At 35.6% G+C, this 72089-nt stretch overlaps 4 protein-coding genes across 4 annotated transcripts; 3 read left to right on the forward strand and 1 right to left on the reverse strand.

Annotated features, from left to right (window-relative positions):
• The first annotated feature begins 16953 nt into the window (after window positions 1-16953).
• On the forward strand, window positions 16954-18045 carry LOC130956839 (zinc finger BED domain-containing protein RICESLEEPER 2-like). The gene is made up of 3 exons (XM_057883801.1): window positions 16954-17535; window positions 17644-17884; window positions 17993-18045. Exons 1-3 carry the CDS (start codon window positions 16954-16956, stop codon window positions 18043-18045), a joined length of 876 nt encoding a protein of 291 aa, XP_057739784.1.
• Window positions 18046-18374: 329 nt separating this feature from the next.
• Window positions 18375-22560, forward strand: LOC130954812 (uncharacterized). The gene is made up of 7 exons (XM_057881582.1): window positions 18375-19161; window positions 19377-19457; window positions 19810-19884; window positions 20699-20743; window positions 20827-20916; window positions 21116-21217; window positions 22053-22560. The coding sequence occupies exons 1-7, from the start codon at window positions 18520-18522 to the stop codon at window positions 22230-22232; spliced, it is 1215 nt and encodes a 404-aa protein (XP_057737565.1). The 5' UTR covers window positions 18375-18519; the 3' UTR covers window positions 22233-22560.
• Window positions 22561-37658: 15098 nt separating this feature from the next.
• LOC130956840 (uncharacterized) lies at window positions 37659-38165 on the reverse strand. Its single transcript, XM_057883802.1, has one exon. The coding sequence runs from the start codon at window positions 38163-38165 to the stop codon at window positions 37659-37661; it is 507 nt and encodes a 168-aa protein (XP_057739785.1).
• Window positions 38166-40571: 2406 nt separating this feature from the next.
• Window positions 40572-41725, forward strand: LOC130958194 (high mobility group B protein 6-like). Its single transcript, XM_057885159.1, has 3 exons — window positions 40572-41063; window positions 41156-41248; window positions 41402-41725. The coding sequence occupies exons 1-3, from the start codon at window positions 40581-40583 to the stop codon at window positions 41522-41524; spliced, it is 699 nt and encodes a 232-aa protein (XP_057741142.1). The 5' UTR covers window positions 40572-40580; the 3' UTR covers window positions 41525-41725.
• The last annotated feature ends 30364 nt before the right edge of the window (window positions 41726-72089 follow it).

Genomic DNA, 72089 nt, shown 5'->3' on the forward strand with positions numbered 1-72089 from the left:
GTGGAGTCCGATCACCGCCGGTATGTGGGCAAGTGTTCCGAGTTTGGGAATGGGTGCACATGGTTGATTCGACTGAGTCTCCGGAAGCGCAAGGGCATTTGGGAGGTCAAACGGTACAATGGACCTCACACTTGCCTGGCCACATCCATCTCGAGTGACCACAGGAGTTTGGATTATCATGTGATTTCGGCGTTCATTATGCCAATGGTTAGGGCCGATGCATCCGTGAGCATCAAGGTGCTCCTGAACGCCACGGCAGCGCACTTTGGTTTTAGGCCGACTTACCGGAGGGTTTGGATGGCGAAGCAGAAATCTATTGCCCTCATATACGGTGACTGGGATGAGTCCTACAACGACCTGCCTAGGTGGGTGTTGGGTGTGCAGCTGACGATGCCTGGTAGTGTTGTCGTCCTTAAGACGACCCCGGTTCGAGTTGGAGGACAAGTGGACGAGTCTCAAGCGTACTTTCACAGTCTTTTCTGGACTTTCCCGCCGTGCATTGAGGCATTCCGTCATTGCAAGCCGCTAGTGAGCATTGACGGCACACATCTGTATGGGAAGTATGGGGGGACGTTGCTCATCGCGATTGCACAGGACGGGAACTCCAACATTCTACCTGTCGCATTCGCACTAGTAGAGGGTGAGAATGCGGAATCCTGGACATTCTTTCTCTCGCACCTTCGACAGCACGTGACCCCGCAGCCTGGTCTGCTGGTTATATCGGACAGGCACAACGGCATCAAGGCTGCGCTTGAGGCCCCTGACGGCGGTTGGCTACCGCCATCTGCGTACCGTGCATTCTGCATACGACACGTAGCGGCTAACTTTGCCCTAACATTCAAGGGCAAAGACGCTAGGAGGCTACTAGTGAACGCGGCGTATGCGAAGACGGAGGTTGAATTTGATTACTGGTTTGATATCCTGCGATCTGAAGATCCGGCGATGTGTGAGTGGGCGAACCGGATTGATTACTCGTTGTGGACTCAGCATCGTGATGAGGGGCGGAGATTCGGTCACATGACGACGAACATCTCCGAGTGTGTGAACTCTATCCTGAAGGGAGTCAGAAATCTCCCTGTAGCATCCCTTGTGAAGGCAACATATTGTAGGCTTGCGGAACTGTTTGTTCGCAAGGGGAGAGAGGCTGAGGCCCAGATGGGAACAGGACAACAATTCAGTCAGCATTTGGTGAAGTGTATTGAGGCCAACATGAGGACGGCCAGGTGCTTCACGGTGACGCTGTATGACCGGGATAACTCCGAGTTCACTGTAGCAGAGACCACTCCGACTGGTTCTTTCTCCTTGGGTACTTACAGAGTATCACTTGCCTCTCGGACATGTGACTGCGGGTACTTCCAGGTTCTTCATTTCCCGTGTCAGCACGCACTTGCGTGCTGTGCATACTCACGGGTCACCTGGACCTCTTACGTTCACAGCGTCTATCAGATTAGCTCGGTCTTCAATGTGTATCGGATGGGATTCACACCTCCGATCCCGGAGGGCTTCTGGCCACCTTACGACGGGCCCACGGTGATTCCAGACCCTGACAAGAGGCGTGCCAGAGAGGGTCGTCCTAGATCCACTAGGATACGGACGAATATGGACGAGGCGGATCCGAATCGGCCAAAGAGGTGCAGCCTATGTCGCCAACCCGGACACACACGACGTAGTTGCCCACAGGTTGGAGGCTCGTCTCAGACAGGACACCATTAGTATGCATGTTGTTAGTGTTAGCATTATCTACATTAGTGCGCATCTTGCTAGTCTTAGAGTTATTTAGATTATTTCCCATGTTGTTAGTGTCAGTATTATTTACATTAGTGCACATGACTTTTAGTTTGATTGTTGCGAGTTGTAATGAATATGGCTTCTTTAATTATGTATTTTTTTCTTTAAAGTTCAATCATGTATGATAGTGGTTTGTACTTTTTTTGTTATGTTATAGTCTGTTTACCTATGTTTTTTTTTTATTTGTGTTCTGGGACATTTATTTTGTATGATCAATGAATCTTGAAACAGTTTAGCGTTTATTTTTTCTTATTAAACTGTGTGCGGGTTGGCGACATAGGCCGCATCTCTTTGGCCGATTCGGATCTGCCTCGTCCATAGATACACAGCTCAGTCAGTCTCACACATAGTTCGAACCGGCCTGGTTCGAACTATGATTGGTGTAATTCGAACCAGCCCGGTTCGAATTACATGCGAACCTTCTCTCTCTATAATTCGAACCACCTTGGTTCGAATTACCTTCAAATATAATTCGAACCAGGCTGGTTCGATTTATTACTAAAATAGTAATTCGAACCAGGCTGGTTCGATTTACTAACAAATAGAGTTCGAACCAACCTGGTTCGAATTATATAAAAATACGATCTGGCTTATTGCTGAAACGATTTTTGTTTTGGCGTATTTACGTCATTTTTTGAGCCAGTTGGCTTATTATGGTTTTTTACCCTACTTTTTACATTGTATATATGTTTTTTTTAATTAAATTAATATAATACAAAATCTTTTATCATTCTATTCATATTTAATGTTTTGATTTTGTTTCTCACAAAATAAAATTATATATATATATATATATATATATATATATATATATATAACACAAAATTTTTTATCATTGTACTTATATTTAATATCATATACATAATATATATATAACACAAAATTTTTATCATTGTGTTTATATTTAATATTATAATTTTATTTCACACAAAACAAAATTTATTTAAATTTTAATATTATATACATAATATATATTTAATATTATTTTTTTAAAATTCTAATATATCTTTTTTTTCTAAATTTAGTACTTATGTATTATTTATTTTAATTCTAAAGTCCAATAACTTTTTTTTATACAGACATGTTATTTTTAATATTTATATACTATTTTTTTTATTTTGAACTTCAACCCAATATCTGAGACTTATAAAAAAAATCTGAAACTTGTAAAAAAATAATTAACCTGATTAATAGGTTATTTTTTTAAATTCAGACCATTCAAATAAAATATAATAAATGAAGAGTTCAGATTTAACGAATTTATAAGGTGTGCAGTACTCCATACTTAGCAAGGAGTGTTTAAGGATGAGCCCTCAATTCTAACCTTTTCAATCTTCAAATAATTTTTTAAATAGCTCTCTAAATCAGATGATGACTATACCAAATGGGCTCATCCTTAAACGCTCCTTGCTAAGTATGGAGTGCAGCACACCTTGTGAATTCATTAAATCTGAACTCTTTATTTATTATATTTTATTTGAATGGTCTAGATTTAAAAAAACAATCTGTTAATCAGATTAATCATTTTTTTATAAGTTTTAGATTCTTTTTTGTAAATCTCAGATATTAAGCTAAAGTTCAAAATAAAAAAATAGTATATAAATATTAAAAACAACATGTCTGTATAAAAAAAAGTTATTGGACTTTAGAATTAAAATAAATAATACATAAAAAATAAGTTGAAAATTTATGTACTAAATCCAGAAAAAAAAGATATATTAGAATCTTAAAAAATAATATTCAATATATATTATGTATATAATATTAAAATTTAAATAAATTTTATTTTGTGTGAAATAAAACTATAATATTAAATATAAACACAATGATAAAAAAATTTTGTGTTATATATATATAATATTAAAATTTAAATAAATCTTGTTTTATGTGAAATAAAATTATAATATTAAATATAAAGACAATAATAAAAAATTTTGTGTTTTATATATATATAATTTTATTTTGTGTGAAACAAAATTAAAACATTAAATATGAATAAAATGATAAAAAAAATTATATTATATAAATTTAATTAAAAAGAACATATATACAACATAAAAAGCAAACAAACATATAATAATTTTATTTTGTGCGAAACAAAAATTTATATAAAAAATATTTATATAATTTTTTATTAACAATTTTTTTATTGAAATATGTTATTTTATTATATTTATAATATATTATTTTGAATAATTATATTATTTTAGTTAATATATATTATTTAAAAAATATTTAAAATTTATTATTTTGTATTAAGAATATTATTAAAAATATATTATTATTTTTTCTTAAAATAATATTTTTTTATTTGGTTCAAATACTATGACAATAAAATAATTTTACGTCTACTCAATAAATATTATATTCATTTATTTCTATATTGCATGTAAAATAAATAATTAATATTTAAAAAAAATTAATAAAAGAAAGAAGTATTTTTTTTTACCAACTCTTAGACGAAAATTATGTCATTTGAACTATAACTCGTTGATAAAGAAAGAAATATTCTTAATTATATATTAAATAGAATAATTATTTATTAGGCTCATTCTTATACAAATAAAAATTTTTTTATTTTATATCTGTAATATTTTATACCAATTAATTTTAAAATTTAATTATTTTTTGAATAAATTAATAAAAAATAATACAAATAATTGTTTAAATATAATTGTATTTTAATTTTTCATTTTATTACGTATAATTTGAGGATAATTTGAAATAAAAGATAATGAACTTGTTGTAACTGCCATCTATTTTGTATTTTGACTATGTCGTCATCTGAGAATCATGGCGCCTTCATGGAGACGGGGTTCTTCTACAGAATCGATTTTGCGTTTGGAGTTAGCCAACCAGCAGCAGCGACAGACATGCGTCTTCCTTTTCTATGGCAGCAATTTTTCGGACTTTGAAGGTCATTTATGGTAGAGGTGGAATGTGGTGGGTTCAAGAGCGTTAAAATTTGTGACTAGTCAGAACGATAATAGAAGCACTTGCCAACAAATAAAACAGTGAAAATGTTTAAAGACATCACATCGACAATAACAAAATAATGGAGGAATTCAATCAAATTTTCCTGAGTATTTTTGTGGTGTAAAGGTCGTCCGTGTGTTAAACGAGGGAATTAGTATTTTTGTTAGTGTGGGTTTGTTTGTTTAGCCCATGACAAAAAAAAAAATAACAATAATAAATAAATTTAATTTACCTGATAACTTTTGATAGTAGGTTAATTTTTAAAGAGTGTTGCACTCCCTACTTTACATGGAGTGTACTAGCTTTGGCCTACCAAATGTTGATTTTTAAGCCTATATATGGAAAGAAGAAAATAATATTCATGATAAAAGGGAGTGTTCAATCATTATTAGTAGTAATAAGTAATTTGGTAGATCTTATTATATTTTGAGATATTCATTTAAATTATATTTTGTTTAGTTTTATGTTAATTTTAGTCTGTACCGACTATCGTTTTATTCCGAGTACTTTGGTTTGAGGAGTGCTAAGTGCCGATAACTTTTGTGTTTTGTAACATCAATTGGTCATTAATAGTATTTTTAATGGTGTGAGATTAAATCCAATGGTATGAGATCATTCAATTTTCTTTTAATAGTTAAATGGTAGTCAATTTTTTAAAAAATTGATGGCTCTAAGACTTTTTTCTTTGGTTTTACTCTAACTATTCATAAATATTTTTTTAACACTTTTTTTTTAAATTGCTTTGTATGGAATAGTTTTTAAAATTTTTAAAATTATTGATTATTTAGAGTATTGTATTTGAAATTTGAGTACATAAATACTTACTTTTAAATTAAATTAAAATAAATAAATACATAAATACTTATTTATTTTGCGTGCGCGTGCGTGTGTGTCTCCATAACGATATCGTTGTCGTCATCCTCTTTTACTTTCTCTCTAATTTCTTAAATTAATCATATTAATAGTCAATTAAGTACATGTTTGGGTGCCATTATTTTGTTAAAAAAAGATCTTTTTTCATTGAAAAAAGATCTTTTTTTATTTTTTAACGTGTTTGGCAAATTTCTAGTAGTAAAAGTAAAAACACTAGTAAAATAAAAAAAAGATCTTTTTTGAGAAGCTGTAATTTATATCTTTTTTTAAAAGATCTTTTTTCCTTAAAAAAAAGATGTTTTTCATGTAATAAATAAGCAAAAAAGTACTTTTATATTGTTATACCCAAACATAATTGATAGATAAAAAGACCTTTTTACATGAGATATCCAAACATAAAATTACTTTTACTTCTCTATAAGATCTTTTAAAAAAAGATAACTCGAAAAAAGATCTTTTCTTAAAAGCTCACCCAAACAGGCCCCAAGACTTCTAGGTGTGTGTTGGAGTGTCATTTAATGTGTCACATTAGTAAATTTTGACTCCATCAATAAACAAAGTCACTCAAAGACTAATATAACTAATTTAAAATTTTTAATAGACGAATTTGATTAAAAAAAATTTAGGAACCAATTTGAAGAACGAATGATCTTTCAGGGACTAATTTAATCATTTACTCTAATATTTATTCTATAAATGAGACTATAAATCAAAATTTTAAGAATACTACAAGTATGGAAGAACTTCAGTAGCTACATTACTTTGCTAGCGAGTTCTTGTGCAATACAAAAAGTATCATAGTATCGAGAGATTGTGTATTAAGTGTTGTGTAAAATTTCACATTGGTTGGAGAGTAAACGAAACATGTCTTATAACATCTCTTTGTGGATGTATTTCGATGGATGAGTGTCACAAGCTGGAATGTCAAAGTGGTCAATATTTACAAATGAGTGGGTTGGACTATTATAAATAGTATCAAAACTAGTGTTTGAATTGATGTGCTAATAAAGACATTGGATCCCATTAAGAAGTGAAATATGAAGTCTCATTGATTGAAAAGAAAAATGAAATATGTCTTATAAGTATGTGGAGATATCTCTTTATAGACATAATTTAATAGGTGAGTATAGGAGATTTTGTCGTCATCTCTACTATCAAGAATAAAACTGTGAATATTAGAGTGTCAAAAGAGACAATAATCACAAGCGAATGAAATCGTTATTAAGGTATCTAAATTAGTGCCCGAATCACACATCGAGAATGTTGGGCCTATTAGAAAGTAAAATATAAAATCCCACATTAGTTAAAAAGGAGAATGAATAATGATATAAAGATCTCTTTCATATCTTGTAAATTCTTTTGCAAATAAAAGTGTTTAGGATAGAACTTCCGTAAATTCGACGTTTTTACTGTAAAAAAATATCACATTTTTAGCTAGCCACACTTGCCATAGCAGGTACACCACTTGAAACATTTTCTTTTTGAAATATGTTCTTCTATTGAGATTGTCAATAAACTGCTTCCACCATTGTCATTCTTCTAGGTTCGAGTTTTTGGGTATTGTCCTTGCTATTGGAAATCTATTCAACATCTCTTAAATTTCTAGACACATCATTATAATATGTAGAGAGTTTCGGTCATTAACAAGCACTTGAAGTATAGTTCGTTAATCTAGAGACATTGTTGATGTAGCTTTGTCCTCATCGTCAGACCTCTATGTGTGACTTTTCAAACAAATATTTTTTATTTCTGGTTAGTATGTCAAATTTCATATATGTTTTCAGATTAAATTTTTTTTTTCAAATTCGATGCGTAACTTCTTAGTTGGCTTGTGATAAAATATTGGTTATAAGATATCTTGATTTTACTGAATAATAATTAGTATATTAGAATGGTTACATGTTGTATTTTTGAGATTATCATTAATACAATTCTCTTATTCTCACATAAATTTTTATTTTTATTTCTATATTTTCATCATAATTTTGCAACAAATTTTTTTTTTCTATTCCACAACAAATTTAATCTAGCATAATTTTTTTTATTTATGTTTGTGTATTTTTTTGAACTAAATTTGTAGTACTAAAATTTAAATTTAGGACATCATGAATATTTTTTGCTATATTTAAAGATAATAAAATTTAAATTTGGGATCTTGATAGTAAATTAGTGAACTAGAATTTAATCTAAATACAATAAATAAATAAATAAATATATATAATTAAATTCATACCTAGTATAAATAATTATTCAAATAATAAATTTAAGAGATATTTTTTGAAAAAATATATAATTAAATATTTGTATAAAATTCTTTTTACTCAAATTTGTTTTTCATGTAAAAATATAACTATTTTTTCTTGTAAAAATGCATCCTGATTCACCCTCGTATCCTTTCGGAAAATTACCACGTATGTCACTTGAAAAAAGTAAAATAGGATATTCGTGGTACAAAAAGTTAGTCAAGTTGTTATTTGTCATGTAATGAGGATTGAAATAACTAAAATAACCCTAATTGTAGAGGCAAAATGTCATAAATAAGTAATTCCGAAATAAGGACGTGATTCACCGATCAAAGACAATTATGTATTTGTTTAATTTCTTTTGAAGCCATTTACTATTTAACTGTTGTTTGCTTTAAAAAAAAAAAGACTGTTGTTTACTTAGTCACTATACTTATTTAGATTTTAATAAATAAAACTTCAAAAGAAGATTAATTTTGACATATATTAGAATGTATTTAACAATTAAAATATTTAGGAGTAATAGTTTGAAAATAAAGAGTCATATTTTTTATTTTATATTTTTTAATTATTACTAAAATAAATGAATAATTTCAGATATAATAAATATATAATTATATATATTATATATATAAAATTTGAGATTAGAAAGGGAAAGAGGGATGGTGGCTGGGTGAAGAGGGTTAGGGTTAGAAAGGTGATTGGGTGAAGGAGGTGGTGTGGTAATAAAGATAAGGAATTTTGCAGGTAAGAGATAGTGTGGGGGCAAAGAATATGAAGATGGTTTTGTTGTTGTTAATGATGATGAAGCCCTTTTTCTAGGTTGAGAATTTGAAGAAGCAGAAGAGAGAAAGAAAAGCAAAACATAGAAGGAAAGCGAGAGAAAGAGAAAGAGGAAGAAGTTGGTAGAGTTGACGGATTATGGCGGCGGCGACGAGTTCAGAAAATGAAAGGAGAGAGAGGATGGGTTAGTGGTGGTGGTAGCAGTGGTGGGAAAAAGATGAGAACATTGAGAGAGAGAGAGAGAGAGAGAGAGAGAGAGAGAGAGAGAGAGAGAGAGAGAGAGAGAGAGGAGAAGGGGAGGGGAGGAGATGATAGTAGTAGTGGTAGAGAGAAGGATAATTTAAGAATTTTATTTAATTTTTTAGAGTTTGGATAATTTTGCTTGTAAAAACCATTTTTTATGGGTACAAATGGTAATTTCCTTTTTTTATGGATAGATATGTCAATGTTTTCAACTTTCGTGGATAGAAATTATAGTTTATTCTTTATACAATCTTTAAAACTACCTCAATCAAATGTAGTTTCATATAAATATGTCAATTAAATAATTCATTAATTAAGGGACAACCATGGTGTTTTAAGAGTTACCTGAAATATTAATTTAGATTTGAATGTGAAATCCAGAATAGAGATAAAAAATTATGAGTAAAGGACAAATCCGTCCCTGACATTTTTTACCGCGGATATTTTCGTCCTCGAGGCTTGGGAAATACGTTATCGTCCCTGACTCCCCAGAAAACAGGACATTTTTACCCCTCCGTTAGAGTGTCTCTGTTTAGCCCTGACGAAAAACGATGACGTGGCCCCGTGGCGCTGACCTGGCCTTAACGGGGTGCCACGTTTGCTGGGCTTTCCAAAAGAGGACAAATATGTCCCCAGAGCCCAAAACACTGCTGTTTCTCCCCCTTCCCCAATCTATGAAGTCCTGGAACCCTAATCCTTCGAAGGCAGTGTGAGAGTGAAGCCGGTGAAGGAGGAAAGGGAACATTGCGACCATGGGATCCGAAGGAGTGTCGTCAAGCTCGAGAAGAGGCCCAGTTCGGGACGCCAGTGATGGAAAGGAGAGTGTGTCACCAAGGTGCTTCTGTGGAGAAAACGCAATCCTGTTCATGTCGAGAACGAGCAGCAATCCGAACAGATTGTTTCTGGGATGTCCCTTTTATAAGGTAAGCAAAGGACATTTGTGTAACTCCGTTTGTATTAGGGTTTATCCTCAACTCCAACCCTTTCTGAGCCTTGAGGATTGATTCTGTGCAGGTAAGACAACCATGCTGCAAGTTTTTTTTGTGGCTGGACGAGCACGTAGCCGGTCTTGGTGTTGGTGTTACAAGGTACCTGGCAAAGGAGGGAATTCTGCATGGTGAAGAGCCTCTCAGGATGAAAGAGATGGAAAACAAGATGTTGTTGTTGGAGAAGAGGATAGAAGCGTTAGAGGTTAAAAAGAATCAAAATGGGTGGATTATGTGTGTGTTGTTTGTTGTCCTGATTTTTGCTTTATTTAGTTGTAAGTAATGATGTAAGGTTGGTCAAGATGCTGGGGAAAAAATGTATTAATCATTTGTGCATCTGGCTTCACAGTTGATAAATAATTGTGTGTAACATAATTTGGCAAAATCACAGTTGATAAAAGTTGGGAAAGAAATGTTTGTGTGTAACATAAGTTGGCAAAATCACAGTTGATAAAAGTTGCAACTACTGATATTCATAGTATAAAAGTATACATTCATCATGTACTGACATCAAAATAAAAGGAATGCTACCATTAACATGTCGTTTGTTGACAAGTGCTGTTTTAACTCAAAATAAAGACCCAAATCAAAAAAAGGAAATTGTATGTAGAAGTTGTGATAATCAGTTACATTGGGGTTACATCTAAACAAAAAAATATCATAATATCGTCAACCTTCACTCATGTTGATTCCCTGGATGCTGGGTCAGTTGGTGTTGTTATTTGGGAGACTTCTTGAGATGCGGCTTTCTGCGTTGCGCTAGACTGTCCTTGAACCAGTGGTGCCGGTGGCCTGAAGATCTTCTGCTTTGGTCTGAATTTTGATTGTTTCGGGCGAGAAGTGTTGCTAACAATCTCTGGAGCCTTGCCTGGAGCATTACATTGAGGGGTTGTACTTGGGGCTGGTGGCCTGAATGGAGTGACTGTTGGTAAAGGAGGTGCTATGACAAGCGTGGATCTAGTAACCCAGGTTGGAGCTGCTGCATCATTTGCATGAGTTGGTCCTGCTGCACTTGTAACCTGCACGCAAGAGGAGACCAACCAACGGGAAAAAAATTTAAACGACACCAACTGTGATTCAGACAACTATGTATATCAACATCACAAAGAGCTCAATTTAAACAGTTACAGTATTTGCTTGATGCAGGGGTTGTGTGTTGGTTGGCTGGCTGCTTGAAGAATCCTGGAGAGTTAATGAACATGTTGTATTAAGACATGCTGATCCTTAACGAATTCATTACTAGTACTCATAAACCCCTGAACTATATGGCAATCAGACAGATAAATCCCTGACATAGTCATCACTAAGCTTACCATTGGGGTAATCCATACCAGAAACATACAATGCAAACTTACAATGCATGGTGTAATCCATACCAGAAACATACAATGCGAACTTACCATTGGGGGTGGAGCTGACTGGGACAAAGGAAGCACAACTAGTTCTTGAGAGCTGCATCCTCCTTTCTTCTTAGACTTCTTGGTCTTAGGCTTCCAGTTGGGGTTTGATGGGGCTCCCTTGCAAGTTTTATAGTTGTGGCCCTTTTCACCACACTTACTGCAAGCCACCGAGAAAGACTTCTTCAATTTTCCACCTTGCATCAATGGCTCAGCAGGATCTTTCTGTCTGTTGTGAACTTTTGGCCGGCCAATAGGTCTCTTGATGATGGGGGATTCTGGTTGTGAGTACTCAGTACGAGGCCAAAATTCTGCACTGGGGACTGGTTTGATGCAATGTGAATATGTCCTCCGAATTGATTCCATACACAACCAAGGGTGGACATAATCTTCCGCCTTGTCACGCCTCTTCACAATAGCAGCAAGTGCATGTGTGCATGGCATTCCTTGCACAAAAAAATGTTTTCAATTTGATCATATAGCACAGACTAATTAAATTACAGGTGATGAAGAAATTAACAGATTATAAGTAGATTTTTGGATTACCAGTAAGTTGCCATCGATTGCAGGAGCAGGTGTACTTAATGAGGTCCACATCTACCTTGCTTCCTTTGCGGCTCACTTCGAACATTTTTCTTTCATTATCTCCAACCCACTCTGCTGTCCACTTCGTCCCAAGAGTAAGTAATCTTTCCATCCTCTTTTGCTGTACTGGTGCAAGTTTACCAGGGTGATTTTTCAGAACCCGCTTGTGATTTACCATCCTCCGCATTAGGTAACACCTGATTTCTTCGCACATAGTCAGGATCGGCTTGCAGCGGTAATTAACAATTTTGGCGTTGAAGACCTCACACATGTTGTTAGTGAGGTTATCAACTTTCGACCCATGTGAAAAATAAGCCTTCACCCAAGTCTCTGGCTCAAACTTGGAGAGGTATTCCCAAGCTCCCTGATTCACTGCCTTCAGCCTTTCCATACAGTCCTTGAACTCAGTAACTGTTGTGCATCTGGCACACTCCCAGACAACCTCTCTTATGTATAAATCTTTGAATCTATTAATGAAGTTCTTCCACATGTGCATCACGCAGTTTCTGTGCCTGGCGTTTGGCATGACTTCCTTTAGGGCAGGGAGTAAACCCTGCATTGAACATGAGCAGCCAACAATCACAACTCAGCAGATATATGAAGTGTGCAAACCAATAATGCATCATACCTTTTGTTGATCTGAAATGAAGTTCCAGCCATGGTGTGCATCGTCTCCTATGTCAGCCTGAAGGTTAGTCAGGAACCATTTTCAGGCATCCTTTGTCTCAGCCCTCACAACACCATATGCAACAACATAGAATTGGTTGTTTGCATCTTGGGCAACTGCTGCAAGAAGCCACCCCATGTAGTATGTCTTCAAAAAGCATCCATCTAGGTGCAGCAAAGGCCTACACCCATCCTTGAACCCTCGCTTACAGGCATCTAAGCATATGTATATCTTATCGAAAACAGGGGGGCTTCTGGAATTGACATAAGTTCCAACCTTGCAGTAGATCCTGGATTACTACTTAAAATCTGCTCACAATAGTCCCTTGTCCTCTTGTATTGTTCCTTCTCATTTCCCATAATCTTTTCCTTAGCCTCAACAACTGCTCTGTACACCATCTTAGGATGGGGAGCCAAAGAAAATTCCTCCCTTAGGAACTCAGTTGCCTCCCTAGTGGTCATGTGTGGTTGGGTAGCCATCCTCTTCACAATTTTGCTGCTGATCCAATGCTGGTCAGTTGCGTTACTTCCTAAATCCCTTGCACAAGTATGATTTGGCTGGTACATCTTAATTTGGTAACATTGCAGAGTTTTGTTGTAAGACAGATGAACTAAGAAATTGCACTCCTCATCCTTGCAGCCCACTCTCACTCTCTCCCTATCATTCTTGATCCACTTAACCTCCCTACCTTCAGCAATGAATGAGTCCTTCACCACATCTTTAAACCGTTCAACACTTGCAAACCTCATCCCTAACTCAAATCTGCCCTGACCATGAGCATAGTCATAATCAAACTCTGGAAACTTGTGGCCTACACCTTCATCCTCTGATCCCATAGGTGGGTGCAATTCCTCGGACTCGTACTCAAACATGATTTCCTCAGGCTCTGTGGGGACTTCACTTACATAGTATCTCCCTATGTCTTCTACTCCAGCCCTATTGTCACCACCTCCTCCATCACTAGGCCCAGCAGCTGAGTCTATTCCACCTTCACCAGCTGCCCCTGTTTTAGTCTGACAACTATCATCTCCACTTCGATTCTGGCTTTTACCATCTTGCACCTTCTTCTTACCCTTCTTATACTTATCCTTCACCCCTTGTCTCCTTGTGACTCTCTTCTTCGGGGTTACCACCTTTTTTCTTGGCTCTCTTACTCTTTTCCTCTTGCCACCAACAGCCCCTATACTACTGTCAGAATCACTTCCATCATTCTCCAACCCAGCTGGTGGAGGTTTATATAACACATCTTCGGTGCTCTCATAGCCATCATCCAACGAAGAGGATGTATTCAATTCCTTTAAAATTTCATCCACTTCCACTTCATCATCACCATCCTTGCCAGCATTATCTACTACCTCCGGAGCATCAACGGGGTGGTCAAAGTAAATGTGGAACTCAAGAGACTGTTGGTCCTTCACTAAATTCTCCCGCATTGCATTGATCCCCGCGTCCCCGGTTAACTCGTTCAACCCAGACTCAAGCAACCCACTTGTTCGATCATACCAGTAAACTGCCTTGTACGACTGGTATCCCAAACCCTTGAATAGCGTTACAAGATCCCCGAAGTTCACAAAATCTAGGTCCATCTCCGGGAGCCTCTCTTCTTTACCATTCTCATAAACAAGAACACCATCACCACCTCTCACGAAGCTACCTCCGTGGTGAAAAACTGGCACCACAAATACATCCACCATCTGAAATTTACCAAGAAACAACAATGTCTCAGTACTACATTACATTCAAAATTTATTACAGAACCCCCCTTGCCCTAACACAATACCTCCTACGACTACTTGCCACCATGCTCTAAAAACCAATTTTAGCCCTCACTACACCACTGTTATAGACATTATCAACATGCACGCATGATCACTTCACCATTACTACAAACCACAGAAACTTCAGGAGTAAGGAAGGCGATCTTACCTTGATTGGAAGACGGCAGTGCTAAAGTGATGCAGTAACCTTCTTTCTTGCCTCCGACAGCTTCCTCACCGCACGACGACTGCTCTTCCACGTAGTGCAATTTTTGGAGGGAGAAACAGGGGGAGGGATTCTGATCATTTTTGCGTTATGTGTATTGTGTGTGTGACTAATGCTTAGTTTCGAAAGGTTGGGTGAAAACGGCAGCGTTTTGGGCTCTGGGGACATATTTGTCCTCTTTTGGAAAGCCCAGCAAACGTGGCACCCCGTTAAGGCCAGGTCAGCGCCACGGGGCCACGTCATCGTTTTCCGTCAGGGCTAAACGGAGACACTCTAACGGAGGGGTAAAAATGTCCTGTTTTCTGGGGGGTCAGGGACGATAACGTATTTCCCAAACCTCGAGGACGAAAATGTCCGCGGTAAAAAAGGTCAGGGACGAATTTGTCCTTTACTCAAAAATTATAAGAGAAATTCGAGTTCTTTATTCGGTGTTCGACCTTTTTAAAAAGGTCATGTATGTGGTAGAGGCTACTTTTTTGAGTGAGCATTTTATTCTTATTAAGTCTGACTTTATGTTTTGGGTCAGAGTATGAATACATGGTATCATCAGGTTATAAGAGATATATTTTCCATTAATATTAATGACAGCAAAATTTTTTTTCCTTTTTGATCATCGATGATATTCTATCTAATAACTCAATATTATTTTTGTTCCTAGGTGAGTAGTCGACTCCAAAGTATAATTTGTCCTGCTTAGTGTTTGAACTTGCTTTTCCTTAGACGGGATGAAATATATGTTGATTCTTTTAAAAAGAGCAGCAACAGTAGACACCTACAAAAGTACTCCTACGCTCAAGTTAAGAAATGTATAAAATGATGAAAATGATATTCAAAGTGAATATATTTAGTAAATCCTCCGTATTTATGGGATTGTTATGCTTAAAGTAGTTATAGATAGCTACGATTTTGTAGAATAGTGTTCTGATTTTATGGTAACTGCTCTCATTGTTATTTGACCTTTTATTTAAATTTGAAAAGAGGTAAAACGTGTCTATAATATAACAAACATGTTATGTTAAGTTCCAATTTATAAATATAGTTGGTTTTGGTTATAGTTAACGGATCAATTTTAGTTATTCATTTTATTTATAATTAAAGATATTTTAAAATATTTCAATTTTACCACTCAAAAATCAAAATAATACATACAAAATGTATAATAAACAAATAAATACAAATTTTATATTCATTGAGTCCCATTCAATTTGACGATGAGCTCACCCATTTTTTTATTCTTTAAAAAAAAATTTAACTGTATTTTATATAATTCAATTCTTATATTTTGTCTTTTGAAATATAATATATTTATTATTTTTTTTATAAAAAATTACCCTATTATAAGTTCATTTGATAATGGTCTTTTTCTTCAATTAGCATAATTTTTTATTAAAAAATATTAAAAAATTATTAGAATTTATTATTTTTTGTTATTAGTTAATCATTAATATTAAAAATATAAAATAAAATATATTATTAAATTATTAAACTAAAAAAATTGAATTAATGACTAAATGATAACTAAAATAATTTTTCTATGTCGAAAATTATTTTCTTTAATTATTTGAAAAAAAAAATACGGCTTGGCCTATTTTTAAGAAAAATATTTGCGAAAAGTTAACAAGGCGGAATATTTTCAGCTTGGCTGAACATGAAAAATGGCTTCGCTAAAAGCTAAAAAAGCACATCTTTATAGACCAAGCTTTCGGTATAGGTTTAAATACTTAACCCGGTCTGAAGCTCACGGTGAGGTCTTAGTTTTCATGTACATTGAAAACAAACTACCAAGATCTTTGACCATTCACATCATTTATATTATATCTCAATTAGGAGCGTAAGTTATCAAACCGGACTGAAAAATACTATTAAACCGAACCAAAAATTATAACAACCGAATAAAAAAATGAAAAAAATTGTTTTTTTTTTAATTAAACTGATTGATTTGGTTCGGTTTGGTAGAAACCGAACTGAATCGAAAAAGATGTTGCATAGTGGTTCTTTTTATTGATTTATCCTTACTGATTTAATCTAGGAATAAAACCCTAAATCTGAATACCCTTACTCTCTTTTCCTTTCACTCGTGCAGTCACCCACTCACCCTCAATCCTCACTTCTCACACAGACACCTACTCATCCATATGACATAACTCACTTCCATTTTCCATTCTTTCTCCTCCATGCAGCCATGCCTGAGAGAATGAGAGCCTCAGAGAGCCAGAGAGCCAGAGAACGTCATCCAATATCAAGAAACTCCTGCATCGTCGCTCGAAGCCGTTGCAAGTCATCCATTCATCTCCGTCGCAGGCTCGCGGCGTAGCAAAGAGCAGCACCGTCACATGAATAGGTTCAAAAACTTCATTAAGGAAGTTAGGATATAAGACAAGTGTACTGTTCAAATCGATGTTCCCACTAGATGGAACTCTACATACACCATGCTTAAAAGTGGTTTGAAGTTTCAAAAGGCGGTCAAGAAATTAAGGGAAAGAGATACAGAATATGCTTTAATGCAAGGTGGTATTCCGAGGAATCTTGATTGGGACAATGAAAAACACTTTATGGAATTCTTGAAAATTTTTTATGATGTTACAAAGAGTGTGTCTGGTAGTTTGCTTGTGACTTTTTCTCAATATTTTCATGAGTTTTGTAAGATCTTGCGAGTGTTCAAGGCTTCGTGTGGTAGTCGAGATCCATTACTTGGGAGTATGGCTGAGAGGATGAAGTTTAAGTATGACAAGTATTGGGGTAACGTAAAAAATATCAATATGATGATTTTTGTTGCTGTGGTTATTGATCCTAGATACAAGTTGAAGTTTGTGAACTTTAGCTTTGAAAAGCTATATGATAAGGATGATGCTGATTTTTTAGGTAAAAAAGTGAAAGAGACATTCTCCAAGATGTTTGAATGCTATGTGAATGCAAATAATGGGGGTAGATCTTTTACTTCAGCAACAATGGATTGTGCATCAGATGTGGGAGTACCTAATGACAACATGGCTGGTGATTTTTTCAAAGAGGTGCATTTTCATGAGATCATCAACAAGAATGAGGTGGATTTGTATTTGATGGATGGTTTAGAGAAGTCTTGTGATCAAAATACTTTTGACATATTGAATTGGTGAAAGGTAAATTCTAGCAAGTATCATATCTTATCCCAAATAGCTAGAGATGTCTTAGCAATGCCGGTCTCGACTGTTGCTTCAGAATCGGCTTTTAGCACTGGTGGAAGAGTGCTTAACAACTATAGGAGTTCTTTAACTCCAAAGACAGTTGAGGCATTGATTTGTACACAAAATTGGCTTCGTGCATCTCCAATGACAATTGATTTTGAGGAGCTTATTGATGAGTTTGAGAAACTTGAATTAGGTATGTAAAAAAAAAAATTGTAGTTCGTTTCATAGTTTATGTTTTTAATTTATAATCTATGTTATATTTATGTTTATAATCTATTTGATTTTTGTTTTATTTTTATAGAAATTGCACTAACCGAAAAAGATGATGATGAGTCTGGTATAGATTCAGATTAAGCATGGTGGCTATTTGGCTTTTATTTGGTTTAAAGTGATTGTTTCAGTTTTTAGTATGTTTTAAAGTGTATTTATTTTTATTGTTTTGCTAGACATTTTTAATTGTCTTTATTTTATATTTAATTAAATTAAATTTAAATGTGATGTACTTTTATTATTCTAGTTTATTAATGATTTTAAACTTCATTTTATGATAATTTAAATTTTAATTATTAGATGTAAAAAAACTGAAAAAATCCACCAAACCAAACTGCTGTTGGTTTGATTCAATTCCATTCGATTGTTCAAAAAACAACAAACTGAATTATTAGTACCATTGTAAAATTGATTTTCAGTTCAAAACTGAACCAAACCGAATCAATTACACCCCCTAATCCCAATGGATAGAGATTAATAAAATATCATATTCCGTCCTGGGAACAGGGAACCGCTTCCTATCCTTTCATATTCTGCTTCACGGCTTCATCACTCACCATGACTGAGCTTCTTCCCGCAAGCCCGCTTTCAATCTCACTCCCAGAATCTCATAGATTCGCCTTTCCCAACAACAATCAATGCCTAACACCAAATTCCCATGTACCCTTCTCTCAAGAATTCTCAAAAACCACTGGCACCCTTGTTGTAGTTGCTTCTTCAATGGGTCCAAGGGTCCATGGAAGAGGCTCAAGGGGCGGTGGTTATAGCTTCTACAACAATAAACAACTTGGATTTGATGAGAGAGAGGTGAAGAATTTGGGCTTGGAGGGTGACCCTACTGGTGATGGTTCAGTTGGTGAAAAGGATATTGCCGATAGTAATGATCCATTTGATGGTGTTGGACTCAGGGAAATGGATGATCCTGTTGGGTTGGGTGCCAATGGTGAAGGAGAAGAAGAAGAAGGAGGAGGAGGTTTTGAAGACGACGATGATTTGGTTAAGGTTCAGGTTCCGGGTGGTGCTGCAAATGATGATTTGAGAAAAGATGATGTTAAAGTTGAGAAATTTAGTGGTAAGGATGGGATTAGAAGGGGTAAAGAGGTAATTAGAAGGTCCAATTTGTTGGCTAAGCAGGTCATTAGTATAAGGTCTGCTCTTAGCTTGGGGTTTGTTACTCAGCTTTGGGTTGACACCACCTCTGTGAGTGACCATTTCTTAAGCTATAAATGTAAAGCATGCTTTTTTGAGGAATTTATTTATAATGTTTGTTATTTTCCTGGTTTGCTACCTGTTTCTTTGGGGTGGAAAGCATTAAGCATGTTTGAATATTGATTATTAACTTTGTTGAACTTAAACTATGTTAGTCTAATCACACATTTATTGATGTATCTCCTTTTGGTGAATTTCATGTGCAGTGGATGGTTTTATTTGTGGAGGTGAGGCCAAACTTGCTTTCTGGGGATGCAGATAAGTTCTTTCTGGAGGACATTAGTCAGGTATAACAAATTTTGGAATAACACATTTTGAATGCTTTATGTGTATATGCTTTGCTACAAGTGTTTTACACCATTTTTTAGTTTGTGTCACTTTTGGAGGAGTTCTGTTGCCTGCAATAATATGTAGAGAGGACCATTCGGGTCTGCTACCAGTTAAATTATGTAGATGCTTCCAGATCAAGCTTTTTGTCCGAAATTTCCAACGCCCATATATTCCAATATGAATCTGTACTATGCTTTTGCAACCTTGTCTTATGGTCTTACTTGAATGTGGTGTGCATTTTTAGCTTTGCAAGCTAGTGACCTCTTGTGTTTTTCATGCTGTTGAGTGTTCTGTTGGTTCTCTTTTCAGGTCGGGGATGTCGTCCTTGTCCCAGATGAACGCGTGATAGAGAACGGATTTAAAATGGTTGGATTGGAGACCCTGGTATGTTTTAAAGTTTTATATGATTCTTTCTTGTGAATTATTTTCTCCTGAAAGATTTATTGTAGGGTTCATTGTTTGGCAGAACATGTTGGAGAAATCTTCTCTTTTGATATTTGTTATTGGTACTCACTTTGTTGTGTTGCTTAGCTTATTATGAATTGTGTTCATGTAAGATGCTTTTGCTCTATCCTTGTTTGCTAGACGGTGAAGATTCTGCAAATTATGTGAATGTGATATCTGATGTCTTTTGAAGTTGGTATCATTTATTTAAAGTAGAAATAATGAGAATTGATTATTCATAATTGACAAAGTGTAATGAGATAACAAAACATTATGTAGGATTGAAACTAAGTGGTATCATAAAAATGTCGGTGATAACCTTTTTTCAGATCTTGGGAACCGTTTACCATAAACTATCATGTTGTAAATGCCTGAATGGTTGTGTTCAAGTTTTCAACTACTTGTTAGTAAGATGAAGATATCTTCTTATTTCTTCTTCAAGATCAAATACTTTTATATTATCTCCTTTGGTCTTCTGTATGATTTTGGTTCTGATTGGTTATTTTGGTCATTTGTGCCAAAATGAAAAGTGCTCTTCATCATGGTTTTCTAAATTTCTATGCACAATCCAATACCTGTTATACGATTTTTCCCATGCCTTAACCCTTTTAAATGAGTCATCATGGGAAGCAGTTCCATTTAATTTGATATATGATTTAGTGGTGCCACCACTATTTTACCACACTTCCAAAATTAAAACAAGGTAGGACTATTTTTAAGATGGTAATTGATTTATCATATTATTATTTGATAGGTTGGATACAAAGTTGTGACACCCTCCCAACGGAATATTGGAAAGGTGATTATACATTTATTCTTCTATTTTTATTTCACATATTTATTTATATCCAATTATTTGATAAGGGAACTCTAAACTCTTAGGTGCGTGGATACACATTCAGCCTCAATTCAGGTGCTGTTGAAGAACTTGAGCTTGATTCATTTGGACTATCAATTATCCCTTCAACTTTGGTAAGTAAGTGCCTCTTTGTAAGGTTAATAAAACCAAGTTCAGAACTCAAAATAGCATGCAAGTTTTGCCAATCCAATTGGAAATGCAAGTCTACATCCTATGTTAACAAATCCAAGTCACAATTCCTTCATTTTGATCATTTGTGACTCCTAAAGGGTTTAGTCTACAAATTATAATTCTTGATTGCCATACTTTTAGGTGAGTACTTACTCTTTGCTAGTCGAGGATGTACTGGAAGTAGTATCTGATGCTGTTGTGGTTCGCGAAGCTGCAGCGTCGCGTATACAAAGGCTTTCAAAGGTACCTTCATTTCAATAATGGAAGTTTGAGTGTACGAGTGTATCACATTACTATTTCACATTTTACATTTTCTTTTGCCCTTACGACTACCGGACTAAGTAGGATATTGATTTCGGCAACATTGCTTCCTTTTCTGATTACAACTTCGTGATGTACTTCCCCTCTGTTTCTTAGCTCCTGAAAGTTTTGATTCCTGCTTATATATCAAGCCATGCTTGTTATTATTATGGCTTGTACATGGGAACTTGTGATTCTCATGCTTTATTTTGGTTTCTCCGTTTTATGGCTATTGTCCATAGATTTTTAAGCAAAGTCATCTAATTATATTATTTGGTTGGTAAAAGTCTAATTATATCATTTGGTTTGGGTAAAATACTGTCTTACTCCCTAACATTTGAGCTAAGTCTTGTTTTCGTCTCTAACATTCGAAACATCTTATTTTTATTCTGAACGTCTTATTTCGTCCTGTTCTAGTTTTCTGGTCAAAATTAAATATTTTTTCTTCCAAAAATACCCTTTCCTCCATTTGGTTTTATTGAATTCATTTTCTTTTGAAATAGTTGGTGCTCTTTTTCTACTCCGGGAACGATTTAGAATTTAGCGAGGAAACAGAACAACATTTTGACTTCCCAATAAAACATTGAAGAAAAATATCTTGTGTATTCATTTTGTCTCCTACACCAAGTCGATATAGGTCTCTCTTATCGTTAAATGGATTAGTTGGATAGCATCGCTCTATCGCTATGTAATCATTATTACTACTAAAAGAAATGTCATTGACTCATTTCTTTACTTTGTCTTGCTGATGATAAAACAACCTATTTGCTTGTCCCAGGGTTTCTTGGGCAACCAGAATGTAGGAGTTTCTATGGATGATCTTGAAGATTATGACTCTGAACCATCTGTGACATATGGCCAAGTTTCAAGGAGAAGGAAAAGTCTTGGAAGAAAGAAACCTAATCAAAGATATTGGGATAATGAAGATGATTGGGATCTTCCAATGGACTATCTTTGATTCACATGTTTTGTCTGCTAACTCCCATGTAGTAATTACTCCTTTTAATCGAAAATATAGTGAAGCTTTAATAAGCCTACCAAGGATGACACAAAAATACCATACCAAATTACCAATTATCTTTTTTATTTTTCTTTATGGTGTAAAATAGGCTTGCATTTGTACAGTTATTTTCATAGATTTTTCTTTTCAGACATTTTGGTTTTCAATATTTTTTAGTTTAGCATTCTCTTCGGCTTTTATTGCCTTTTGCCACCTTGAAAAAGTAATTGGTATGTAATAAGAATTTAAATAATAAATTATTTATGTATTTAATTATATTTATGTATTTAAATAATGTTTTAAATAATAAATTTGTTGAATTGCATGTGAGATTGGAAAAAAACACATGATCAGGGAAGGAGAGAAGAAATTAGGTAATGAAACTTACATTAATGAAGAGTCTCAAAGAATACAAACTTTATGACTATCTATTTATAGCTACACTAATAGTTATGCTAACTAATTCTGTATATCTCGCTAACTAACTCTGTACAACTTACCAACTATACAACTAACTGAAATTAAATAACAGTAATGGCAATAATGATATCAAGTAACACCCTCCCATAAGCTTGCATTGTTGGGGGGAGAAAAGGTTCAACAATCCAAGCTTAGAATATGCAGCATGAAAGGGATCCGGAACAATGGGCTTTGTAAGAATATCTGTTGCTTGATTGTGGGTTGAAATGGGGAGAAGGTGGATCAACTTTTCTTGTAGCTTGTCACGAACTATGTGGCAATCAGCTTCTATATGCTTTGTCCGCTCGTGAAATACAGGATTGGTGGCAATATAGATTGCTGAATTGCTGTCACAGTATATATTGATTGGTTTTTGAATTGGAGCACCAAGATCATGAAGAACATAGCTTAACCACTGGGCTTCTCGGGTTGCCAACGCCAAAGCTCGATATTCAGCTTCAGAAGAGGAGGCTGCAACTGTGAGTTGTTTCTTACTTTTTCATGTTACCAAAGAGGGTCCCAAGTAGAAGCAATATGCAGAAGTAGACCTGCGAGAATCAGGGCACCCGGCTCAATCAGAATTCGAGAAACCGGAGAGATGTAAGTCCGACTTTGCCGAGAAGAAGAGACTTGTAGCTGGGGATCCCTTCACATAGCGCAGTACTCGATGAGCTGCTTTTAAATGTGCATTAGTAGCACAATCCAGAAACTGACTAAGCTTGCCAATTGCATAGCTAATGTTAGGTCTGGTATTAGACAAGTACAGAAGTTTGCCAATGATTCTTCTATACTGAGTAGAATCATGAAGCAATTATCTAACACCTTTGTTGAGTTTTGCTCCATAGTCAATGGGAGTGGTGGCCGGTTTACAACCTTCAAATCCAGTTTCTTTGAGCAGATCAAGGACATACTTTCTTTGATACAAAGCAATCCCATTTTCTGATCTTGTTACTTCCAACCCAAGGAAATATTTCAAATTCCCTATGTTTTTAATTTTGAATCTGTCATGAAGGATTCTCTTGACTGATTCAATTTCATTTAAATCATCACCCGCTAGTACCAGGTCATCCACATATACAAGAATTGATGTAAATCCCAAAGAAGTCTGTTTGGTAAATAAACTATAATCTGATTTGCATTGAGTATAATTCATCTCAAGCAAGACAGATTTTAGTTTGCAGTTTCACTGCCTGCTTGCTTGTTTCAGTCCATACAAGGACTTCTCAAGTTTGCAAACCTGCCCTGATGAAGCTTCTGAGCCTGGGGGAACCTGCATATATACTTCTTCTTCGAGTTCTCCATGCAGGAAGGCCGTGTTCACATCAATTTGTTTGAGATGCCAGCCCTTGACTGCTGCAATGGCCAACACAATTCTCAATGTCTCCAGCTTTACTACAGGACTAAAGGTGTCTCTGTAGTCAATACCAGCTACTTGGGTGAAATCCTTGGCAACAAGCCTAGCCTTGTGCCTTTCAATCGTTCCATCAGGGTGATATTTTGTGCGAAACACCCATTTACAACCAATTGCCTTCTTACCAAACGGCAAGGAGGTTAGCTTCCATGTCTTGTTTTCCTCCAAAGCAAGTAGCTCAGCTTGAATAGCCTCTTGCCAACAGACTTGAGTTATAGCATCTTCATAGCTTTTAGGTTCCAAATTTTGAATAGCAAGAGAGAATGCAAGATGCATAGGAGAATGTCTAGAATAGGACAAAACATTTGAAATTGGATACCTTTAAGCAATGAGCTGGAAATCGGATGGAGCAATGTGGATGGTCTTACATTCATAATCTGCCAAATATGCAAGAGCTCTAGTATGCCTAGTGGATCTCCTTATCCCAGCAGTTTCAGGCAGGAGTTGACAAGGGACATGTGAAGAACCTGTGTCTACATGATCATGTGATGCAGATGCAGAGCCTGTGTCTATATGATCATGAATTTCTGCATAAGGCAAGACATCTGATGAGCGGATAATTTATACGCTTTTTGGCATTGTTTTTATATAGTTTTTAGTAAGTTCAAGCCACTTTTAGGGATATTTTCATTAGTTTTTATGTTAAATTCACATTTCTGGACTTTACTATGAGTTTGTGTGTTTTTCTGTGATTTCAGGTAAATTCTGACTGAAATTGAGGGATTTGAGCAAAACTCTGAAGAAGGCTGACAAAAGGACTGCTGATGCTGTTGGATTCTGACCTCCCTGCACTCGAAATGGATTTTCTGGAGCTACAGAACTCCAAATGGCGCGCTCTCAACGGCGTTGGAAAGTAGACATCCAGGGCTTTCCAGCAATATATAATAGTCCATGCTTTATTCGAAGAATAACGACGTAACTTGGCGTTGAACGCCAAGTTCATGCTGCTGTCTGGAGTTAAACGCCAGAAAAACGTCATGATCCGGAGTTGAACGCCCAAAACACGTCATAACTCAAAGTTCAACGCCAAGAGAAGCCTTAGCTCGTGGATTGATCAAGCTCAGCCCAAGCATACACCAAGTGGGCCCCGGAAGTGGATTTATGCATCAATTACTTACTCATGTAAACCCTAGTAGCTAGTCTAGTATATATAGGACCTCTTACTATTGTATTAGACATCTTTGGTCTCAGTTTTGTTTTATTCTTCATCTTAAGAGGCTATTGATCACGTTTTAGGGGGCTGGCCATTCGGCCATGCCTGACCCTCTTTCACTTATGTATTTTCGACGGTGGAGTTTCTGCACACCATAGATTAAGGGTGTGGAGCTCTGCTGTACCTCAAGTATTAATGAAGTTCTATTTTCTTTTATTCAATTCCTCTCTTATTCTTATTCCAAGATATTCATTCGTACCCAAGAACATGATGAATGTGATGAGTTAGATAACCCTCATTATTACTCTCACTTATGAACGCGCGTGATTGACAACCACTTCCGTTCTACATGCAACCGAGCTTGAATGTGTATCTCTTAGATTCCCCAACAGAATCTTCGTGGTCTAAGCTAGAGAGATGGCGGCATTTATGAGGATCCGGAAAGTCCAACCTTGTCTGTGGTGTTCCGAGTAGGATCCTGGGAATCCGGAAAGTCTCACCTTGTCTGTGGTATTCCGAGTAGGATTCCGGTAATGAATGACTGTGACGTGCTTCAAACTTGTAACCTGCTGGGCGTTAGTGACAGATGCAAAAGAATCAAGGGATTCTATTCCAGTAGGAGCGGGAACCAACCGGTGATTGGCCGTACTGTGACAGAGTGCGTGAGCATTAGCTTTCACTGCGAGGATGGGATGTAGCCATCAACCATGGGTGATGCCTCCAGACTGGTTAGCTGTGCGAGTGACAGCCGCATAGGATATTTCCCCGAGAGGATGAAAGTAGCCACAGCTGATGGTGAACCCCTATACAAAGCTTGCCATGGAAAGGAGTAAGAAGGATTGAGTAGAAGCAGTAGGAGAGCAGGCGTTCGTGAGCTCTACAGCATCTCCATTCCGCTTATCTGAAATTCCTACCAATGAATCTGCATAAGTATTCTATCCCTTTTATTATTTCTATTTTATTATTTGAATCTAATCAAGTATCATGTTTAATCCGCCTGACTGAGATCTACAAGGTGACCATAGCTTGCTTCATACCAACAATCTCTGTGGATTCGACCCTTACTCACGTAAGGTTTATTACTTGGACGACCCAGTACACTTGCTGGTTAGTTGAACGGAGTTGTGAAAATAAACAGTGCCCTAAGAGTATATTCCATTCAAAATCCAAGAAACATATAATGATGATCACAATTTCGTCCACCAAGTTTTTGGCGCCGTTGCCGGGGATTGTTCGAGTATGGACAACTGACGGTTCATCTTGTTGCTCAAATTAGGTAATTTTCTTTTCAAAAATCTTTTTCAAAATTTTTCTTGTTATTTTTCGTGTTTTTTAAACTTTATTTTCGAAAAATAATAATAAAAATCCAAAAAAAATTAGAAAATCATAAAAATAAAAAATATTTTGTGTTTCTTGTTTGAGTCTTGAGTCAAATTTTAAGTTTGGTGTCAATTGCATGTTTTTAAAAATTTTTCTTGTAATTTTCGAAAATCCCATGCATTCATAGTGTTCTTCATGATCTTCAAGTTGTTCTTGACAAGTCTTCTTGTTTGATCTTGATGATTTTTGTTTTGTGTTGTTTGTTGTTTCTCATGTGCATTTTTGCATTCATATTTTCCATGCATTAAAGATTTCTAAGTTTGGTGTCTTGCATGTTTTCTTTGCATTAAAAATTTTTCAAAATTATGTTCTTGATGTTCATCATGATCTTCATAGTGTTCTTGGTGTTCATCTTGACATTCATAACATTCTTGCATGCATCTTGTATCTTGATCCAAAATTTTCATGTTTTGGGTCATTTTTGTGTTTTTCCTTAAAAATTTAAAAATAAAAAAATATCTTTTCCTTAATTCTTTCCAACATTTCGAAATTTTGGTTTGACTTGGTCAAAAATTTTCAAAATTAGTTGTTTCTTACAAGTCAAGTCAAAATTTCAATTTTAAAAATCTTATCTTTTCAAAATCTTTTTCAAAAATCATATCTTTTTCATTTTTTTCTATTTTTCGAAAATTTCAAAAATCTTTTTCAAATTATTTTCAAAATCTTTTTCTTATCTTTACATGTAATTTTTGAAAATTCACTAATAATTAATGTGATTGGTTCAAAAATTTGAAGTTTGTTACTTTCTTGTTAAGAAAGGTTCAATCTTTAATTTCTAGAATCTTATCTTGTAGTTTCTTGTTAGTTAAGTCATCTTAAAAATTAAATCTTTTTCAAAATATCTTTTTCTTAAAACTTTTATTTTATCTTTATCTTATCTTTTTCAAAAATTTTATCTTTTTCAAAATTTGATTTCAAAATATCTTCCTATCTTCTTATCTTTTTCAATTTTGATTTCAAATCTTTTTCAATCAACTAACTAACTTGTTTTTTTTGTTTCTTATCTTTTTCAAAACCACCTAACCACTTTTCCCTCTCTAATTTTCGAAAATTCTCCCTCTCTTTTTCAAAAATTCTTTTTGTTTTAATTTTAATTTTGATTACATTTAACTTTAATTTTCGAAAATCACTAACCCTTTTTTAAAATTATTTTCGAAATTCTTTTCTCCTCTCTCTTATTCTATTTAATTAATTAATTATTAACACTTCTCTTCACCTATCTCCATCCATAAATCCGAATCCATTCTTCATTCTTCTACCACCTTTCTTTTTCTACTAACATAAAGGAATCTCTATACTGTGACATAGAGGATCCCTTTTTCTTTTCTTGTTCTCTTCTCTTTCATATGAGCAGGAACAGGGATAAAGGCACTCTTGTTGAAATTGATCCAGAACCTGAAAGGACTCTGAAGAGAAAATTAAGAGAAGCTAAATTACAACAATCCAGAAGAGATCTTCTTGAAATTTTCGAACAAGAGAAAGACATGGCAGAAGAAAATAATAATAATAATGCAAGGAGAATGCTTGGTGACTTCACTAAGCCAACATCCAAGTTTGATGGAAGAAGCATCTCCATTCCTGCCATTGGAGCCAACAACTTTGAGCTTAAGCCTCAACTAGTTGCTTTAATGCAACAAAACTGCAAGTTTTATGGACTTCCATCTGAAGATCCCTATCAGTTTTTAACTGAGTTCTTGCAGATCTGTGACACTGTAAAGACGAATGGAGTTGATCCTGAAGTCTACAGACTCTTGCTTTTCCCTTTTGCTGTAAGAGACAGAGCTAGAGTATGGTTGGATTCACAACCCAAGGATAGCCTGGACTCATGGGATAAGCTTGTCACTGCATTCTTAGATAAGTTCTTTCCTCCTCAAAAGCTGAGCAAGCTGAGAGTGGATGTTCAAACCTTCAAACAAAAAGATGGTGAATCCCTCTATGAAGCTTGGGAAAGATACAAGCAGCTGACCAAAAGATGTCCATCTGACATGTTTTCAGAATGGACCATATTAGATATATTCTATTATGGTCTCTCTGAATTTTCGAAAATGTCATTGGACCATTCTGCAGGCGGATCTATTCACCTGAAGAAAACGCCTGAAGAGGCTCAAGAATTCATTGACATGGTTGCAAACAACCAGTTTATGCACACCTCTGAGAGGAATTCCGTGAATAATGGGGTACCTCAGAAGAAAGGAGTTCTTGAAATTGATGCTCTGAATGCCATATTGGCTCAGAACAAAATGTTGACTCAACAGGTCAACATGATCTCTCAAAATCTGAATGGATTGCAACATGCATCCAACAGTCCTAGAGAGGTAGCTTCTGAAGAAGCTTATGATCCTGAAAATCCTGCCATGGCAGAGGTTAATTACTTAGGTGAACCTTATGGAAACACCTATAACTCATCATGGAGAAATCATCCAAATTTCTCATGGAAGGATCAACAAAAACCTCAACAAGGTTTTAACAATGGTGGACGCAACAGGCTGAATAATAGTAAGCTATATCCATCATCTCCTCAGCAACAGGCAGAGAATTCTGAACAAAATACTTCTAATTTAGCTAATATAGTCTCTGATCTGTCAAAGGCCACTTTCAGTTTCATGAATGAAACCAGATCTTCCATCAGAAATCTGGAGGCACAAGTGGGCCAGCTGAGTAAGAAAGTTATTGAAACTCCTCCCAGTACTCTCCCAAGCAATACAGAAGAAAATCCAAAAGGAGAATGCAAGGCCATTTATTTAATCAAAGTGGCCGAATACAATAGGGAGGAGGAGGACGAAAATCCTAGTGAGGAAGACCTCCTGGGACGTCCCTCAAGCAAGAAGGAGTTTCCTATTAAGGATCTAGAGGAATCTGAGGCTCATCTAGAGACCATAGAGATTCCATTAAATCTCCTTCTGCCATTCATGAGCTCTGAAGAATATTCATCCTCTGAAGAGAATGAAGATGTGACTGGAGAGCAAGTTGCTCAATACTTAGGAGCTATCATGAAACTGAATGCCAAGCTGTTTGGTAATGAGACTTGGGAAAGTGAACCTCCCTTGCTCATTAGTGAACTAGATACTTGGATTCAGAGAACTCTACCTCAAAAGAAACAAGATCCTGGCAAGTTCTTAATACCTTGCACCATTGGCGCCATGAGCTTTGAAAAAGCTCTATGTGATCTTGGGTCAGGGATAAATCTTATGCCACTCTCTGTAATGGAGAAGCTGGGGATCATTGAGGTACAACCTGCCTTGTTCTCATTACAATTGGCAGATAAGTCCATAAGACAAACTTATGGAATAGTAGAGGACGTGCTAGTAAGGGTTGAAGGCCTTTACATCCCTACTGATTTCATAATCCTAGACACTAGGAAGGAAGATGATGAATGCATCATCCTAGGAAGACCTTTCCTAGCCACAGCAGGAGCTGTGATAGATGTCAACAGAGGTGAGTTAGTCCTTCAATTGAATGGGGACTACCTTGTGTTTCAGGCACATGGCCATCCCTCTGTGACAAAAGAGAGTAAGCATGAAGAGCTTCTCTCAGTTCAGAGTCAAGAAGAGCCCACACAGTCAAACTCTAAAGTTTGGTGTTGTGAAGCCACAACCAAACTCTAAGTTTGGTGTTCAAACCCCATATCCAAACTCTAAGTTTGGTGTTGGGAATACCACACTTAAGTTGACCTGATCACCTTGTGGCTCCATAAGAGCCACTGTCAAGCTATTGACATTAAAAAAGCGCTTGTTGGGAGGCAACCCAATTTTATTTATCTAATTTTATTTTATTTTGTTTCTTGTTTATTTTTGTGTTTTATTAGGTACATGATCATGAGGAGTCACGAAAAATTCAAAAAAAATTAAAAACAGAGTCAAAAACAGAAGAAAAAAAATTTTCCCCTGGAGGTAGCGCAGACTGGCGTTCAACGCCAGTAAGATGCATCTGTCTGGCGTTCAACGCCAGAACAGAGCACCATTCTGGCGCTGAACGCCCAATACAAGCAACAACCTGGCGTTAAACGCCAGGATGGTGCACGAAGAGGACAATCTGGCGCTGAACGCCAGAAACAAGCATGAAACTGGCGTTCAACGCCAGAAACATGCATTACATGGGCGTTGAACGCCCAGAACATGCACCAATGGGCGTTTGAACGCCAGGATGATGCATGAAGGCATGTTACATGCCTATATGGTGAAGGAATGGTATTTGTTTTCACCTCAGGATCTGTGGACCCCACAGGATCCTCACCTCAGGATCTGTGGACCCCACAGGATCTCCACCTACCACCTTACCTTTTAATCCTAATCACACTCTCCTAATCCTAAATCTCATTCTCCATGTCACACTTCCCAACACCCTTCACCAATCACCTCAATTCCTCTTCCCAATTACCCCATTCACCATTCACATCAACCTCCTCTTCCCCATACACCCCACCTACCCTCATAAAATTCAAATTCAATTTCCCACCCATTCCCACCCAAAATGGCCGAACACTAACCCACCCCCTCCCTATAAATAACCTTCCATTCTTCTTCATTTTCACACAACACAAACCCCATCTTCTCCCACATAGCCGAAACCACTTCACTCCCTCTCCACAATATTCTCTTCTTCTTCTACTACTTTTCTTTTCTTTTCTTGCTCGAGGACGAGCAAATATTAAGTTTGGTGTGGTAAAAGCATAAGCTTTTTTGTTTTTCCATTACCAATGGCACCTAAGGCCGGAGTTTCCTCAAGAAAAGGGAAAGGGAAAGCAAAAGCTTCCACCTCCGAGTCATGGGAGAAGGAGAGATTCATCTCCAAAAGCCATCAAGACCACTTCTATGATGTTGTAGCAAAGAAGAAAGTGATCCCTGAGGTCCCTTTCAAGCTCAAGAAAAATGAGTATCCGGAGATCCGACATGAAATTCAAAGAAGAGGTTGGGAAGTCTTAGCCAACCCCATGCAACAAGTCGGAATTCTAATGGTTCAAGAGTTCTATGCCAATGCATGGATCACTAGGAACCATGACCAAAGTATGAACCCAAGCCCAAAGAATTATCTCACAATGGTTAGGGGGAAATACTTGGATTTTAGTCCGGAAAATGTGAGGTTGGCGTTTCACTTACCCATGATGCAAGGTGATGAACGCCCCTACACAAGAAGGGTCAACTTTAACCAAAGGTTGGACCAAGTCCTTATGGACATATGTGTGGAAGGCGCCCAATGGAGAGTAGACTCCAAAGGCAAGCCAGTCCAACTAAGAAGACTGGACCTCAAGCCTGTAGCTAGAGGATGGTTGGAGTTCATTCAAAGGTCCATCATCCCTACAAGCAACCGATCTGAAGTTACTGTGGATCGGGCCATCATGGTTCATAGCATCATGATTGGAGAGGAGGTGGAAGTTCATGAAGTCATCTCCAATGAACTCTACAAAATAGCTGATAAGCCTTCACACATGGCACGGCTAGCCTTCCCCCACCTTATATGCCATCTATGTTACTCAGCTGGAGTTATCATAGAAGGAGATGTCTCAATTGAAGAAGACAAGCCCATCACCAAGAAAAAGATGGAGCAATCAAGAAAAGTTCCTCACGGCCATCAAGAAGAACATGAGGAAGTTCATCATCAACAAATGCCTCAAGGAATGCACTTTCCTCCCAACAACTATTGGGAGCAACTCAACACCTCCTTAGAAGATTTGAGCCATAATGTGGAACAATTAAGGGTGGAACATCATGAGCACTCCATCATTCTCCAAGAAATAAGAGAAGATCAAAGAGCAATGAGGGAGGAGCAACAAAGGCAAGGAAGGGACATAGAAGAGTTGAAGAACATCATTGGTCCTTCAAGAAGAAGACGCCACTAAAGGTGGATTCATTTCTTGTCTTTATTTCTTTCTGTTTTCGGTTTTTAATTATTGTGTTTATCCATGTTTTGTGTCTTTATTTCATGATCATTAGTATGTAACCATGCCTTAAAGCTATGAATAAATTCCATTAATCCTTCACCTCTCTTAAAAGAAAAATGTTTTAATTCAAAAGAACAAGAAGTACATGAATTTCGAATTTATCCTTGAATTTAATTTAATTATATTGATGTGGTGACAATACTTTTTGTTTTCTGAATGAATGCTTGAACAGTGCATATGTCTTTTGATCTTGTTGTTTATGAATGTTAAAATTGTTGGCTCTTGAAAGAATGATGAACAAAGAAAAATGTTATTGAGGATCTGAAAAATCATGAAATTGATTCTTGAAGCAAGAAAAAGCAGTGAAAAAGAAGAAGCATTCGAAAAAAAATATATGGAGCTAAAAAGAGTATATAGAAAAAGAAGGAGCAGTAGAAAAAGCCAATAGCCCTTAAAAACCAAAAGGCAAGGGTAAAAAGGATCCAAGGCTTTGAGCATCAATGGATAGGAGGGCCCAAGGAAATAAAATCCAAGGCCTAAGCGGCTAAATCAAGCTGTCCCTAACCATGTGCTTGTGTCATGAAGGTCCAAGTGAAAAGCTTGAGACTGAGTGGTTAAAGTCGTGATCCAAAGCAAAGAGTGTGCTTAAGAGCTCTGGACACCACTAACTGGGGACTTTAGCAAAGCTAAGTCACAATCTGAAAAGGTTCACCCAGTTATGTGTCTGTGGCATTTGTGTATCCGGTGGTAATACTGGAAGACAAAGTGCTTAGGGCCACAGCCAAGACTCATAAGTAGCTGTGTTCAAGAATCAACATGCTTAACTAGGAAAGTCAATAACACTATCCGAAATTCTAAGTTCCTAGAGAAGCCAATCATTCATAAACTTCAAAGGAAAAAGTGAGATGCCAAAACTGTTCAGAAGCAAAAAGCTACAAGTCCCGCTCATCTAATTAAATTAATATTCATTGATATTCTGAGTTTATAGTATATTCTCTTCTTTTTATCCTATTTGATTTTCAGTTGCTTGGGGACAAGCAACAATTTAAGTTTGGTGTTGTGATGAGCGGATAATTTATACGCTTTTTGGCATTGTTTTTATATAGTTTTTAGTAAGTTCAAGCCACTTTTAGGGATGTTTTCATTAGTTTTTATGTTAAATTCACATTTCTGGACTTTACTATGAGTTTGTGTGTTTTTCTGTGATTTCAGGTAAATTCTGACTGAAATTGAGGAATTTGAGCAAAACTCTGAAGAAGGCTGACAAAAGGACTGCTGATGCTGTTGGATTCTGACCTCTCTGCACTCGAAATGGATTTTCTGGAGTTACAGAACTCCAAATGGCGCGCTCTCAACGGCGTTGGAAAGTAGACATCCAGGGCTTTCCAGCAATATATAATAGTCCATGCTTTATTCGAAGAATGACGACGTAACTTGGCGTTGAACGCCAAGTTCATGCTGCTGTCTGGAGTTAAACGCCAGAAAAACGTCATGATCCGGAGTTGAACGCCCAAAACACGTCATAACTCAAAGTTCAACGCCAAGAGAAGCCTTAGCTCGTGGATTGATCAAGCTCAGCCCAAGCATACACCAAGTGGGCCCCGGAAGTGGATTTATGCATCAATTACTTACTCATGTAAACCCTAGTAGCTAGTCTAGTATATATAGGACCTCTTACTATTGTATTAGACATCTTTGGTCTCAGTTTTGTTTTATTCTTCATCTTAAGAGACTGTTGATCACGTTTTAGGGGGCTGGCCATTCGGCCATGCCTGACCCTCTTTCACTTATGTATTTTCGACGGTGGAGTTTCTGCACACCATAGATTAAGGGTGTGGAGCTCTGCTGTACCTCAAGTATTAATGAAGTTCTATTTTCTTTTATTCAATTCCTCTCTTATTCTTATTCCAAGATATTCATTCGTACCCAAGAACATGATGAATGTGATGAGTTAGATAACCCTCATTATTACTCTCACTTATGAACACGCGTGATTGACAACCACTTCCGTTCTACATGCAACCGAGCTTGAATGTGTATCTCTTAGATTCCCCAACAGAATCTTCGTGGTCTAAGCTAGAGAGATGGCGGCATTTATGAGGATCCGGAAAGTCCAACCTTGTCTGTGGTGTTCCGAGTAGGATCCTGGGAATCCGGAAAGTCTCACCTTGTCTGTGGTATTCCGAGTAGGATTCCGGTAATGAATGACTGTGACGTGCTTCAAACTTGTAACCTGCTGGGCGTTAGTGACAGATGCAAAAGAATCAAGGGATTCTATTCCAGTAGGAGCGGGAACCAACCGGTGATTGGCCGTACTGTGACAGAGTGCGTGAGCATTAGCTTTCACTGCGAGGATGGGATGTAGCCATCAACCATGGGTGATGCCTCCAGACTGGTTAGCTGTGCGAGTGACAGCCGCATAGGATATTTCCCCGAGAGGATGAAAGTAGCCACAGCTGATGGTGAACCCCTATACAAAGCTTGCCATGGAAAGGAGTAAGAAGGATTGAGTAGAAGCAGTAGGAGAGCAGGCGTTCGTGAGCTCTACAGCATCTCCATTCCGCTTATCTGAAATTCCTACCAATGAATCTGCATAAGTATTCTATCCCTTTTATTATTTCTATTTTATTATTTGAATCTAATCAAGTATCATGTTTAATCCGCCTGACTGAGATCTACAAGGTGACCATAGCTTGCTTCATACCAACAATCTCTGTGGATTCGACCCTTACTCACGTAAGGTTTATTACTTGGACGACCCAGTACACTTGCTGGTTAGTTGAACGGAGTTGTGAAAATAAACAGTGCCCTAAGAGTATATTCCATTCAAAATCCAAGAAACATATAATGATGATCACAATTTCGTCCACCAACATCCTCACTATCACTCAAATTATGAGGTGCTTCATCAAGTTGAGTTTTTAAATTTAGCTGATTCACATCATCCTGAGGGTTGAAATTATTTTGATTTAGAATTTGAATTTCATTTCCATCCAAAAAGCTATAGTCAAAGTGATGAGATAAGTTCGCTGGAAATTTAGAAGTGACTTTGTTATTAGAAACTGATTTGTGACAATAAGGAAAATAGTATTCATAAAACTGCACATCTCGAGATAGAAAAATTTCTCGAGTTTGCAAATCGAATAGCAAATAGCCTTTTGTACCCTCCCTGAATCCAAGATGCAGACATTTCCTGGCTCTTGGATCAAGTTTACCTCTATGTCTATTAAGAGTACTAGCATAGGCTAAGCAACCAAAGACTTTGAGATTTAAAATATTTGGTAAACACTTGTAGAGAACTTGGTAAGGAGATTGATTTTTCAAAAAAGGAGTGCATAATCTGTTTATTAGATAAACTGCATGCCCAACACTATAATTCCAAAATGATTTTGGTAAATGAGCATGAATCATGAGAGCACGAACCACAGCAAGAATGTGCTGATGCTTGTGCTCAACAATTCCATTTTGTTGTGGCGTTTTCACACAAGTTCTTTGGTGGGTGATACCAGTAGAGCTGTAAAATGTAGGCATTAAGAATTCAGGGCCATTATCTGTGCGAATTGTCTTGACACTTGCAGAAAATTGAGTTTTAGCAAAAACAACAAAGTCCTTAACCAACTGAGAAGATTCAGCCTTAGTTTTCATGATTAAAATCCAAGTGAAACGAGAACAGTCATCTACTATAGTCAGAAAGTAACATTTTCCAGTAAAAGAGGGAATGGACACAGGTCCCCAAATGTCAATATGAAGAATGTCAAACACAGCAGCTACTACATTTGAACTAACAGAAAATGGTGATATCTTTTGTTTACCTAGATGATATGAATGACAAGGTGTGTCACTCTGTGTACAATCAATGAATTTAAAATACTTGTGCAATGCAATTAGCCTATCATGTGATGGATGCCCTAGTCTAGCATGCCACAAGGAGCCTGAAATGTGATGGTTGCAAGAAATTGCTGTGATATGAGGGAGAGTCCTGATTTTCTTGTGCAGAATGTAGAGACCATCAACATTACTAGCTGCACCAATCATCCTCAAAGTGTGCAGATCCTGGATCTCACAATCTTTGTCAGTAAAATGCATTTTACAATGCAGTGATGCAGTGAACTTTGAAACTGAAATAAGTTTGAAATTGAAGGTAGGGATGAATAATGCGTTTGTAAGGTAAAGATCATTAGAAAACACAATGGTTCCCATAATGCAGCTTGTCGTGAGAGCACCATTGGGTAATCTAACAACAATGGGATCTATCTTGAAATAATTTTGAAAATCTACTAAGGAATATGACACATGGTCTGTAGCACCAGTGTCTATAACCCAAGGCTTGTGTTTCTGAGTTGAAATGTTTAGAGCCATGATATGAGGTTCAAAATGCAAAATGTGCACCACTCTACCTTTATGAGGTGAAGGATTATTTTTGACTGAAATTTGGCTAATGCTATGAGAATGAGATTGATCTTGTCTGCTAAGCAATGCTTGAAGCGCTTCTCTTTGCTCTGGAGTGAATTCATTAATGGTCGGTTCACTCCTTGTTAGTTGATGAACGCTGAGATTGTCATTATCATCCTCAGAAGCATCAGCTGCTGTCAAGCAATTAAGAACAGGATTTTTCTTATCAAATCGAGGCTTGAAGTTTGGTGGATAACCATGCTTCTTGTAGCAATTATCCACTATGTGTCCACTCTTTCCATAATGAGTGCATTGCAGCCTATTTTGCCCTTTGGTAAATTGGCCTTTGTTTCCTTTGCTCTTCCCTTTCACTTCATTCTGAGAAGGAGAGGCTGAGGAGCTCACCAAAATCTTTGTATCCAAAGCATTATCAAAACTGAAGAGTTGCCTCTCCTGCCGAGTAATCATGGACAGAATTTTGTTAACGCTAGGCAATTCATCCATAAGCATCACTTGAGACTTAACAGTTGAATACTGTTCTCCAAGACCTTGAAGAAACTTTGTGACTCTATCTTCTTCTCTTTGCTGCCTTACTATGCTTAAACCGCATTCACACTTAACGCAGTCACATCCAAGGATCGATCTGAAATCATCAACCTCTTCCCAAAGGTTCTTAAGCCTAGCAAAATAGGCAGTAACGGACATGTCTCCCTATTTGAGCGCATAAATCTCCTCATTTAACTCAGCTACTCTAAACATGTCCCCTTGGTAATATCGATGTCTAAGATCGGTCCACAAATCATAAGCTACATTATTCCATAAAACACTTTGATATATGTCAGGGCTCAGGGAGAGATTAATCCAGGCAACTACATACGTGTTGCATCGTTGCCATGCCTTAAAATTCGGATCCGTTCTCTCAGGCTTCAAAATCGTACCATCAACAAATTCGAATTTGTTTTTAGAATAAAGTGCATTCATCATAGCTTTATTCCATGCACTATAATTCGAACCAGTGAGTGTGACATTGGTGATAGGTATACCTAGATTTTCAGACGGCAAAATGTAGTAAGGACTTGAAAGACGATCTTGATTCGGATTTGTCTTGTTGAGATGACTCTGGATCTGCGCAACTTGACTGAAGAATGCTGCAAACTGCTGAGCATCCATCGCACCAACACCTCCAGATCCAGATCCGCTTCCTGATTTCTCAGCCATAAGTGTGAGTTTCACCAATTGGCTCGTAACCTTTCTCTCTCAATCTCGTTGATCGGAACACTTTGTTACGTCACCGTGAAGAGAGGTGAATTAACGAAGCTCTCATCAAACACTGTTGTGCGAGTTTGAGAGAGAAGAAGAAAAGAAAATAGACGAAGAAATGAAGAATGAGAGGAGATCAATCGAAGAGGAGAGTTTCATATCTGATAGAGGAAGGCGATTCCAGATCTGATTGAAGAAATGAAGAATGAGAGGAGATCAATCGAAGAGGAGGGTTTCAGATCTGATCGAGGAGGGCAGAGAAGAACAGAGAAATTGCATTATCTGTTAAACTGGACTCTTCAGATTTTCTCAAATCACGCCAAATGATCGTGAATCAGAGAACAAGCTACCTATTCTTTAATCTACAATCTCCATGTTCCTCCATCCACGCTCACCGCACCATGTTAAATTGCATGTGAGATTGGAGAAGAACACATGATCAGAAAAGGAGAGAAGAAATTAGGTAATGAAACTTGCATTAATGAAGAGTCTCAAAGAATACAAGTTTTATGACTATCTATTTATAGCTACACTAACGGTTACGCTAACTAACTCTGTATACCTCACTAACTAACTCTGTATAGCTTACTAACTATACCACTAACTGAAATTAAATAACAGTAGTGGCAATAATAATATCTAAGTAACAAAATTTGATAATTGATTACTTTTTGCATGTAATAATAAGTAATATTTTTCCACCACCAGTTTCAATATATTATTTGGGGATACAAATGCATGCTTTCTTTTTTGTTGAATTTTTAGTATTAGTATTAGCAATGCTACCAGAGAGGCACAGCTAAACAAGATGTGGTGACAAACTTGCTAGCATCATTATAAAACTTGCAAGAATGGTCAAACAAGGGTTTGCTTTGGAACAAGTCTGAAACTCTCAATATAGGAAGGAAAATGCTACCGTGCTTACAAACGTTTTCAGCATAGTATGCTGATTTTGCGTGGCAATATGAAAGATCGACACGTGGAGGTGGAAATGGTTGTGAGGCAGAGCAAAAGAAGCATCCCGTTCTGCAAGAGTAAAAAATTATGCGTGGTAGTTAATTTTATAATTAGTTGATAAGATAATTTAAAAATTAAGAATAAAAAATATTTAAAAATAAATATAAAAATTTTATTAATTATTTAAATTTTAGAATGTATAAAATTTATAAATTTAAACTAAATAAAATATAAAAAAATATTTAATTATTCTATTAGTCTTTATAGTTTCGTAAAATTTTGAATTATGTTTTTATATTTTTTTCTTTTTAATTAAGTTTCTGCACCAATTTTTTTTAATTAGATTCTTCTTAGCAGTAATTGGCTTAATTTTATAGGGACCCAACTAAAAAACAAATTGATACAGAGACTCAAATAAAAAGAAAAAAAAAGTGTAGGGATCCAATTAAAAAAAATTGGTCCAAGGATTCGATTAAAAGGAAAAAAAGTATAGGGACCTAATTAAATATCGATAAAACATTAATATAATAAAAGATATCGAATCGAGACCATTAGATATCAAACCACATTCAATTTGCTAAATGAGACCTACACTTTTTTTCTTTTATTTGGGTTCTTATACTAATTTTTTTTGTCTTATAAAATTAAGCCAATTACTACTAAAAGAGACCTAATTGAAAAAAAATTTGGTATAAGAACCTAATTAAAAATTTCGTAAAACTATAAGAACTAATAAAATAATTAAACTTTTTTTAATATTTTATTTCATTTAAATTTATAAATTTTATATATTCTAAAATTTAATTAACTTATAAAATTTTTATATTTATTTTTAAATATTTTTTATTTTTAATTTTTAAATTATCTTATCAACTACTTATAAAACTAACTACCACGCATAATTATTCTTGTAAAACGGGATGCTGCTTATGCTCCGTCTCACAACCATTCTCTCCCTCACGTGTCAATCTTCTATATTGCCATGCAAAATCAGCATACTATGCTGAAAACGTTTATAAGCACGGTAGAATTTTCCAATATAGGAATTTAGCCAGTTGAACAAACAACAAATTAAATCTAGTTCAAGCCTAATCAAAATAGTATAAGAAATTATGAATCCTCTTTTTTCTTTTCAAGAAAGCAAGGGGAAAAAAATTGATCCTTGCATCCAATGTAGTACTCTTTTTTTTTTTAATAAAGCATAGAAAATAGTCAAAATACCGATAAGAACAAACAAAAGCACTAGCCGTTAGCGCCTCCCTCCATTCAAATTCAAAGTAAAATACACTCTACTCTTCACTCAACTTTCCATCACCATCAACACCTTCCATCTTCTTCTTCTTCTTTATTCTCCATTCTACTTTCCATTTCTTGGCTGCAAAACATAATAAAAACCTATCATCCAAACACGCCACAATGCAAACGCAAACGCAAACTCACACTCCGATTTCCATACCTCCGAAACCTCGGCCGCGATCAGGCCGGACACCACTCCAGCTGAAGAACAACTCACCCGCCGATCTCCGGCCGAAGCCCAAGCCCAAGCCCGAATCTGAACCACTCTGCGAGATCACACCAGTCCGCGACAAGGAGAACCGTACTATCGCGATCACCGCCGCAGCGGAAGCTACTCTTCCTCCTCATACTGCGGCTGCGTTGGCTCCGGTGCAAGTGCAACTCCCCGAGGTGTCGTCGCTGGCGGAGGAGCTGAGCGCGATCAAGAAGAAGGTGGAGAGGATGAGGATCGATAAGGAGAAGACGGAAACAGCGCTGAAGGAGAAGGACGCGAAGCTCGACGCCATGATGAAGGAGCTCGAAGACAGAGGAGAGGTTCAGAAGAAGTTCGAGATTGAGGTTGATCGCTTGTTCCGCTTGAAGGAGCTCAAATATCGATGCATGGTAAAAAAAAATAATCAGTTTCTCTCAGAATTTCTTAGATTCGATTCAATTCTGAAATCGTTTTTTTCTGTTTTGGATTTTGATCGGAACAGAGAGTTTCTCCGATGAGAACATTGAGAGAGAAGGAACATGGAAAGATCGTTAATGAAGCTGCTCCATCGTCGCAATCTCAATCTCAATCAGAGGTAAATCGCTATTTTATTTTATTCTACTTTCAATTTTAGGAATATTTAGGAATTACGTTTTGTTTTTAGTTTTCATTTTCTTCTATGAACGAATTGATGAGAAGAAACTGACGATTGACGAATGTCGGGAATGGTGCCTTTTTTCTTGTGTAGGAGAAGAGCAAAAATGAGGAAACGACGTCGTTTGAGTGCGAATCTGAATTGGAGGAGTGTGAAGTGCAGAGTCCCGGTTCGGCTTGTTCACAAACTGATACTAACACACAGCAAAAATCATAATCAATTAGGCAGAGTTTTGGAAATTTTACTGTTTCCTTCCCATACATAATAGCTCGTTATGGTTTATTTTTGTTTACATTGCAGTGATGCAATCTGTGGTGTACTTTCAGAATTTAAGAAAGAAAATAGCTCATAGCTTGTATTGTCGCCAAGAAAGGGCAAAAGAGAATTAACATTTTGTGTTTTGAGCTTATTGATATTTTTGGTGAAATTTTGATTTTACTTATGTCCGAAATGTAAGTTTAATACCTACAAATTTGTTCAAGATCACTCATTCACATGTATTGTCCTGTCATATGTGTTTTTTGTCTCATCAATAGCACTCATAAAATAGAAAATATTTCTAAGGAAAGTTTTCACATATTTTTACCAGCACTTTGCTATGTCATGCTGCAGTACTGCTCACATATATAGTTAAAAATATTGATAGTGTAGATTTATTGGAATTATTATGTGCTAAAATCGTAGATGGACTGTGAAGCTGTTCCATAAACCCGTTGAAAGCTTGACTTTTTTTTTGCCTTTGGCCCAATGTCAAACAAACCAAGTGACCGGGTCGGGTCATGAAACAGCAGAACTCTGCACTACAAAACCCGTGTCCTTTCTTCATCTCTCTAACTCTTGATTTTCGTCAACTGTGCAGCCATTACCGCCGCATGTCTGCCGTCGATCCCAGAGGCTGCGCTGGCACCAATTCTCGCCGCCCCGCTGCCTCAGACCTTCAGTTCTGCTATGGCTCAGTCCTTCTCCCTTGCTGCAACAGCCGATTTCCACCGCAGCCGTCTGATGCGTTCGTCCGAGGGTGAAGCCAATTTCTGCCACAACTTCTCCATTAATCTTTGTCGCTAGTAAAGCTCTGGTTGGCTCTTCTGCCACGTGTAATTTCTTCTTTTCTAGTTGACTGTCTTGCTCAGGTGAGCTAGTGTTATTCACGGAGACATTTCTCCTTTCTGGCAAAGTCGCATCAGCACCGTTGACAATTGAGAGAGGGTTTAGAGTTCCGGAATTTGGCATCAGGTCTCTCCGCCACATTGATTTTCCAAAATTCAGATTTTCTTGCCTTTGAATTCTGGAATGCAATTTGTTTTGAGTCTTGCCCATTAAATGGCTTCGATTGGAGCATCCATTCTATTTGAAGCTTCCCTCTTCAATTGTTTCGCTATCTCTCATGGGGCTTCCGTCTCCACTTTTCCTCCAATTGGCCTGTCAGGGAACATTTCGCCACTCCATCTGCGACTTTATTTCCCTCTCTAGGGACCCAGGTGAAGCCACAATTGGAAAGACCCTGAGCTAGAAGAAAAATATATCGAAGAATCGGATTCTATTAAAATTTGTCCCATATTAAGATTTGTAGCCAAAATTAGTGCCCTTCTCATTGCTTCTGCTTCTGCAGCCAGGTTGGAATGAGCTCTAATTCTCATTGATTCTCCTGTTAACAGTCTCCTGGAATTGTCCCGAATCACAATTGCATTAGCTCCCTCTGCTGTCGATCTACTATACGCAGCATCTACGTTCGCCTTCAGCCAGTCCCCCGGTGGAGGTCTCCAGGTAATGCTCCTTCTGCACATACTCCTATTCTGGTTTTGCCTGAGCTGTTCCTTTTTTTGAATTGCTTTCCTAATTTCTGATTCTAGGATTTTAGCTCTAATGATGGTAGCCTTGGGGTTAGGGGTAGTGTTTTGGAATATAGTCTAGTTTCTTGTTTTCCAAATCTCCCAACTTAGCATTCTAATTCTTCCATTCAAATTCTTTGCATCTTCCTTTCCTTGTCCTCTAATTTTCCTGCACATTTCAAGCAGCCATTCTGCAAAAGTGTTGGCTGTCTATGGTGTTGGTGAACATTGACTCTGTGCTCCAAACCACATTGCTCTAGTCCAAGGGCATAGAAGAATTGCATGTTCCGTGGTCTCTATCGTTTCCCTGCAAATTCGACAGATAGGAGTATTAGTTATTTTCTTTTTAAATAAATTATTATATATTAGTATTATATCATGTGCAGCTTTCTATTAAACATTCTTATCTTCGACGGGACATTCATTCCCCATATCTCTTTCCAAAGATCCGTCATATCTGTGCTTGTTGAAGGTCTCGCTCCCTCGCTGACCTGTTTTTCCTTCTTTGCCACATGATATCCTGTCTTAACAGTGTAACCCCCATCCAATTTGAAAGGCCATATTAGTCTGTCCTCGCTCCTCAGTAGACTTATAGGTGTTTGCAGAATTTTGTTGCTTATGTTCTCCAGAAATAATTGTCATTCTTCCTTGTTTCCATCCTTCTCCCTCGATGATGAGCTCGTTTACTCTGTCCACTGAGTAATTTCTGCTCAAAAAGATTTTACCCATGTCCATTACCCAGTTGTCTTCCCATATCTTTACTTTTGAGCCCTTTCCAATACTCCATCTCCCATTCCTTCTCAAGAAGTCCTTGCCTTGGATAAGGCTTTTCCAAGCCCATAATCCCCCACTCCCGATGCCTGCTTCCCAAAAATTACTATCCTAAAAATATATTGCTTTTAGAATTTTTACTCATATTGCATTTGGATTTTCAATCACTCTCTATGCTTGCTTGGTCAGATAGGCTAAATTCTGACACTATAAGTCCCTGAAACATAACCCGCCATCTCTCTTGCTTTTACAAACCTTGCTCCAGCTTTTTCAGTGTATCCCCTTCTCTCTCTCTCAGAATTTTTCCACCAAAATTTTACAACTTTTGATCCTATTCTTTGGCAAAAGTTTTTGGGCAGCAAGACAATGCTCATAGCATAGTTGGGTATGGCTTGAATAACTGCTTTAATCAAAGTTTCCTTCCTTGCCTGGCTGAGTAGTCGCTCTTTCCACCCTTCAATTTTGTTGTCTATCCTTTCTTCTAGCCATGCCAACGCTTTGTTCTTCGACCTTCCCCAATGTGCCGGTAACCCAAGATATTTCCCAGGATTTTTCCAAGTTTGCATGCCCATAATCTCTTCTATATTGACCATTGTCTGAATCGGTACCTACTGTCCAAACACTATGCCCAATTTCTCTAAATTTATATTTTGTCCTGATGCATCTGTGTATCTGTTCAGAATTAAGATGCTTTGATAAAGTTCCTCTTCTTTGGCTTCCGCAAAAAGAATGCAATCATCTGGAAACAGAAGGTGGGTGATAACTGGTGCTGTTGGAGCAAGTTTAACGCCTGAAATACGTCCTTCCCTTTGTGCTTCCTCCATAAGTTCTGTGAAAACCTCTGCTGCCATGATGAAAAGGTATGGTGATAAAGGATCACCTTGCCTCAGACCTCTTTGAGGTTTTATCCTCTTAGACAGCTTACCATTTATTTTAAATTTATAACTTGCGCTTTTGACACACTCCATTACTAACTGTATCCAGCTCTGCTCAAAACCAAAAGAGTGTAAAACATTTTTCAAAAAGTCTCACTCTAACCTATCATAAGCCTTGTTCATGTCCAATTTTACAGCTAAGTTTTGGGAGCCAAACCTTCCTTTTCTATTTAAATTGTGGAAGGCCTCCTGAATAATAACAATGTTGTCTTGTATTAGTCTTCCTTCCACGAAAGCGCTTTGGGTAGGGGAGATTAATTTATCAAGAAACTTTTTTAACCTGAGGACAATGATTTTTGTCAATGATCTTGTAAATGTAATTACAGCAGCTGATAGGTCTTAATTGGCTAAGGCATTCGAATTGTTTAACTTTGGGAATCAGAACCACCGTAGTCTCTCCCATGTCCTCTGGCATTCTCCTGCAAGCAAAAATTTCCTTAATAATATCGCAGACCTCTCTACTGATGATATTTCTGTGCTTTTGAAAGAATAAACTGTTAAGACCATCCGGGTCAGGCGCTTTCAGGCTTCCCATACTGAAGGCTACATCCCTTATCTCTTTATCTGACACTTCCTTTAGAAGCTCCCTGTTCATTTCAATTGTGACCTTTTTTGGAATAATTCGGGTGCATTCCTCTACTCTGCTCCTTGTGGTTATGGCAAACAGATTAGTGAAGTGTCCCTCCACCAATTCCATGATGTCCTTGCTTCCTGTAATCCAATTTCCCTCTGCGTCCTTCAATCTTTCGATCTTATTCAAGTCTCTTCTTTGAATTGTCGTTGCATGGAAGAAGGATGTATTTTTGTCCCCAAACTTTAGCCATTTTAATCTTACTCTTTGGCCCCAATACTTTTCTTCTTTCTTCCATAGCTTTGATATTTCAACCTTCAGTTCTGAAAACTCCTGATTCTGCAGTTTTGTGATTTTTTCCTTAAGTTGGTTAATTTTCTTATCTGCTCTAGTGAAAGTTCTCTTGCTCTATTGCTCCAATTCCTTCTTGCAACTCTTGAATTTTCCTTGTAGTTTTTCCCATTTATTCCTTTTATTCTCATTCTTTTCCCATCCTTGCTTGATGATCTTCTCACAATCTTCGTGATCTTCCCAATATGCTTCAAACTTGAAGTGGTGTTCAAATTTCTCTCTCGGTTCCAGCCTTAAAACCAAAGGGCAATGATCCGATCCTATCGCCGGGAGGGCTGTAAGGGTTACATTCTGATATAATCTCCTCCAATTCCAGTTGACAAGCACCTTGTCTAGTCTTTCTCTTGTGACGAAGCCATTCCTATGATTGCTAAACCATGTAAATTTTCCTCCCTTAAGATCAATGTCCATTAATCTATTGCCATTCACAAACTTCCTAAATTCTTTCATCTGCTCTCTTGGCTTTGGGTGTAAGCCAACTTTTTCTTCCTAATTCAAAATATCATTAAAATCCCCAATGAACAATTGTGGTTCATTTTTATTCTGATTTTGAGCTACTAAATCCCTCCATTGCTTCTTTCTCTGCCTAAGGTCTCCATACACAAAACAGCAATCCCATTTATTTCCTTTCCTATCTGTAATATAAGCTTTAATGACATTATGAAACCAAGAGTAAATATCAAGATTCATATTTTTATTCCATAAAAGGCTTAGACCTCTGGACAAGCCCCAAGGTTCTACACAAAAGGATTTATCAAAATAGAGTTCTCTCTTTAACTTTCTAATTTTGCATTCCTTAGCTCTTATTTCCATAAGAAAAATTATGGATGGCTTGATCCTTTTGTAAAGATCTTTTAATTCGGAAACTGTCGCAGTTGCCGCCACACCTCGATAGTTCCAACTTACTATACTCATGGCTGGAATTAGGGCATGTATAGGCCCGCCTCCTCAGCATCTGGACTACTAAGAACAGTTTGCATTTCCCTTACACCTATGTCTCTCTCTGTTACCTCTTCCTTCCTAATCCTTTTGGTCTTGGCACTGTCTTGAAGCAGTTCTTTTTTTTCTTCTTCTTCCCCTACATCTTTCATCATCAGAGTGTCCTGCTTAGCCCTCTTCCTCTTGATATTCAATTTTCTTATGATCTCCATTGTGAGCCTCTTCTCCCACTCAGCATACTGGTGCGAAAATTTACAACCACAAACTAACCGACAAGTGCACCGGGTCGTACCAAGTAATACCTCAGGTGAGTGAGGGTCGATCCCACGAGGATTGATGGGCTAAGCAACAATGGTTAAATGATTTACTTAGTTAGACAAGCATAAAATGGTTTTGAGATATTCAAAAGGTTTAAGTTCGAACTCAGAATATCAAAAGAATAGACAAATAATTAAGTTGGGAATAAAATATGGAGAAGATAGTTAAGGCTTCATAGTTATCTATTTTTTCGGATTAACTTTTCTTACTAACTATTTTAATCATGTAGGATTTAATTTATGGCAAACTATATGCTACTAGACCCTAATTCCTTAGACCTTTCTAGTCTCCTCTAAAATTCATCAACAACCAATTCCTTGGTCAATTAATTCCAATTAGAGGGTGCAATTCAAATTCCAGTTTATATGCCACAAAAATTCTAATTACCCAAAAATAAGGGGATTATATGTCACGTATCCCGTTAAATCCAAATAATTAAAATTTAGGAGAAATTGTTTTCAAGCTATTGTTCAAGTAAAGAGCTTTTCCAAATTTTACAAGAACTCAAATAGAAAGAGGGTCATACTTCCGTTCCACCCAAATTCATAAAATAAAGAGCAAAAACAATTCTTAAATTATAAATCCATGCATAAATTAAAATAGAAAAAGCAATAAAATCAATCCATACAAATAGACAGAGCTCCTAACCTTAACAATGGAGGATTAGTTGCTCATGGTTCAGAGAAGAAAATAAGGATTCTGATAAAATATACCGAGTTACCATCTGATGGCATCAGATCCCTTTTTATAACTAATCCTTTTCAAAATCTAATTATCTAAAATTAAAAATAATATCTTTTCCTAACAATAAGATTTTGAATTTAAATTCGAATTAATTAACAAGCCTTCAGTTGATGGGTAGGGACCACTTGATTTGTCCATTCTGTAGCTTCTAATATGTGTTTTCTGGGTTGGAAACTGGGTCAAAACAGCCCAAAAATCGCCCCCATCATTTTTTTTGTGTTTTTCTGCACGTGACGCATGTCACGCGTACGCGTCAGTCATGCGGACGCGTCGCTGGTCTTCTTCACAAGTCACGCGGACGCGTCGGTCACGCGGACGCGTCGCTGAGCAAATCTTCAATTAACGCGTGCGCGTCAGTCACGCGTACGCGTCTCCATGGATACCTCCAACTCACGCGCACGCGTCAGGCACACATGTGCGTTGCTCCTCGCAGCCATCTCCTTTGATTCTTGTGCTGCAGAAACTCCATCAAATCTAGCCGAATGCTACCTAAAATAAACAGTATTGCATAAAACTCAAAATAGCATCCATAGTGGCTAAAATATAATTAATTCCTGATTAAACTCAACAAATTAGATGCAAATTCACTAGGAAAAGATAGAAAAGATGCTCACGCATCACAACACCAAACTTGAACTATTGCTTGTCCTCAAGCAACCAAAACTAACATAGGCTTAGGATGTGAATTTGCATGAGAATGGGAGTTCGATTAAGCTCATGTCTCTTTTTATAGTGGGGTTTATAACTGTAATCCTGGATAGGTTTAGCATCTCACTCTCCTTCGAATCAGGAGGATGTCATTGTCATTCGGAATTAGAATCTGGATAATATTATGAATTCTCTGATCTTTACATTTCAGTTTTATCCTTGAACACAGCAAAATTGACTTTAATTTATTTTTTTCTTTGGTGCTTTGCACCTTGAGCCTAGTCATGACTTTAAATGTTTTGTCTCAAAGATTACTTGACACAGAAATACCACAAGCACTTAAATGGGGGACTCTCTTTGAGTCCTGATTTTTCTTTCAGTTACTCCCAGACAGTGGTGCTCAAAGCCTTTGGCATACTCTGTTAAACGCACTTGGTCTCGACTCTAAGTGTTCTGTCTCAAGGATTACTTGACACAATCACACCACAAGCATATGACTAGGAAAACAACTCTTTGAGCTTTTAATCATGTCTGACCTCCATAGTCATTGATGCTCAGAGTCTTGGACCTTGCTTTTATTATTTATATATTTATTTATTTATTTTCTTTTACTGTTTCTTTTGCTTCAAGGATTAAATTTTTGTTTATTTCAGAGAAGTCATAATAATTCTCTAAATTTCTGTTCCTTATACATCAACATCCCTTTATTCAAATTCAAATATGCACTGTTCATATGATGCATTCAGAATTACAATTAATACCACCACATTTAAGTAAATAAGACTACTCTTAAAATTAAACTAAACTAGACCTAGGATTCTCATTAATAAAAGATCATGCAACAGACAAAGCAAAATAGCAGAAAACCGGAACATAACATAGAAAAAGAGGGGAGGAAAAAAATGAAAGGAACTCAACCACCTTAGTTATCCTAGCGGTCGCTTTATTCTTCAGGTTGTGCTCCTCCGTGAAGATGATTTGCCTCCCTTTTTGTGCCAGAAAACCCATAAGCACAGCATCAACACCAAACTTAAAGGTTTGCTTATCCTCAAGCAAAGAAGAACTAAAAATAAAAACAAATAGTGAGAGGGAAGAAAAATATAAAGATAAAAGAACAAGAGAGAATTAGGAGTAGGAGAGAGAGAAAAAAAAGTGAAAACTATGCGGCCAACAAGTGTAGTTGTGCAGCGAAGGCGACGCGTACGCGTGCAGTACGCGTACGCGTGGGTCGCGAATTTTCTTAATGACGCGTTAGCGTAAGCCACACGTTCGCGTGCCATGGGTTTTGTGCGATTCGCATGAACCCAGCCGTGCGCACGCACAACTCTCTATTCGCATATCTTGGGAACCAATATTCTCAGACGAAGCGTGCGCGTCATGCACGCGCATGCGTGGAGGACCATTTTTGCAAATGACGCGCTCGCGCCAGGGACGCGTACGCGTAAGTAAATTTGTGCCTCTAGCACGATTCCAGCCCCAAGCCAACACAACTCTCTGCCCAAACACTCCTTTACGTCGATTTTGCAGGTCACGCGTACGCGTCAATAACGCGCTCGCGTGAATGGCGAAAATCACAAACGATGCGCACGCGTGGGATACGCGTACACGTGGATTTGTTTGTGCTAGAGGCATCATTCTTGCGCCACTCCCGTGTAACCCTCTGTTCAAATTTATTTTTCATGCACATCCATCTAACGCGTACGCGTCAACGATGCTTGCGCGTCGGGTGCTCTTCTCTTTTTTTTTTCCGGTTTCTGTTCAAAAATAGCTGCATGATCAGAAAAATAGTGAAAACTCAATAAAAATCAAATAAGTAAGAAAACTACTATTACAAAAAATAACGAAGGATACGAAATTATCGGGTTGCCTCCCGACAAGCGCTTCTTTATCGTCACTAGCTTGACGGTCAGTTCTACTAGTTCAGCAGATGAGTATACCTCTGGCAATCAATCTCACCTCCAAGATAGTGCTTCAACTTCTAGCCATTCACTGTAAATTTTCTGTCAGAATTCTCTTCCTATATTTCCACATGACCATATGGTGAAGCTTTGGTAACCATAAATGGTCCTGACCATCGGGATTTCAGCTTCCCAAAAAAGAATTTGAGTCTTGAATTATATAGAAGTATTCTTTGTCCTGGCTCAAAGGCTCTGATGGCAATCTTTTTGTCATACAGTAGCTTGGTTCTATCCTTATAGAGCTTGGCATTTTCATAGGCTGAATATCTAAATTCATCAACCTCATTCTACTGAAGCATTCGCTTGATTCCTTCAGAATCAAGATTTAGATACCTGATTGCCCAGTAAGCTTTATGCTCCAGCTCAACTGGCAAGTGACAGGCTTTGTCATAGACCAACTGATAAGGGGACATGCCAATGGGAGTCTTGTATGCTGTCTGGTATGCCCAGAGAGCATCATCAAGCTTCCTAGACCAGTCCTTTCTTGAAACACTGACGGTTTTCTCTAGAATCCTCTTAAGTTCCCTGTTGAAAACTTCAATCTGTCCACTTGTCTGAGGGTGATAGGGGGTTGCCACTTTATGACGGACTCCATATCTCTGCAGAAGAGAGTCCAGCTGTCTGTTGCAGAAATGGCTTCCTCCATCACTAATGAGTGTCTTTGGGAAACCAAACCGGCTAAAGATATATCTCTGAAGAAAGCTCATTACCACTTTGGCATCATTGGTGGGCAAAGCCACATCTTCCACCCACTTGGACACATAGTCAACTGCCACTAGAATATAGTTGTTTGAATGTGAGGCTGGGAAAGGTCCCATGAAATCAATACCACACACATCAAATAACTCAACCTCAAGAATCCCCTACTGCGGCATTTCATGGTTGGCAGGGATATTCATGGCTTTTTCACATCTATCACAGTGCTTTACAAATGCTCTTGAGTCCCTGAAGAGAGTCGGCCAGTAAAACCCACTCTGAAGGACCTTTGTAGCTGTCCTTTCACCACCAAAGTGGCCTCCGTACTCAGAACCATGACAGTGCCAAAGAATCTGCTGTTTTTCTTCATCTGGGACACATCTCTGGATGATTCCATCTGAATACCTTTTAAAAAGGTATGGTTCCTCTCAAATGTAGTACTTTGCATCAGTCAATAATTTCTTTACTTGTTGCCTACTGTACTCCCTTGGGATAAATTTATGGCCTTATAATTTGCAATGTCTGCAAACCATGGTGCCTACTGAATGAGGAACAATTGCTCATCTAGAAACGTCTCAGTCACAACTGTGGGTGGTTGTACTCCTGCTTCAGGCTCAATTCTAGAAAGATAGTCAGCTTCTTGATTCTCTGACCCTTTCTTGTCTTTTGTCTCAATATCAAACTCCTGAAGGAGCAGCACCCATCTGATTAATCTTGGTTTAAAATCCTGTTTGGTTAGAATGTACTCCAAAGCAGCATGATCAGTATAAATAATAACCTTAGAATCTCCCAATTAGAATCTTCCTTGGATTTAGAGTTAGCATGCTGAGGTTGAGATTGGCGGTTATTGTAATTATTCTGTTGGAAGCCGCCCTGAGAATTATTGTTGAAATTCTGAGGTCTCTGAGGTTGGTCTCTCCACCCAAAATTTGGGTGATTTCTCCATCCTTGATTGTATGTCTGAGAATAGAGGTCATTATTGGAATTTCGAGAACCACTCCCCATGTAATTAACCTATTCAGAAGAGGATTGAACATAATCATAATGATCATTTTGCACTAAATTTCCTCCCATGTCATAGGAGATCTCTTGAGGTGGATTTTGGGTGTTGATAGCTGAGACTTTCATGCCACCCATGTGTTGAGTAAGTAGATTTATTTGCTGAGACATAAGCTTGTTCTGAGCAAGAATAGCATTAAGAGCTTCCACTTCCATGACACCCTTCTTCTAAGGAACCTTAGAGTTCACATGATTCCTGTTAGATGAGTATAAATATTGGTTGCTAGCAACCAATTCAATAAGCTCAATAGTCTCCTCTGGTGTCTTCTTCTTGTGCAATGATCCTCCTGTAGAATTATCTAAGCACATTTTGGACATTTCACCCAAGCCTTCATAAAAGATGTCAACTTGAGTCCATTTGGAGAACATGTCCGGAGGACATTGCCTAGTCAGTAGCTTGTATCTCTCCCAAGCTTCATACAGAGTTTCACCATCCTTCTGTCTGAAAGTCTGAACCTCCACCCTAAGCTTAGTCAGCTTCTTTGGTGGGAAAAATTTAGTGAGAAACTCAGTAACCACATTGTTCCAAGTATCCAAACTCTCCTTGGGTTGGGAATCTAGCCATAGCTTTGCTCCATCCCTTAGAGCAAACGGAAAGAGCATGAGTTTTTACACCTCTGGGTTTACTCCATTTGTCTTCACAGTATCACAGATTTGCAGAAAATTGGAAATAAATTGATTTAGGTCTTCGTGGGGAAGACCATGATACTGGCAGTTTTGTTGCACCAGGGTGACTAGTTGTGGCTTCAACTCAAAGTTGTTTGTAGCTATAGGAGGCACCACAATACTTTTTCCATATAGATTTGTTGTAGGAGTGGAGAAAGAGCCAAGTACTCTCCTTTGTTGTTCATTCCCATTCGGGTTTGCCACATTGGCATTATCAGCATCATTGGGATCCATAGTGGATTCTGCAGCCTTGTAAAGTCTTGCTTGTTGTAAACGTCGCCTGAAAGTCCTTTCAGGTTCAGGATCAAAGTCTAAGAGATGTTCTTTGTCTCTGTTCCTGCGCATACACAAACAGAAAACAAGAAAAAAAATTGGGAATCTCTACGTCAGAGTGCAGAGAAGTCCCTGTGAGGTAACCTATGTAAAGAAATAAAAAAATAAAAATACTAAATAAATAAAAAATAAAAAATCTAAAATAATAACTGAAATAATAAATTAAAAATAAAATAAATAAAAAATTAGAAAATTAACAGGAAAAATAACAGGGAGATATTAAAATAAAATCAACTGGGTAACACCAAACTTAATTTCAGAAATTACCAAAAATATTAATGCTGTTAAAATATTTTTTTGCTTTTTTTTGAAAATATTAAAAATAGATTTTAATAAAATTAAAGATAAAATGCATAATCTAAGCAATCAAACAACTAATAATTGTTAATTACTATCAATTCTCCGGCAACGGCGCCAAAAATTTGGTGCGGAAATTTACAACCACAAACTAACCGGCAAGTGCACCAGGTCATACCAAGTAATACCTCAGGTGAGTGAGGGTCGATCCCACGAGAATTGATGGACTAAGCAACAATGGTTAAATGATTTACTTAGTTAGACAAGCATAAAATGGTTTTGAAATATTCAAAAGGTTTAAGTTCGAACTCAGAATATCAAAAGAATAGACAAATAATTAACTTGGGAATAAAATATGGAGAAGATAATTAAGGTTTCAGAGTTATCTATTTTTCCGGATTAACTTTTCTTACTAACTATTTTAATCATGTAGAATTTAATTTATGGCAAACTATATGCGACTAGACCCAAATTCCTTAGACTTTTCTAGTCTCCTCTAAAATTCATCAACAGCCAATTCTTTGGTCAACTAATTCCAATTAGAGGGTGCAGTTCAAATTCCAATTTATATGTCACAAAAATTCTAATTACCCAAAAATAAGGGGATTATATGTCACGTATCCCGTTAAATCCAAATAATTAAAATTTAGGAGAAATTGTTTTCAAGCTATTGGTCAAGTAAAGAGCTTTTCCAAGTTTTACAAGAACTCAAATAGAAAGAGGGTCATACTTTTGTTTCACCCAAATTCATAAAATAAAGAGCAAAAACAATTCTTAAATTATAAATTTATGCATAAATTAAAATAGAAAAAGCAATAAAATCAATCCATACAAATAGACACAGCTCCTAACCTTAACAATGGAGGATTAGTTACTCATGGTTCAGAGAAGAAAATAAAGATTCTGGTAAAATGTACCGAGTTACCATCTGATGGCATCAGATCCCTTTTTATAACTAATCCTTTTTAAAATATAATTATCTAAAATTAAAAATAATATCTTTTCCTAACAATAAGATTTTGAATTTAAATTCGAATTAATTAACAAGTCTTCAGCTGATGGGAGGGGACCACTTGATTTGTCCATTCTGCAGCTTCTAATCTATGTTTTCTGGGCTGGAAACTGGGTCAAAAAAGCCCAGAAATCGCCGCCAACATTTTTCTGCACGTGACGCATGTCACGCGTACGCGTCAGTCACACGGACACGTCGCTGGTTTTCTTCGCAAGTCACGCAGACGCGTTGGTCACGCGGATGCGTCGTTGAGCAAATCTTCAATTCACGCGTGCGCGTCAGTCACGCGCACGCATCGCCATGGATACCTCCAACTCACGCGCACGCGTCAGGCACGCGTGCGCGTCGCTCCTTGCAGCCATCTCCTTTGATTCTTGTGCTGCATAAACTCCATCAAATCTAGCCGAATGCTACCTAAAATAAAAGTATTGCACAAAACTCAAAATAGCATCCATAGTGGCTAAAATATAATTAATTCTTGATTAAACTCAACAAATTAGATGCAAATTCACTAGAAAAAGATAGAAAAGATGCTCACGCATCACATACAGAACTTGTGTCTCCTTTTTTCCTCTTTTATCTTCATCCTCCTCCTTAGCCCACAAAATATGTGTCTCCTCCCGCTGCTCTTTGTATGATTAAATTCTTCTCTTTTGCCATGCCATCTTTCTCTTCCTCCATTCTCCTGAGCGCCTAAATTTTCCTACTGTCCTCATTAGATTTTAGGGACTTGCTTTTGTTTTGTTGTTTCGTTCCTCCTGCTGCATTTGTTGTATTTTTAGCACTAAAACTGGCCATCAAAATCTCCCTTATTGTTTTTGGGCCCAATTCATCCTCTGTATTGTTATACTGCCTTCTACATCCTTCGTCTTTCCTGCCATTTTTTGTATCTTGTTAGTCCACTTTCATGAGGCTTGTATGGTCCAAATTGTTTGGGTTTCCTACTTCTTTGTTAATGCTTTTCTCTTCTCCTTGTTATTTTTCGATCCAGTATCTAGCTTCTATTCCTTCTTTTATTGGGCCTGGCCCATTAGTATTCCTTCCTCTTCTGGCCTTGATCTCATTTAAGTCTATCATAATTTTCTCTAGTATCTTCTCAGCTCTTTTGTTGTAATTCCCTTGATTTTTTGCCATCCTTAGCTAATTAAGAGGGATTTCTTCTACCTGCTCTGCAGCTCTGAGATCCATTTGCCCTAATTGCTCCTAATTTTTAGATGTTACTTTTTTTCCTTTTTCCTTCTTTCCCTCTTCCAGATTTCTACCAACTCCATTGGCTGCAGATTCCTGTATTTTTTCCACTCTCTCATAGCTGTCCTAGATGTCACACGCCTCCGTCTCTTCATCTCCTTCTTGTGATTTGCTCTGCTTCCATATTCTTCCCTCTCCCTTATTCAAAGATTTGGCTTGTTCTACCCCTAGCCCATGGGTATATCTGGGTATGTCTGGATTCCACACCGCCATGGTCATTTCTTTGTTGCATTCTTTTTTTGCTGTGTCCTATGACCCCATAGTTCATGCAATAACAATTTTGAAGGCGCTCATATTTAAAGTGAACGCAGATATTGGGGAGGTTTTTTCTTGCCATATAGAAACCTGTGGGTAAAGGCTTGAGAATATCCACGGCTACCCTTACCCTTAAAAAAGTTCTCATGAGCACATGGTTTCTCATCGGATCTTCCACATCAATAACAATTCCCATCATGTCTCCAATGATTCTGCCTGTTTTAGTGTTCATATTCTCCAAGGGTAGCCCATGTATCTGAACCCAAAACTCCATATATTGGTGGGTGACCTCCGATATTGATTCATGCTGTGACCATAGTTGGAGATTTAGAAGATGACCTTTTATACTCCATGGCTCCCCTTTCAAAGTTTGCAGACCTCTCCACATATCCTTGAAATTTATCAGAATTTTGTTACGTTTCACTTCAGAAATGAAAACTCCTGAGTTTTCCAGATAATGGCATTTTTGCTGCTTTTAAATAGAACTTTCTTGCTTGATATGATTTGTCCTACTAAGTTGATACTGTCTACTTTGTGTTTCTTTTGACTCTTTGATTTGATATTTATTGTTTTTGCTTCTATTGATTCCCTTCCAAAATTTAGCATGTTTTGTGATATCTTGTGTATCTTTTATTGGTGCAGTGCTACTAGTGGATATATATGGTTGTTGATTTGTGGCTAGCATGGTAAACTAGTTTGAATAGAAAAAGTGAATATGTGATCAAAGATGTTGAGTTGTAAGGTGAAAGTGACAGAAAATTAGAATTTTATATTATATTTAATGTAACTATTTATGCTTGCTCCCTGCTGAAGCATCTCCCAATTGGAATAACCCTGTAGGTACTCTCCTGTAGAGAGGAAAGGTGCTCTTCTGTAGAGAGAAAAGGTAGGTAATAAAAGAGTGAAGCAATAAAGCTCGACTTGAATAGCAACAGTCGTATTGAATAGTTTTTTTTTTTCGTAAACCCGTTGGAGTGAATGGGTTTTTTTTTGTACTAATAGGCATGGGCCTTTAATTTATTTTACAAATACTGAGATTGGTTGGGCTATCTCATATTTAAGTTTTGATGGTTCTTTTAGTAGTAATGCTGTGGACAAAAATATTACTAAATAAAAACAAGTATTCTCGTTTACAAAAAAAAAAGTATTCTCCAAAAATTAATAGTGCCATTTTGCCATAGTGAAATGCGGTGCTCAGTGCCACCGAAAGTGATTTGGAAGGCATGGTTTCTTAAAGCTAATATTACATATATATCCAATTATATATTGTTAAGGTAATAAAAATAATTATTATTTATTTATATTTACAATTTAAATAGTTATAAAAAAATAAGTTAATTTATTTATCAAAATTTTCAGTGTTTGTAATTAAATAAAGGTTTTTGTCAAATTTAGATATATATTGAGAAAATATTCGGTTTGGTCCTTAAAATTACACTCAAATATCAATTTAGTCCTTAAAGTTTTAATTGTCTCAATTTAGCTTTTAAACTTTTCAATTGACTCTGTGACAGAAACCACCACAGAGACTAACATGATTAAAATTTGACAAGTTTAGGGACTAAATTAAAACAGTTAAAATTTTAAAGACTAAATTAAAGCTCGAGTGTAATTTCAAGAACTAAATCGAATATTTTCTCATATATATTTTGATGTAATACTTTTAAAAGATGAAAATAAAAATAAATATCTATAATATTTAAGTATAATTTATTTTTTTAAATAAATAACGTATATTTTGTTTTATATTATTTTTTATCAAAATAATATTATAGTCATTAATTTTTGAATTATTTATTTTTCAATAAAATAGATATATGTTAGTTGTGTAATTTTATAGTTAATGTTTTAAAAGTATTTAACTTTTAGTGATTCTATTTTCAAAAATATAATGATATGAATAAGGTCACGATAATATTAAAATAATAAAAAATATATAATAAACAAAGAGTAAATATCGTTTTTATTCCCAACGTTTGGGGTAAGTCTTAAAGTTGTCTCTAACGTTTCAATCATCCTATTTAAATCCTTAACGTTTCAAAATTGACTCAATGTTATCCTGCCATTAGGGATCCGTTAACAGAATTGACGGAAGAACAAAATTGAGACAATTTTTGAAACGTTAGGGACTTAAATAGGACAAAATATTGGGGACAAAAACGATACATAGAAATAAATTTTAATTTATCTTTCTATAATATCAATTTTTTACTGTACATAGTATTCAATTATTTTTTAATCACATATAAATAAATTACACTTAATCATATTACTTTCATTCTAAATAATTTTTTTTTATAATTTTACACTTAAAGTAATGTAATTTTTTTATAAATAAATAAATTTTACACTTTTATTCTAAATAAATAATGTAATGTGATTAGAATGAAAGTGTAAATTTGTTAAAAAAAATTATAAGTAATGTGATTAAGTAATGAAAATAAAATTACATTATTTAGAGTGAAAGTATACATTTATTTATTTATAAAAAATTACATTACTTTAAGTGTAACATAAAAAAAATTAATTTATTTAAAAAAATATAAGTAATGTGATTAAGTAATGAAAGTAAAATTACATTATTTAGAATAAAAGTGTAAAAGTTATTTATTTCTAAAAAAAGTACATTACTTTAAGTGTAAATTATAAAAAAAGTAATTTATTTAGAATGAAAGTGTAAAATAATAAAAAAAATTATAAGTAATGTGATTAAGTAATGAAAATAAAATTACATTATTTAGAATGAAAGTGTGAAAGTTATTTATTTATAAAAAAATACATTACTTTAAGTGTAAAATTATAAAAAAAATAATTTATTTAGAATGAAAATATAAATTATAAAAAAAATTTATAAGTAATGTGATTAAGTAATGAAAGTAAAATTACATTATTTGTAATGAAAGTGTAAAATTTATTTATTTATAAAAAAATTACATTACTTTAAGAGTAAAATTATAAAAAAATAATTTATTTAGAATGAAACTAATGTGATTGACTGTAATTTACTTAAATGTGATTAAAAAATAATTGAATATTATGTACAGTAAAAAATTGATATTATTGAAGGATAAAATTAAAATTTATTTCTATGTATCATTTTTGTCCCCAATGTTTTTGTCCTATTTAAGTCTCTAACGTTTTAAAATCGTCTCAATTTTGTCTCACCGCCAATTCTATTAACAGATCCTTAAGGGCAGGACAACATTGAGTCAATTTTGAAACGTTAGGAACCTAAATAGGACAATTGAAACATTAAAGACAATTTTAGAACTTATCCCAAATATTGAAGACAAAAATAATAATTTACTCATAAACAAATTAGAGGATAAATAATATATTAAAAACACAAAATTAATTTTATAAAAACAAAAAAATGGTGGAACATAAATTAGAAATATATACGGACATCAAGAGTATTTTGAATATGAATTTTTAAATTTGTTTCAAATCAAATAGAATTGAAAAAATAAATCAATAGCTATAACATTTATAAATAACTAGTTTGTAAATAATACCAGTAAATTTATATTGATATTTTTGTACATAATAATAATGTTGTCCTTAAGTTAAATAGATTATCTAGTATATCCATTAGTTACTCTAAATAAAAAAACTTTAATTTCACCATTAATAGTAATTCATATTCTCCTATCTCATTTATATTTATATTTTCGGTAATATTTATAGACAAGGGTTAAGTACGATTTTGGTTCCTAAGGTATAGGTCGAAAACTTTTTTCATTCCTATTTTTTTATTTTTGCATACAAAATTGTTCCTAAGGTTTAATTTTGTTTTAAAATCGTTCTTTTTACTTAAATTTTATAATTTATGACCCAAATATCCTTAAATAAAAAAATTATAAAATAAAAAGAAAAAAACAAAAAGAGAACGACAAGAGGGAGAAAGAGAATGGGGGAAGAAGGGGGAAGGGAAGGTGGCGACACTGCCTATGATGGAGAGGACGGACGTTGACGCTAGCAGATCGGCAAGAGAGAATGTCCGCCGCGTCGCCATTTTGCTCCTCCTCACTAGTTTGTCGCGTTGGCGTTCTGTTGCTGCTCCTCCTCCTCGCTAGTTCGCCGCGTCATGCTCCTCGTCCTCGCGTGTCGCCGCTGCTCTGCTCTTCGTCGCTGATTCTCGCTGCTGCTTCGAGAGAGGCGTTGATGGAATTTGGGACCGATGTAGATGCCGTTATTCCTCACCAATCACCGCTGCTCCTCTCTAGGGTTCCAATTGTGCTTTTGATTTATTGATTTTGTTAATTACATCGTTCATTCTTCTGCTTCTATTTTTTTAGTTAATTACACTGTTGATTTGTTGATTTTATTAATTACATTGATTTTGATTCTATTGTTGTTGTTGATTCTGATTTTAGTTTAATTTTATTCTTGTTCTGCGTCTGTTTCTTCTTATTCTGAATAGAAAAGAAAAATGGAGAAAGAAAATGAGAATGCTGACAGTAAATGGTATTGAATGTTTTTTTTTCAGAGTTGAGAGAGATGGTGATGATTGTTCTTTTTTTCTTCTTTTCTAATGAATTGTTGTTGTTCTTTTCTTTCTTTGTTTTTACTTCATTATTGTTGTTTTTGATTCTGTGACGACGAAGAAGGAAAAAAAGAACAAATATTGTTGTATAACAGAAAAAAGAAAAAGAATAAAAATTAAGTATTTTGATAAAAAAAAGAGTATTTAAACAATAATAATAATAATAATAATAATAATAATAATATAAATATTATTATTATTATTATTATTATTATTATTATTATTATTATTGTTATTGTTATTATTATTAACAACAACCGTTCTAATTTAATCATTTATTTTAAACAACTAAGTATAACTTAAATTTGTAGATATTTGTGTTTTTTAAAGTAATAAATAAGGGTATAGTATAACAATTATTAAAATCTGAAGAGGCATCTTAGTTTTCAGTTAATTCTAATAATCAACTAAGTATATTTTTGCTCAAATTAATAATCAAATTGTTTAAAATTTTGCAATATCTTAGTTTTAGCCTGACAATTAAATTTACATTTTAAATTTTTAAAGGACAACTAAACATTTTATTTTAAATTGTTACTATAATATCATTAATTTGTTTTAGTCAACTGAACACTTTTTTTTAATTATTTTAAATATTTATTTATCCATAACGACTTTACACCATCCTCTAAATAGAGTTTGAGTCGACAATTAAATATAAATTTCAAATTTTTAATAGATAATTAAACAAATTTTATGTTAAGTTCTTTTTCAATATTTTAAGTTTTTAATCCAAACTTGAATATTTGTTATTTTCTTTTAACAAATAAATGTTCTTGGCCCAAAAAATAAATATATCCATGAATAAAATGTGTAAATATCAAGAGAGAGAGAGAGAGAAAATTCACGGTGCATTAAAGGAGTAAGAAAAAAAAAAAACAAAAAATATTTTGTCCTTATAAATATAAAGTACGGCTCCAATTCACTCTAAGTAAGTGTATTAATCTCTATTACTAGATTTAATTTGTTGGTCCAAAAAATATTCCTCTTATTATCCATACAAAAAAAAGTTTTATTACATATCCAACATAACTAACCCATGCCGCAGTCTAACAGTTTTGACTCCAATAACTGTCAATTTAACTAATTACGTCCAACAACACTTCAAAGATTTTATATATGGTTGACTTTTTTTGTTTTTCAATATGTAGTTTAAGGAAGTGTTTAATAAATGCACTACTGACTACAAGACAAAACACAAACCTAATAACTATTCGTACGTGTCATAGCGCTATGCCAGTAAAGTGGGTGTTAGGGGTGGCAGTGGGAATTTTTACTGACCTGTTCTGTCGTCCTATCACTCAAAGTACTATTCCATAATTTTTGAGTAGTAAATTGCAGTATTTGAACTCGTTTTTTTGGATATCTGCCCTACTTCTATTCATCACCTTTTTATTTTTCATATTGAAAAGAAGATGGAGTATCACATGAGTATGAGAGTACATGGTGTTTTACGTAAGTGTGATGGTTTGAAAATCGCTGGGTCCGATTTCATGACTTGTAAAATTTTTTTTTCATCCAGCAAAAAAATCGTTGGGTCCGATTTCTTTGGACCCAAAAAAATTTGAATGTAAAACATGAAATCGGTGGGTCCGATTTCCATGCACTGCCTTCCATAAACCACAAATCGGACGGTCCGATTTGCGTCCCCTTTCAACTGCAATAAATCGGACCGTCCGATTTCTTCCCTTTACCTGAACGCCGTCACAACGATGTAAAACTCCCCCAAGTTCCATAACCCAGTATTACACCAAATTTGATCTCATATCAAAAAAAATTAGCCTCTTTTCATCTCTATAAAAATTAAATATTTTAATTTTTATATATTTATATTTAAATTAAGACCAAAATTTAAAATTTATAAATAAATTAAAATACAAACATAAAAATTCATACAATGTCATTAGCTCAAATAACTTGAAATAAAAAAAAGTGTTAAATCACTACAAATTTGACATCATAATAAAGATATTACAATATTAGATATAAAAAAATCTTCAACCTTTATTCTTGATCACTTTCAATATCTACATAGAAAGAAAGAAAAGAAATAGAGAGGAAGGAAATAGAAAGGAAAGAAAGGAAAGAAAAGAAATTGAGTGAATTTTTATTTTTTTTTAGATGTGTTTGGATGAAAGAAAAATAAAAAAGAAAGAAATGTTATAAAAAAATAATTTTACCCATATATTATAATATATATTGAAAAAGTGAAGGGGTAATATTGGAAGTAGAGAGAGAAATATTAGTTTTCTCTCCATTTTCTTTCCAATGTTGGAGAGAAAAAAATTTGGTGGGCACCACTAATTTTTTTTCATCCATTTTCTTTTCTCTCTAATTTTCCTTCTCAACCAAACAATGGAAAATAATCATTTTCCTTCCTATTTTCTTTCCTCCCTTTTCTTTCCTTCCATTTTCCTCTCAAACAAACATAGCATAAAAGTTTGCAAATCAAGATTTAAACCTAAAAATAAAAATATATAACAATTAACAAATTAATTGGTACTATGTAAAAAATTAACATAAATAAAGATTAATCAATAAAATTAAAATCATATCATAAATGCATAAAAATCAGAATACATAAATGAAAAATCAGAATGCATAACAAATTCTGCCACTTATTTTATGCAAATATTGGATGCTATTAAATCAACTGTTGGCTACTGATGAGCATAATCACAATCTTTCAACTATCTATGTGATCTTGAATTCACATGATCATCATAATGATCATATTTGGGACGAAATGAATTTGTATAATGTATTGCAGACCATGAAAATCTGGAGATTAAATTAATCATAACTTCTCCAAATGTAAAACATTTTTAAAAAATAATAATAAGAAGAAATAATGAATGAAACTTGAAAATCAATAACCATACATTCGCATATTAGGCCATTCTTGTAGTTCTATATATAATAGAATTGTAACACATGAAATATTTAGATGAGAATGTGAGAATACATGCTAATCCAATTGAATTAAATTAAATGGCCACTTTAAACAACTCGCATGACATTCTCCGTCTCCCTCCTCCACCCTCTTCTTTTTTTGTTGACGTGACAAATTAGATAACTGCAAACAAACTCTTTTTCTGTTTGTATATGTCTATAGCTTATTTCCTGTTTCTTGATTTCATCATAATTCAGAATAAAATCAAAATTTAAAATGCATAAAAATCATAATTCAAAGTATAAATGCACAAAATAATAAATTCATCTATTGATTTATTAATATTCCTTTGTTCCTAATATAATAAGTTGACACACCAACCTCCTGTTACTGGTGCAATTATTCCTTTGTTCCATTTTTTTCCCTACCAAGGATAACACTGCCGCACATTACTAATTCTGCTAATTTTAAATGCCCAATTCTCTCCATAATTAGAACACCTTGGACATATTCCCTTTCCTAAACCAAATCACTCTAATCTTGAAGGGTCCATTCAGTACTCAATGACAATTGCAAAATCAGACTAAAATCAAAATTCAAAATGCATAAAAATGATAAATCAAAACTAAACATGCACTTCTTATCAGTCAAAAATATTGTTATCAAAACTAACTATGCACTTCTTATCAATCAAAACAACTTTAATTTTTCAAATCTGGTAGAGCATGCTTGTGGGATGGCAAATCTGCAAAGACAGAAGGGCTCAAAGACTTACCGGCGGTCAGAGATAGAGAAAAAGGGCTCCAGTGATAGGCTCACATGCAACAACGACGGTCAAGCTTACAGCAACGGTGACCAAGCGATGAATCTGTGGAAGAACAAGAGAAGAACTTAGATCTCACAATGATGGAGAGACAGAGAGCACGAGAGAGAGAGAGAGAGAGGAACTTACGAAGCTGTGCGGCTGAGCAGCGAGGGTGAGGAGTTGCGCGATTGAGCAACGAGGGCGAGGAGTTGTGCGGTTGAGCAGCAACGGGCCGACGGCAGGCGGGAGGTGAGCAGCGACAGCAAGGAGCAGTGGGACTAAGTGGTGACGCCAAGGAATTGCGACGATGGCAAGGAGCTGCGAAGCGACGGCGCAATGGCGGGAAGGGGATGAGAGGCTGAGCTGAGGAGCAAAGAGCTTTGGTTCTATGACTATGAAGAAGAAGACGACCAACTAGGGATTTGGGGACTTGGGGTTTGATGGTTGGTGGACTGGAGGCAAACCCTAATCTCATAAAAAAAAAAAAAAACACACACACACACACACACACACACACACACACACACACACACACACACACACACACACACACACACACACACACACACACACACACACACACACACACACACACACACATATATATATATATATATTAAGTACTCCGAGGCGGGTAGGGGCGGGTTTACCCTGTCCCTGACTCCGCCCCGCCCTCGGGTCGGGTTTAAACCCGCCCCAAGCGGGTAGGGGCGGGTTCGGGTACTCCTGCCACCCCTAGTGGGTGTTATATGTGAAAACTTTCTTATTTCTGTCTAACGCTACCTCAAAATATTTTTTATGAAAAAAAAAAAGATAAATGGGTCTTTAATTTTTTAGTTCGCAGACATCTAAGTTGATGAGAATTTGAAAATATTTTTAAGTTTTTGACCTTCTCAAAATCTAGACACATTGATTCCTACTGTTCACTTGAATTTGTCAGACCCAACAAAAAATGAAACATGACTTCCATTGTACTGACCTGGCCAATAAGGATGCCCACGTGGAAGAGTTTTTAAAATAGGACAAATTAGACCCAGAGATCGATGTGTCCAGATTTTGAAGAGATCAATAATTTAAATGTATTTTCAAATCCTTATGGACTTAAATGTCTACAGACTAAAAAAATCAAGAATCAATTTGTCTTTTTCTCTTTTTTTTTTATTTATGAAACATAATAATGGTACATACGTTTGCCTTTAAACAACAACAACAACAACAAAACTTTGTCCCATTAAGTGGGGTCGGTTACACAGATCAAATGATATCATTGAGCTCTATCATGTATCATGTCTATAGAAAGACCTTTTACATGTAGATCTCGTTTGACCACCTCATGGATGGTCTTCTTAGGTCTTCCTCTGTCTTTCATCCCTTGTTTATCTTCTATCTCATCCACCTTCTTGACTGGGTGCTCTGTCGGTCTTCTTCTCACATGTCCAAACCACCTGAGATGCGATTCTACCATCTTTTTTTGCAATAGGTGCTACTCCAACTCTCTCTCTTATATCTTCGTTCCTTATTATATTCAATCGCGTATGACCACTCATCCATCTCAACATCTTCATCTCTGCCACACTGAACTTATGTTCTGCTCTCTTTTGGTTGCCCAATACTCTGTACCATAAAGCATAGCTAGTCTGATAGCAGTACAATAGAATTTATCTTTAAGTTTTAAAGGCACTTTTTTGTCACACATAGAACCAGATGCACTCTGCCATTTTGACCAACTTGCTTAGATCCTATGATTTACATCCTGTTCAATCTCTCCATTATCTTGTATGATACACCCAAGATACTTAAAACTTTTAACTTTTTATAGGATATTTTCTCCAATCTTCACATCTGTATTAGGATTTTCCCTTCAGCGGCCAAACTTACATTCTATATATTCCGTTGTGCTCGGCTTATGCGCAGACCATACACTTCTAGAGCTTCTCTCCATAAATCCAACTTCTTATTTAGGTCTTCCATTGACTCTCTCATAAGGACGATATCATCGGCAAAATGCATGCACATCGCACAGACTCTTGAATATACTCTGAGTATTTCCAAGACTAATGTGAAAATGTATAGACTTAAGGATGATTCCTAGTGTAATCCTAAACCAATAAGAAATTTCTCTATCACACCACCTTGAGTCTTTACACTAGTTGTAGCCCCATCATACATATCTTTAATTGCATGAATATATGTGATCCTTACTCTCTTCCTTTCCAAACCCTTCCATAAGACCTCCATTGGCACCCTATCATACGCTTTTTCCAAATTAATAAACACCATATGTAGATCTCTTTTATTACTACGATACCAATCTATCATCCTTCTTAACAGGTATGTAGCTTCAATGGTGGATTTGTCTGGCATAAACTAAATTGGTTCTCTGTTACTTGTGTCTCTTTTCTTAGCCTCCGTTCTATCACCATTTTCCATAACTTCATGGTATAACTCATGAGCTTGATCCCTTTATAGTTTCTGCAACTTTGTATATCTATCCCTCTTATTCTTGTAGATAGGTACCAAAGTGCTCTTTCTCCACTCATCTGACATCTTCTTTGACCTTAAAATTTTATTAAAAAGCTTGGTTAACCAACTGATGCCTTTCTTTTCAAGGCCCTTCCAAACTTCAATTGGAATATTATTGGGCCCTACTGCCTTGCCATTTTTCATCCGCTTTAGAGTTTTTTTAACCTAGAAGTCTTGAATCCTTCAATGGTAGTCAAAATTTTGATCTTCTTTCCTTGTGCATAACTGACCAAGGCTCGGAAGATTATTCTATCCTTCATTAAATAACTCGTAGAAGTAGCTCTTCCACCTTTCATAGATCTTCTCATCTTGACCCAAAACCTCTCCATCTTTATTCTTTATGCACTTAACCTGATCCAAGTCTCTCATTCTTCTTTCACGGATCTTTGTGATTCTATATATATCTTTTCCTCCTTCCTTCATGCCTAAAAACTGGTAGAGATCCTCGTATGCTCTTGTTCTTGCTTCACTTACAGCCACTTTTGTCTCTTTCTTAACCGCCTTATATTTTTTCTAATTATTTGCATCGCGATACAAAAATCACTCTTTAAAAACACTCTCTTCTTGCTGTTATCATGTCTTGTACACTCGCATTCCACTACTAGAATTAATCGCATTTTAAGACTAATGTGAGTATTCTACTACCAGAAGGGTTAAAGGTAATTTGTTTTCATTTACATGCAAGTCAATTACTTTCCCTCTGCACAACCATTTCGGAAAATATGAAGAAAATGGTTGTTACTTTTTTCTACTGTGAATCAATGGCCAATATTATTTCTTGGAGACAAAGCACAAGATTAAGGGCTTAGATTTGGCAAACCCATTGAGGAATCCAAGATCTATGAAGCTGCCACTGCACACCTTACTACACTGCTTATTTCTAATTTTAAATCCCTGATTTTTGGACCAATGGAAGAAAAAAGAGGTAAGATCTCAACTGGTTCAAGATTCAAGGAGTTGACTTATGAAGTAAACCTTAGCTGAGGAACAGAGCTCATACAAAAAGGAAAATTATCTTTATTTCTACTCAAGGAGAGAGAACCCAAAAAGGGAGAAGAGTAAAAATCTCACAAACCAAGTTTGAAGTCTTGGAAGTATTGCACTTACACTAAAGGGAGCATTCCGCCAAGATAAAGAACAATGTTTGAGAGTTCAGAATTTGGGTTTAACATATAGAATTTGAGTTGTGAATCATCATCTTCTTCATAGTTTATCATTGAGTATTCTAATTGTATGTTATATTTGTCTTTATTTCTATTCAGTGGTAAAAGGCATAAAAGAGAGCCATTAAGAAATAGCCATTGAGAGAAAAGACAAAGAGAGGAACTTGGAGAGAAAAGCTAAGATTTAATTCAGATCTCCTTTGATTGTATTTCTGTTTTATTTCTTATGTCTGAGTTGTATCTCTTGCTAAGTTGGGTAAGCGCTTAGGCTACGTTTGTTTTTGGAGACAGTACACAGAGACATGGACAGTGAATGTTTAAAACATGTTTGGTAGCAGAGACATAGACATTGGACACATCATCTCTAGAACAATTTTCTTTACTTTTGTGTCCACTCTTTTATGAAGGACAATGATAGACATGGGATTTGACAAAGTGAACACATATTTTTTAATGAAAATTCTTTCCCATTTTACCCATAGATATTTTTATTATTCCATTGTTACCATTTTTAAATTAAATCAAAAGCCCTAATTTGATGTGTTCTCTGTAATGACGTTCTCCTTCGAGGTAATCTTTTCCATGCTCTCTGTCTCATCTCTTCTTCTTCCTTCTCTTCTTTTGATTCTTTTTTCGTTTCACTTCCCAGGTCTTGCTCTCTGTCTCCTCTCTTTCTCTTCTTGCTCTTTTGGCCCCTTCTTCTTTTTTCTCAGGTATTCTGTTGTTTAGTACTTCATCTTCTTATTCTTCTTTCTTTTCATTTGTTTCTTTTTCTTCTTCTTTGCTTCTTCTCCTCTTTATTTTTTTGTTTAATTAATTTAACTACAATATTTCAGCAGCAAATTATTTATTAGAGCTTGTCACAACTTTTAGAATTCACGTGTTCTTCTCTTTGTCAGTCACGTAGGTATAACTCTACCCCTCCTCTCCTTGCTTCTTATTTTCATTTGTACTTTTTTACTTTAAATTATTACGTTCTTCTATCTTCTGTTATTTTTATTTATTTATATTGTTTGTGATTTGAAAATGTAAAAATTGAATATGAACAAGAGAAATTGTCTTTCTAATGTTAAAATTTTTAATTTATACAATAATGCTGTAAATGAATGATTGAACATATTTTGTTCTAAATGAAATAATGGATGGAAAAAATTATATTGAACTCTTCTTATTTGTTTGAATGCAAAAATAAAATAATTAGTGGGTTATGTTGTTATTTTTATTGTTGTTGATTATTTTTAGTATTTATGTTATTTTATAATAAATTATGATTTATTTTTGATTTGTTGTTAGGGAAGAATGGAATCATTGGACCACTCTAATCAATTTAGGTGATTTTTTTATTTATTTTATGATTCAGACTGAGCTTGAGACAGCTACAATATTAGTTTTGATGTTTGCATTTTCTTTATTTGAGAAATAGGAGAAGGGGACATTTGTTGATTAGAAATAGAGGAATTAATTCTAATCCCTTAAGACGGAATGTGTTAAACCGCATCATAGGAGGAGGCGATAGGAATTGTACTTGGGAATTAAGGATGAGTGTAGATGCATTAGGAAGATTATGTGAGTTACTTAAAGTTTAGGGTGGATTAAGCGATGAATGTCATGTAAATATACCTAAGCAAGTTATTATATTTTTAATAATATTAGCTCATCAGAAAAAAGAATCGCACACTTCAAGTTAGATTTTATAGGTCAGGAGAAACAATAAGTAAGTATTTTAATAAAGTATTGTCCTTGGTAATACGTGTCCAAAGTCTATTGTTTGCAAAGGCTGTTCCTGTTTCAGATGACTGCATTGATCTCCGATGAAAATGGTTCAAGGTAAGTCTAGTGAATAAATGCGGTTCTGGTTTTGTATTATATATAATGTGATATAGAGTTAGTTTTGACACTTCAATTTCTTTAGTTTAGAATTTTCTAGGAGAATTAGATGAAACATATATAGATGTGACTATCCCTGAAGAAGATAAATCAAGATACCGAACAAGAAAGGATAAAATATCGACGAATGTACTAGACGTATGCAATTGAGATATGACTTTTGTGTATGTACTTAGTGGATGGGACGACTCCGCATCAGATTCAAGAGTCCTTAGAGATGCTATTTCACGTCGTAATAACCTCAAGATATCAATTGGTATGTAATAGTTAAATTTTAGGTAACAAAAACACTTCAAAACTTTTAGTTCATACAAATTTTTTAATCCTCATAACGTATCTCTTTTAATTTATAGGGAATTATTATTTAGTAGATGCTGGTATACTAATTGCAAGGAGTTTCTAGCACTATATAGGCATACTTGATACCACGTACGACAATGGGCCTATGGTAGAAATGTGCCTAGAAACTTTCGAGAATATTTTAACAAGAAGCATTCTTTATCTAGAAACATTATTGAGTGTTGTTTTGATTTACTGAAGAAGAGATGGGCAATTTTGAGAAGTCCTTGTTTTTACCAAATCAAGACACAAAATAGAATAATTATTGCATGTTGTCTATTGCAAAACTTTATTCGGCTTAATATGGACTCCGATCCTGAGGAGGACATATTACTTGAGAATGAGCAAGTGCTTATTGGAGAGGAGCATGGTGATAACCAAGATGGCGATGATGAAATGATTGACAGTGTAGAGGACAAAATGAATGGACAGTTTGGCAAGATAACTTAGCAGGGGCGGAGCTTAGTTGAGACAAAGGGGGGCCATGGCCCCCAAACTTTTGTTAAAAAAATTAGTAATACTTCTTCAAAAAATAAAAAAAAAGTTGAGTTTGTTCAAATACTTTACTATGACTTAAAATACCAAAGTTTAATCTTCATCTCTTGCTTTTATTGCACAATAGTTTTTAGTTTTAAACATTCAAACATGTTGGATTTGGAATGAATTGAGTGTATTCGATTTCGCAGCTCCTCTATTCAATAATCAACACTTCCTCTACCTTTAAGTTCAAATATAAAAAATTAGGTATTTTTTATTTATGTAATTTAATATTATTTTATATTTTACTATTAATTTAATTTAATTTTTTATATGATAAAAAATATTAGAATATTCAATAAGTATTGATATTATTGTATTTGTATAAATTGATAAAAAAATCAGTAAATATTATAAATTTTAATATTTGTTCTTCTAACTTCTTTTTTACATATTTTACCAGATATATATTCAAATTTTTATATAAAATAATCATGAAAAATCAAAGAATTAATGTATTTTTTAAGAGGAATGCTAATATTCAAAAAGGAGAACATATAACTTTTACAATATCAATACCTATAGATAGTTCTTCTACTTTAATGAATCACGAAAAAAGTGAGATACAACCTTCAAAAGTTCAAAGAGTTGCATCTGATGAGTTTGACCTTAATTCTTTGGAACGAAACCTAGAAAACGGCTTCAAATTTGGTAATATCACCCGAATCAGAGAGATGAGGTTAGACGAGTTTATCTTAAATGAAGTTCATATGAAAAGCATCTTGACAATTATCTTCTATCTGGCCCCCCAAAATTTTGTTTCAAGCTCCGCCACTGCAACTTAGCACATGAAATATACAATGAGTGGATGCATAGCCGAATCAATTAGTTGGTTTATTTGTTGTATGTGTATTTTATTTGAATTATTATGATAATTTGTTGTGTTGGATTTTGTATTATAAGACCTAATGGTGGAACTGTAATCGTTATTGATGTTGTGTTTTGACTAGATGTACCCCTTTTTTTTAAATATATCGTATTGATAAATTATAAAAATGATGTCATGATATGCTTAGGATGTTCACTTGAATTTTGATTGAGTTAATCTAGATTTTAGGGACAAATGGTCAAACATGTCTGAACTAATGAAGAGACAGAAGTACTTGTTGGTTTTATGGAGGAGCTTGTTGTTGAAGGAAGAAGAGCTGATGCAGATCAATTTAGGCCTGGATTTTTTGAGAAACTTGTTACAAAAATGAATGAGAGATTTCCAGGTGGTAGCTTTCAAATAAGTCATTGCAAAAATCAAGGTTAAGAGGCTGAAAGAGAAATATCAATTTGCTGCTGACATGACAGCCTGTAGCAGTTTTGGACAAGATGATGTGAAGCAATGTGTGGTTGTGGATAACAAAGAGATTATGAAGGTTGGTTTACAAGTTTTTTTGTTGAATTAATTTTATTCTACTTGATAGTCTATCCTTCTTTGTTAATCTTTAATTTTTTTCTACAAACAAAGAG

This window comes from Arachis stenosperma, chromosome 10, assembly GCF_014773155.1.
Source record: "Arachis stenosperma cultivar V10309 chromosome 10, arast.V10309.gnm1.PFL2, whole genome shotgun sequence".
NCBI lineage: Eukaryota > Viridiplantae > Streptophyta > Magnoliopsida > Fabales > Fabaceae > Arachis > Arachis stenosperma.

Bases quoted from the DNA above. Each gene is read 5' to 3' on its own strand.
- LOC130956839 (XM_057883801.1), top strand. From the start codon at position 16,954: ATGCTTAAAAGTGGTTTGAAGTTTCAAAAGGCGGTCAAGAAATTAAGG. The intron at 17,536-17,643 runs GTGCATTTTCAT...AATTGGTGAAAG, and splicing joins CTGGTGATTTTTTCAAAGAG to GTAAATTCTAGCAAGTATCA. The intron at 17,885-17,992 runs GTATGTAAAAAA...TTATTTTTATAG, and splicing joins GTTTGAGAAACTTGAATTAG to AAATTGCACTAACCGAAAAA.
- LOC130954812 (XM_057881582.1), top strand. From the start codon at position 18,520: ATGACTGAGCTTCTTCCCGCAAGCCCGCTTTCAATCTCACTCCCAGAA. The intron at 19,458-19,809 runs GTATAACAAATT...TTCTCTTTTCAG, and splicing joins TTCTGGAGGACATTAGTCAG to GTCGGGGATGTCGTCCTTGT. The intron at 19,885-20,698 runs GTATGTTTTAAA...ATTATTTGATAG, and splicing joins TGGTTGGATTGGAGACCCTG to GTTGGATACAAAGTTGTGAC.
- LOC130956840 (XM_057883802.1), bottom strand. From the start codon at position 38,165: ATGGCTGAGAAATCAGGAAGCGGATCTGGATCTGGAGGTGTTGGTGCG.
- LOC130958194 (XM_057885159.1), top strand. From the start codon at position 40,581: ATGCAAACGCAAACGCAAACTCACACTCCGATTTCCATACCTCCGAAA. The intron at 41,064-41,155 runs GTAAAAAAAAAT...TGATCGGAACAG, and splicing joins AGCTCAAATATCGATGCATG to AGAGTTTCTCCGATGAGAAC. The intron at 41,249-41,401 runs GTAAATCGCTAT...TTTCTTGTGTAG, and splicing joins AATCTCAATCTCAATCAGAG to GAGAAGAGCAAAAATGAGGA.